Source organism: Pelobates fuscus, chromosome 1 (genome assembly GCF_036172605.1).
Source record: "Pelobates fuscus isolate aPelFus1 chromosome 1, aPelFus1.pri, whole genome shotgun sequence".
Lineage (NCBI taxonomy): Eukaryota > Metazoa > Chordata > Amphibia > Anura > Pelobatidae > Pelobates > Pelobates fuscus.
This window is the reverse complement of record NC_086317.1, coordinates 321,960,783-322,021,730: the sequence shown is the minus strand read 5'-3', so window position 1 is coordinate 322,021,730 and position 60,948 is coordinate 321,960,783. Positions and strand designations below refer to the sequence as shown.

The 60,948-nt window shown below is 40.3% G+C and overlaps 1 protein-coding gene across 1 annotated transcript; it reads left to right on the top strand.

Moving 5' to 3' along the window:
• The first annotated feature begins 1,646 nt into the window (after positions 1 to 1,646).
• GRK1 (G protein-coupled receptor kinase 1) lies at positions 1,647 to 59,161 on the top strand. The gene is made up of 7 exons (XM_063459540.1): positions 1,647 to 2,686; positions 41,880 to 42,007; positions 44,266 to 44,423; positions 47,877 to 47,960; positions 51,341 to 51,465; positions 54,461 to 54,662; positions 56,917 to 59,161. Exons 1-7 carry the CDS (start codon positions 1,985 to 1,987, stop codon positions 57,192 to 57,194), a joined length of 1,677 nt encoding a protein of 558 aa, XP_063315610.1. The 5' UTR covers positions 1,647 to 1,984; the 3' UTR covers positions 57,195 to 59,161.
• The last annotated feature ends 1,787 nt before the right edge of the window (positions 59,162 to 60,948 follow it).

The following is a 60,948-nucleotide window of genomic DNA, read 5'->3' as shown; positions in this document are numbered from 1 at the left end:
TCAGAGGTCTTGTGGAGTTCATGCCTCAATTCATCACCGCTATTTTGCAGAACTAGGGGGACCTACATGATATTAGGCAGGTGGTTTTATTGTTGTGACTTACCAGTGTTTATACATATATATCATGCTAAGTTCTTACAACTCAGGATAATGGCACAAGAGGAAAGGCTGAATGCAGAACACAAGGAATTGCTTGTTCGATAAAATTTTATTCATGCAATTTGTCTATTTATTTGTTTTAATTGCTCAGAGGGATTATTGGTATTTAAAATGGAGGTCCCTGCGTGTATCGTGGGTGAGGGATTAAATAAATATAGCCTATGTATAGGGGAGGTTTAAATCCTCCCTCATGTCCCCACCCATGCCTACTAAACAGTGGTCAGCTAGTGGCTGCTTGCTGTCATAAAACACTATCACTTTCACAACAGATATCACGTAATCTATAGAGCTTGTGATGGTGTAATAGCATATTACCAAAAAAACAAAAGAGGCGGTGCTGAGCGCTTTTGGAAGAGTTGGATTTCTAAACTTGTATATTAGATCTGGAGTAAAACGAGTTAAGACTTTATCATAATGTGCCAGTATAGTGCTAATTCAAAATCTCTAGATTTATTAACCGTTTGTTAACTTCTGCTTTTTGTAAAAAAATGCTCTATAAATGAAATCTTTATTAAATTATACGTGTGGCATATTTAGAAAGGAATAGGAATAATATTAAATCAAACTTACAAAAGACATAAATGATTATTGTTAAACTCTTGGTTGCCATTCGGTTTCTGAGAGTGACAGGAATAACTACGGTACTTTAAAAAATGTGTCTGACAATTATAGAGGAACCACGCTAACTTATTTAATAACTTATTATGTATAGCAGCAGGTACATAACCATTGTGGAATCTTGCTATCTTGCTAGTCATCAAGTCTTGAGGTCTGTATTTGCTCTGTACAACACACTCGGGTCTGCACTAATCCTGAGATTTTGTTTAATATATGATGACTGTAAAGATCATAATCCTATCTAACTACAATGAAAAAGAGGTTTGTCTGAGCAAAATGAATATAGTAAATAGTGCTATGCATATCTATTAATGTACACACGTAGAAAAAACATTTGATATTTAATTCAAGTACACAGTTAATAATCACAATAATCTTAATATATTTTGCACACACTTGAGCATCATTTATTTTAATGTAAAAAAAATTTAATCCATCATACTGGTATAATCATTTGAACCCCTAATGTGCCTTAATATGGAGCTATGGCTATCGCATTATTCTTTAAAAAATATGCACATTTTTGCTTGTTAAGTTACAGCAATAAAATAACACTAACCTATACATATCATAAGGTTTGTTTTCATTATAAATGATTAATAATGATTAGCCTTGCAGACAAGCGATTAATATTTATCATCAGTTCGCTGGGAAAATGAGTTAGGCATATTTTTCTAGGATAATGATGAAGAGAGGCCAACTGACAGAGATAGAGAGAGAGAGGCAGAGGGGGAGAGGGAGAGGAAGCCGAATTATCCACCTAAGTGGATAAAGAGTTTACAGAGGTGTTGACTCAGGGATATTATTCCTTCACCTGTCATTTAGCTATCTCTTCTAATAAGACATTCCTGTATTATATCTCAAAAGATTTGGATTACCATTCCACGTCTCAGCTGACTCTCACTTTAACTCAAGAAAGGTTTTGTGTTTTTTTTTTAATTTGCTGTTTTATTTGGTAATGTTTCGTAAACATATTTTAGAAAAATGACACCATACACTTTTTATTTTTAAAATGTCTTCATGACCAGCATTGTGGACATGCTATACCTGATTGGAGATCTTAGACAATAATTCTACCTCGATCAAAAGGATTTTGCTAAGCTTCGGAAGCACAGTTTGCAGTGGGCAGAACTTCCTCTCAGTCATCCTGTGCTGTTACTAGCTGCCCAGTTGTTCATGTTTGGTTCGGGAGACTAAACAATCAGAAATGGATTTTGGGGCACTGGAAACAGTGGTTGCTAATTCTGCATATATTACAGCGAGAGGAAGCTTCGATGGAGGCTTCAACCCACAAATTACTAGGAACAAGAAGTATCGTAACAAACTAAAGCTTCCACCTCTGTCTCAATGTGAACATTTAAAGAATGAAATTGATTTGGATTTTGATAATATTTGTGTCAAGCAACCCATTGGCAAAAAATTATTTCAGGAGTTTCTGGGAACAGTCGAAGAATTTATTCCTCCAATGGAAATATGGAATGATATTGAGGATTATGATACTGCTGAGGATGAAGACCGTTTGCAAAAGGCTCAAAGTATCATAAACAAGTATCTTGACACACATTCAAAATCATTTTGCCCCTATTTAGATGAGAAGGCCACTGCAAAAGTAGTAGAGGAGTGTAATAAGGCCCCAGATGGACTCTTTAAGCAACTACATCAAACTACGTTGGATTATTTAAAAGAACATGCTTATTCAAAATACAAAGAAGGCAAGCATTTCTCAAAATTCCTTCAATGGAAATGGCTTGAGGCCCAGCCAATTGGAGAGGACTGGTTTATGGACTACAGGATCCTTGGGAAAGGTGGATTTGGGGAAGTGTCTGCTTCCCAAATGAGGGCAACAGGTAAAATGTATGCCTGCAAGAAACTCAACAAGAAAAGATTGAAGAAAAGGAAAGGATTTGATGTAAGCAACTGATCAAAATATTTAAATAATTGAGTTATTATGGTGAAAAAGCATAGTTGTAGCCAAATGACTAAGATTACTGTGATTGGATGCTGAAGATCAGGTGACCAAATTACTTAAGTGGATTTAGAAGCTTGAAGGTCACAGTGGATCACACCTTCTAATACATAGTTTTATTTGATATTATGTTCACATAAACAATCACTGTTTCTTATCTTAAAAAACATTTCAGTGAACATAAATAACCCTTTTTAACTTTTGATATTTCAATATCATTCACATTCGCATTAGTATAAATGGAACTAATGTGAAGTCAAGTAATGAAGCTAAAACATTGTTTTGTTAAAAATATCATTAATAAGTTTGCACAGTAATAATTAAACTTGAGGATGCTTTAAAAAGTATAAAGAAGTTTGGACTCTATGATTGGAATAATTGTGAATTCTTCACAGTTGGAGAGTTGTTCCAAAAGTATTTAGCAAGTTGACTTTCTAGTAGCCGTAACTCACTTTTTGTTACTAAATTCCTCAAAACCTTGGATAGGTTTGTATAATAGTATCTTTATAATCTAATAATTTATTGAGGTAGAATCGGTAGTGACTCTATATCTGAATAACTAAAACAGACGCTCAATTAAAGCAGAATTATTGTCTTGCTGATTTAAGGTACAATTAAAAATAATCACTAGATTGCAGAGTGAACTGCAATTATTATGCAGGTCATTTGCAAAATTTAGCAAGAGAACAAATATCACATCATTCTATGAACGCAACTTACTTATTGCTTTTAGTGTTAACCAAAGCCAATTTATCTTATGGAACTCTTACAAATAACTTCCTGTTATTCTAAATATTTTTTTTTTTTTTTTAAACCAATTAAAATATATTTATATTTGTTAGAACGGGGATAAGTTATTAAAATATATATATATATATATGAATATTTTCATATAAAAAATAATTTTTAAGCATCTAGTTCTACATATCAACATATCAATAATGAAATGTGATTTTTCCCACAATTAACAATCAACGTATTCCTTTTGAAAACAAAGCTTCTGTAACAACAGACGCTGAAGGAAAACTTGTGCGGATATGCAGTATTATATAACACAACAGCTTTACATGCTGAAGGGCATTTGGGATTGAGGTCACTGAAGTCGTTCTGAGTAAATGAATTAGCAAGACATTGCAAAGATCTTAAGTTATAACTGTTTATTTATGTAAAATAATAAAATCATTCATTAATGTCTTACAAAAGTACTCAGTTGACCAATTCTGATTATGATACATTTGCCAGTTTGGCCTATTTAATGAGCAGGATGATGAAAATAGAAAAAGTTATTAAACATAAAAAATGTTAATGTGTAAAGTTTATACACTAAGTAGATATCAGTGGTAGAAGGAGGATCTAGGCACTCCAAGTATCTTCAATTGTATTTATTTGGATAAGTGAGACACTGCAATGTTTCAACCCCTGAATGGGTCTTTGATTTTTTTCTCTTTTTGCATATACACTAAGTAGTGTGTCATCTGATGATATACAAACCGACCTGAGAAATTTAGTTCAAAATAGTTAAGTTAAAAAATGTGTCCAGGAATGCTGAATGGGTGCTTTTTTGCACTTCTATCTAGTTTTGCCTTAATTGTGTGTCAATTGTCAAATCACAATCATGCCCCTGCAGTCTCAAAGCTCAATTGGCTGCCATTTATGAAGTAAATTACTTTTATTATGCAGCTCTAGCCACACCTCCCAGCATGTGACTTGCACAGTCCTTCTAAACACTTCTTGTAAAGAGAGATCTAATGTTTAAACTTTCTTTATTCCATTGTCTCTTTAATTTATAATTGTGTATCTCCTGTATCTTTTAGACCAGTGGTCCCCAACCCATTTTATTCAAATGCAGATACTGACAAAACCTGAACTTTTGGTGGTACATGAGGACTGAGTTGAGGACCACTGTTCTAGACCATACAGGAGCCTCCTTTGTGTGGTTAAAGTTACATTTACAGAGCAGGGAATAACACATTCTTAAAGCAAGTTAAGATCTGATTGATCTTTTTCATGCAGGCTGTGACAGTCACAGTCAAGGAAGGTGACTAGGGTTGCATGAACAGAACCAAAAGTGATTTAACTTCTAAAGGGCATAGAATCTCTGATACCCCCTTTTAGCTATGCTGCTGAATCATCTCTGCATAGTCTCCAGCCAGTGAGTGTGTCTATATTCCATTAAAAAGACTACTGACACTATAAGGCAAATACATACACAGAATTGTATAATTCCAGGCGTAAAATGTAATATGTGATATAACTAATTTACTCTCTATGCCATAATATGTATGAGTAATTGTAGTTGTATTTTTAAGTGAATAAACTGGATTGGATTAGGAAATATATATGTATACCATAAGCTCTACAACAGCAGCAGAGGTTGTATGTGGTTAATGGGAGTTATATCTATGTAATGGGGCTGTACGTAGGTGATGGGAGTAGCGTATCTGTGAGAGGCTGTATGTATGTGATGGTAGTTATATTTGCCTGACAATGCTCTACATCTATGATGAGGTTTAAGATGTGAATAATGAAAGCTTGAAGGAAATACAGGTGAAAGAACCAGTTATGGAAGGTGGGGGCCTGGTACAGGTTGTCATATTATGCAAGTAGATGGTTATCAACTTCTTGGATGGCTAGGGGTAGTGGCATAACTAAAAACCACTGGGCCTCAATGCAAAAATTGCCCTGCCCCATGTGTTTCATTCTGCTCCCCCCAAGCCTATCCATGTGTCTCATTCTCCCTCTAAGTCTCTCCATGTGTCTCACCCCACCCCTGCTCCTCTATGTGCCTCATCCCCCTGGACCCTTCATGTGTCTCATTCTCCCCCCTCATCTCCTCCATGTGTCTCATCCCCATTTCCCAGCCTCAATGCGTCTCCTTCCCCCCAAGGTAGAATGTGTCTCATTCTCTCCCTAGCTCCTCCATGTGCCTTATTCTCCCCCCAGCCCCTCCATGTGTCTCACCCCCCTTATGTGTATTATTCCCCATCCCATCCCATCCCCTCCTGTGCCTGCTGTCCTCTGTGACAGAGCAGACCGCAAGTGGAGGATCTTCTATTTCTGTCAGGAAGTGCTCACTGAGAGCACTTCCTGTCAGACCAGGGTACGCTCGGCCATGCTACAAGCAGTGAATGTCTGAAGGGGAAGCGCTGTGCTGTGTGCACCTCCTGCCGGTCAACTGACCACAGCACGCCCCAGGCCAGTGCAGCTATGCAACAGCGCTGAACATGTTCCAGTACGCCAGTCGCAGGGGTCAACAGGGCGGCCTGGCCCCCTGCAGCGAGGGGCCTGGTCAGAGCTATGACCCCTGACACCACTGTAGTTACGCCACTGGTAAAGGGCTGTTATCCATTTCAGTAAGTTAGTGGGCAGGTAACATACTTTCATCAATAATCTAATTAATCTATAAAATAATAAAAAAAAGTAATGAGATAATTGCACGCGTATAATGTGACTTATCTGTTTCATCTCTAGTGGGTTATTTCTTTAATTTCACTGTATTAGTGGGACCCAGAAAAGATGAAACAGGGGGGATATATACATGGATCACACACCACTCTTCTTCAGCCCTGTGTGCACCTGAATTGTGCCATGGGAAATTATGATATCACATTCAGAGTTATTCACTACAGTGAGAATTGCTGGAAAATCAAAGTGTATCTAAGTGAATAACTCTGATATTGTATCTTCATAATTGTGTGTACTGTTTCACATACACAGCACATTTCTCTGGCAGGTAATGCTCAGCAAGTAGAAGAACTTTTATCATGATAGGGGAAAAAGTGTCTGTGAGTGTGGGATCAGACTTATTGCTATTTAACTCTTGCCAAAAACGTCTAAAAAGGAGTTGGGTTGTGGACTGCAGTAACCCTCCTGAATATTGACCTTGAATTACATGTAGTTTTCATAAAGAAAAAGTAATTTTGGAACCAAGAGTGACACTCCAACATTCCATGATAAAGTAATATAGGCTTCCTCGGTGAGCATATAAAGAAGGTGCATTATGACGTATTGAACTTCTTGACAAAGACACATTTGATTGAGAACAAAATTTACACCTATAAATGGCTTCTAAATCCTGAATATCCGTGACCTGCAGAACTATCAAAGATGTCAAGGGCAATCAGTTGGGGCCTATGGGGGTTATAAAAGCATAACAAAGGGAGTGGAAATATTTTGAGCCTTTTCTTCAAAACTTTATAAGCCTCATGGCACATATATACATGATATAATTACTACATACTGCAGACATATATGTAACAAGGTGTTTTTTTTGTGTGCATATGTGCAAAACCAGACTGCATACTTGCGACACACTTGTTAGTCCATTTATCGAATACCCAAAGTGTACTTAATCACAGTTTGCTGGGGTCATACATGGACTTTTCAATTTAAAATACTTTTAATCCCTCTACTACAAAGCACTCTTTTGTTTAAAATATTAGCATAACATTTAGTTGAAATACGAGATATACAGCAAACATTTAAAATAGGATTTAGGAGCAACCAGTGGTTATGGTTCGAAGAAGCTGTGGGTCCAGTAACTCAGAAATTTGTCCAATTATTCGCAAGCAGTTAAGCAAAAATAGGGGGATTCCGCAGCATACTAAGTCCACCCCTCTACCTCCAACATCATAATGAGAATTTTGCTTTATCTGAATCAGAAGGGATGTGTTTTTGTGCTGGGAAATGCATATACATTGGGTGAATTCCACCTTTGTCTTTGTCATAACCACTAAATTAAGAGTATACAAATTAAAATGATGTAAATTTACATTTTTGTATTTATATTTTATTTAAAATTATTCTTGGTATTTATTTAGTGTTAACTTATCCCTCAGTGCTTTACAATGTTATAAAGGGGAGATTTTAACAACGAATAAGAAACTATTTTGACAGGAACAATAGGTTGATAAAGGCAATACTCGAACAAGCTTACTCATCCTTTACAAAAATATTAGGGGAGTAAACTATTGTAGACTCTATATGGTTTGCCTCGCTGCACTTGATTAAGTATAGTGAAATCATCTATTTTTAAAAGTCAATCAATTAAAGTGTTGTATCAGCCTGCATTGATCTCTGTTTTGATCTGAGTGACTACGGAGACCTTTGTAACCCCTTGTTAAGAATTACGTTTTGTTCTTTGAAGCTCCTTTTATTGCGTGGGAATATAGGACTGCCGGAAGATAGGAGTGCTGTCATGTTTGGCCCATGTGAATGATGAAAATGGCCAGAGTGGAGCCATGGCTGAGAATTTCATACTTATATAAAGGAAAGTAGAGCTTTTTGGACAAATTTCCTTTTTATTGCTTTGCAGTAGACCATACAAGTTAAAACATAAACTAATTTTTGACAGTAAACGAGCTACTATTAAATATTAATAATCAAAAATTGTGAGTGGGAAAACATTTTCAGAGACATTGTCAGACATTGTAACAGACATAAAAAATAAGCATTACCTAAGCATTTACTGCAGTAACAGAGCCTGTCCCTGACTGTCTAGACATGGGAGACTGGGAACTGGACACTTTCTGTTGTCTTTGTGCTTTTTAACATTGTGGCATCTGGAATATAACTTCACATTTCCCAGTATCCTCCATCCTCTATTCTATGATCCACATAGTGGGAGAGAGAAAATAAATGGAAAATTGAAATGACTTGTGACTCAGGTTTACTGACCTCTCAGGCAGCCCTGGTCCATATAACAATGCCAGGCATTGGTGCTTTCTTAAATAACTGGGTCTTACGAGTATCACACTTACAGGGTTATTTACTAAAGCGAGAATTCAAATTGAATTCAAAGTCAAATTCAAATTAATGGAAATGTAGCTGAACTGGAAGAATAGCGGACTTTGCAATTCTCATTTTAGTGAATAACCATATTAGTGGTGGAAAACAGCCATTTTAATATGTATAATAATATTGTTTTTCCACGAGATCATTTTTTTTTTTTTTAAATTGTTGATTGATATAATGCCAAAATAAACTAAATCAAGAACAAGAGAGCATTGGATGAGGCATTCTCGCATAGAATATTATTTAAGTAGGCATAGATCATGGCACATTTGAAACGTCTAGGCATGTATGCAAGTATATGTTTTGTAAAAAATATAAGCGATGGATGCACGGAAAGGTGAATTTGTCTCATTAGTAATCTATATTATATGCTAAAAATTGACTTGTAAGTTTTGAAGCATAACTGCGGTTACATTGGTAAATCAAAAGAAAAATTTGTCTGAAATGCATTTTCATTGTGAAATTGTAATGCATATTAATATGTGAATTATAGGGGCACTCCAAACGTTATAACCACTGCAAGAGAAATAAGTGGTTATGCGCAAGGAGGCAAAGGTGGAATTCACCCAGTTTTTGGCAATCTCTTTTCAAGTGGTTAGACAAAAATGTTGTCTGATTTTCCCAGCACCTAAAACTCATCCCTTCTGATTTGATAAAGCAAAATTGTCATTATGATATTGGAGGTATTGCACAACTGCTTGCAAATTATTGGACATAATACTGAGTGGCTGGACCCACAGGCTCTTGGAACCATAAGCACGAGTACAAGCTCTTGTGACTTTGGAGCTTGATCAAGGTGGCATGATCAATACTCTGGCAAAGTGCCCTGACTGTAATTTATTCAAAGCTAGATATACCATTATATTAGTTATTTATGTATACTATTTGTTTCCAAATCTCATATTTCACAAGTATCACTGTAATGTTGATAAGATTGCATTGAGATATGTTTATTTGTTGTTAACAGCTAAAATGCATGCACTTCTCATAAAATAGTTTCATGTCAACCTGTTACTAGATGTGGATATAAAGACTAACACTTCTGCTTAGTAAAATATTTATCAGGGTAGATTGATGCTCCCAGACTTAAGGAACAGTGACCATACATCTGACAAAAGCTTTTTTTTTTTGTTGTAAAATAGTTTTTATTGACATGAATTGCAATCAGACAGCAAGATTATAATATTAACTCAGTATCCGAGCCAATTCACAATGTTATAATACATAACAATACCTCTTTTTTGTTATAAAGAATATGCACTGTAGTCCTCTGGTTTTATGGTCTCATCTTTTGAAGAGATCTATGAAGTTTTCAGAGACTATTTCTCTCCATTATATAATCATACTTTGGGTCTGGAAAGAGGAGGAGAGAGAGGGGAAACTAATCTAGATGAGTTCTTGGGGTCCCTGAAATTGCCCAACATCCCTATGGAAAAGTCAAATCCTTTGGGAGACTTAATTACATCAGAAGAGAGCAATTTCTTTATTACAGGAAGGGAATGCCCTTGGAAAGGACAGATTCAGTGATAATTATAAATTGTTTTGCGAAATCCTCATGCCACATATGCTTGACGTATTTAATATCGCTCGCCAGATGGGATGCTTCCCTGCAGACATGACAAGGGCCAATCTTATTTCACTCCCTAAGGCTGATAAGGACCCCATCTCTGTTAGCAGGTATAGTATATTATAGTATAGAGTAGCGGGCTTGGCCTGGCATGCAGATGTGGGGAAAACACCTTATCTGTTCCTCTCTGTGGATGCAGAGAAGGCATTTGATAGGTTTACTTGGCTGTATTTATTCAGTCTCCTTTAGCACTGGGGATTCCGAGAACGCCAACCTTCAGGCCCAGATTTAGCTTCCAGGCTCTTCTATGGGACCCTTTGGAATTTATAATGGCATTAGACAGGGTTGTCCTGTGTCCCCAATTCTGTTTTTCATCTTGTTGGAACATCATTTACATCTTATTAGGGAAGACAAGGACATTTGGGGCATGATGGTTAGACAGGACAATTTCAAGGTGGCAGCATATCTCTTGATCGCCTTGGTTCACCCGGTCTGGTATATGACATCGCTGTTTCACCTTTTAGATGCCTTTCCTGTGCCAGACAGGTAGGTGGAGATGTTGCACTCTAAATTTTACTTACTAGTTAGTTCTTCTAATCGTTATTTGGGTATTAACATTTGTACCACCCATAAAGCCCTTTTTTCTAGCAATTATTTGCCTCTGATTAATACTTTGAAAAAAAAAAAGACAGGGGTCTGGCAATACAAACCTCATGGATTAGACAAATTATTTGTAATAAAATTAATGTGCTACCAGTGCCGGGGCGGGGCCTGACTGCGGAACGGAGCAGTCGCATGTCGCTGCTGCTCCAGCTTCCAACCGTGCTCACCGCCGATTACCGACGAACCGAGGCTGTAAACCGCATCCTAGCAACTCCCAAACGACTGGGGCCACCGAGACCTACGTGCAGACACCAAGAAGGTTGCTCTCTGCACCGGTCCCGACCCTCACGAGGTTGCGGCCTATGAGCATGGCGGCGGTGGGGGAGACGGCCGCTCTCTTGCCGCTGAAGCAAGCCACGGGACAAGGCTGGTGCCTCCGTTCCCCCCCTATAGACCGGCGGGGGTTATCCCGGTCCCCACCAACGGGACAAACGTACATTCAGAAACTGCAGCTACCAAATCAAGACTGGACTCTGGATGTTCTGGGCCCAACCAAAAGGCAGGAACCTCACAGTGCACGCTTCTTAAGCCACCCAGGGACGCCCTGGAGTTCCTAAACCAGCTATCCACACGCCTGTGGAGGGGGCACAATTCCAAGGGACAGACTTGCAAACGAGAGTTCAGAGAACTGGCGGCCTGGATCCGCCCGGCCACTCGGCGCCAAATGTGGGTAATCCCCCCACGAACAGCCAAGATGGCCTCCCAGCGGAAACACAGCCTAGGCGAGGCTTCACCAAACCATGTTGGCAAACACGGGGCGGAGGTAGGACACGACCCATGCGAGCTCCTGAGCACATCCCGGGCAAACCGCCAAACGCACCCAGCCACTAAAGGGGCCACACGCTCTTCTTCCGAGCTAGGGGTTCGTCCAGAGGTAACCCTCCCACGCCACCCATACACCCGTGGAAACAGCCGGGCACCGGCCAACCCTCGGGCCCACGACCCTGTTGATGGGGTCAATGGAACTGTGGCAAGAACCCCTACTAAGGCTTCGGGCCGAAGACACACGGTCCCCAGACACCAAGCGTCAGGTCAGAGCGGGCGGAGAGCAGGGAATCAGGAGACCCCAGGCAGACACGATGCTGAGAGCACCGCACCGGACCGCGAGGTGGTCTGCCTCCGGAAACGTCCCAGTGGCATCGGGTGAAATGTCTCAACCACCCGCACCCCAAACACCAGTCTAGACACTGAAAAGGACTTGGGACGCTTTAACAAGGCTGTAATTGTATAGCCGCCTAGTGACGCTAACGTTACCTTTACTCTGCTTCAGTTTCATCCCTTACCTTGGTTTATACATATTTATGACACCAACCTATAACTTTGCTAGAATCGATCTGACGTAAGGCAGCACACACATGCCGTTAAGGCATTACCTGCACCCACTCCCCACACTACTCGAGTGCCTTTAGAAACCGTAAATTGGTATGTTGGTATTATGCTAACACCCCATATGCCTAGAAAATCCTGTTATAATAATTTAGCTGCACCTACTCGCTTTAGTCGTATGTCCCCAGCCTGATTGACTTCGACTAACACTTAAACGAGGCCAACTGCGCATCACCTAGCATGTAACGACACAAGTAATTGCAGGGGTGCCCTGTCCAGCATGTTATTTAATCTTCACTATTGCCTAAGCAACGTTTTGCCTATTTTATATGTCCTACCTAAGTTGCTTTCATGCTCCACAAAAGTTAATTTGTGAAATACCTTGACCAAACTACTTACTATACCTAGTTTAGCAACGGCAAGCATGGATGGTATTACTTTGATTTACACTTGTTTACTCAACTTAAAATTTTATGCGTGTTATTAATTTTTAATAGCTAGTTATGCCCTTCTTCTTGTTACTAAGCCTGTTGTACAGTATTAGCGAGTTTTAATCTATGCTATATCATAATAATCACTCGCCTGTTACTGTTGAGAACAAATGTTATTAAGCCATGTCTATCACATTTAATGTTCATCACCTTGACCTTTTTACTTTTCTTATGTACTCTCTCTTAAGCGACAACTGCTTAAGCGACAACTGCTTAAGCGACAACTGCTTAAGCGACAACTGTTTAAGCGACAACTGTGTAAGCGACAACTGGGTAAGCGACAACTGTGTCAGCGACAACTGTGTCAGCGACAACTGTGTCAGCGACAACTGTGTCAGCGACAACTGTTTAAGAAACAAATGTCTATCATTTTAATTTTTATTTTATTAACCACGCTTGTATAAAACTGTTTACATGATGTTCTAAAAAACAAAATATGGCAGTCTTTCTCAGAGGTGTATTGTCTACCACCTTGTTACCTCCAACCTGTGTTACCCCACAATGCTTCCTCTTTCTCTTTTGTACCCCATAACGCATATGCCATAATAAAAGAAAGATTTACAAAAAAATAAAATTAATGTGCTACCTATACTTTTGTTTCTGATTCAAGCTTTACCCATTCAGGTTATAAGGGGTAACTTAGATGGACAACAGAGAGCACCTGATGGGTTCATTTGGCAGAATAAGCGTCATAGATTGGCAGGAAATACATTGTACAGACCTAGATGTAACACAGTGAGGGAGTTTAAGCATGCATGGGATAGGCATAAGGCTATCCTAGACTTAAGAAAAGGCCAGGGACTAATGAAAGTATTTCAAAGATTGGGCAGACTAGATGGACCGAATGGTTCTTATCTGCCGTCACAATTTATGTCTATGTTTCTATGGAATGGGTATCCACAATTTACTTTTCTATTATTACGTGGCACAACCGCCCAAACGGTAATATGGCACTCACCTACAGGTGTGTGTCGCTGGGTAGATCTTTAAGGAAGTCTGATAGGGCCCGATTCAACCCCCTTTTATATGTGGCTTAATAGAACATCCAGGGCCTCTTTAAACATCTAATACCTTCTGTCCTGAATATGATTGCTATGTGGAACAGATTAAGAACTAAATATGAATTAGCAAATTGCCCCTCACCGATGACTTTAGTTCTACACAATAGTAAATTCACCCCGGGCATGAGACAGCAGGATTTTAGGAATCTAGAGGTAGCGGGGATCCAAAAGATGCTACCATTTGTTCCTTGAGGGATCACACCTAATGACTGCTGACTTTTTTAGATTCCTTCAAATTAAGAATTTTGCATATATATCAGGAGTCTGGGAGGCAGCTGTATCTTTTTTGAACACATATTAACATAGGTAAAATATTGTCAGGTACTAATTTGTATTCTGTATGAAAATTTATGTGAAGAGTCATCTGTGTTAGGACCATTAATATGTCTCTAAATGGAAATCAGATTTGGGAGATAACTTAGAGCATGGCAAAAGGGAAGAAATTTGGGAGGTGGGGTCCAAGGTTTCTGTATGAGTTCTACCTCAGGAACAGATGTTTATAATTTTATTTTGCTGGCATGTCTGTTTGGTTACACAGAATAGGAAGGAATCCTTACAACCTCTGTTGGGTGTTATGTACCAATATAGCTACTTACCTCCACATGTGGTGGGAATGCTGGATATTCCTGCTTTCTTGCCCTAGTAAAGGGTTACCAAAATATTCTCAAAAACTAAACATAAACAATTAAACCTGCACTAGCAGTCAAATGGCTACAGATGGAACCAACCCCTTAGAGAAGTGATTCAGCAGATAGAGGATAATTTTATTATGGATACAAAAAAAACTTTCTTACTGCCTATTCCAACGTTTTCAACCTTTGGAGGGAATATAGTTCTAATAGGCTTGATCATTGATAGCGGACTGTGGAAGGGACCCTGTGTAGTGGCACCTTTTTGGCAGGATGTGACACTGTTGACTCAGTCCCACCTCCCACTGTGCTGGTTAAAGATCTTACAAGGGTTTGCTAGGTACATTTCCTAATCCCATCAGACAGCCTGGCAGCTAGCTGAGGTCATCTGAGACTAAGAGTAACTGAACACATTACACATGCATTATTATTATTGGTATTTATATAGAACCAAAGAAAAAAGCTACCTGCACTCTTCCCAAATCCCTATGCATATTTAAACACATGGAGGTTATTTAGTTTCTCCAATGGCCATGAGAGGAAGGGCCACCTGCCAGGTCAAGGCAAACCTCTTAGCTGGGTCCTACACTGGCTATTCACCTTGCTTCCTTGGGCTTCTGGCAAAGATATCTCTAATGAGACAGAGAGGGGTATTTTTATAAACCTTTACATGCTTATTAACCCTTAATAGGGAACACATTGGGTGGGCAGCAGCATTGTAACATAGCTATGTGATACAAAAGTGAATAAAAATACACAAAACAAGTCCTGCACTCAAACTCCCACTACTCTCATGGCCATTGGAGTAACTAAATAACCTCCATTCATTTTAATATGCATAGGGATTTGGGAAGATTGCAGGTACGTTTTTATTTTTTTGGTTTTTACTGTTTGATTTGGGGCTGATGTGTACTATGGTCATTGCTGTCGCCCAAGAGTAGTGCGTGTTTGAGCGCATGACTTGTTTTTGTGTATTATAGGCCCAACTTATTTTGCAGAGCTTCACTGGACCACAATGGGATCATTCTTGGTACAAATGATGTCATTTTGTCAACAGATCACATGGGTCAGTTCACCACTTTCATGGATCCAGCTGATAACACAAACTCTTGAAGTAATGTTCAGAAAAATAGTGGAAGGAAGCTTAACAACCACCAACCCTTAGAGTGGAGCGTGAGTGGTTCTAATATGAACACCTACCCTAAATGGGAGCACAGGAACATCTAATAATAAATGGAAAAGAAAAGACTATATAGTGTAAAACCATATGACACCATGGTAGAAGTAATATATAACTGGTCAAACTCACATGGATATGAGCCTCAAAAGACAAGCTCAAATCATATGCGCAGTAGTGAACTCAGGTGACACAATTCCCTTTGTTGTTCTGTCTTTCTGGATAATATCCTCAAGAGAAAACAGAACAAAGGAGGTACAAACTCCTAGTGAAATGCATCCAAGCATACACTGTATGTTCATGTAACCAATAAATAAATGCTCACCTTGATTAGAGCCCACAAGACCTGGCTCTAGGTATCAATGTCAAGTGCCTATAAGGGGGCACAACTCTTATTTGAAGCAGATTGTTGGAACAGCTAAATGGACAATATAATATTTATGTATTAAAAGCATAAAAACATGAGTAAAGTGCTGAATATCGGGTTCAGTAAATAAGTCCTCAAGCCTTGCTCCTCCCGAGACGCGTTTCGCCCTTTCCTAGGGCTTTATCATCCATTTAAATATGCTGGTCTTAACATCTATCAAATGTGAAGGCCAGATAGCTGTGTGCTTCTATCTATCAGAGTTCTGCACAAACTAGATTAGTACTTTTTTTTGCTGCCTCTGGAGGTGCTTTATTGCCTTGTGAAGGGGAAAACAGTGGTCAAGCGAAAGTTTAGCTTGCTTTGCTGACAGCAGAATAGAGAGGATCCTCCAGAAATAATATGGTAATTCAGCTCTAGTAAAGGCCTCAGGCACTCCCCCTGAACCTTACATTTGTTTATATCTCTCTTGTGATATGTGATCTTAGATATCCACAGCTTATATTTAAATGCAGCACAGTCGAATGTCCTTTCTCATCTCCACATAGGAAAACACTTGATAATGGCAATTGAGATTGTGTTAAAGAAAACATATAGTTATATAGTTCACGTTGATGTTTCTCTTATTCATTTATGGCTTTCTGAAGGTAAGATCACACACATGTAGTCTTTCACATGGTCTACAAGGCAGCATTGGTACTTTATAGTATCTTGTATGATTTTCCCACAGGTAATACCTATTCCATGAGCCGCTTTAACTGAAGGCTGATGGGAAATGGTAAGATGTGGCGGAACGCTCTGCCCATTGTTAAAAATTGACAAAGATTGTTATTTAGACAAGATAAAATAGTCACTACATTGTCTCACTCATGTAATTGCACTAGAATTTCAAAGAAATGTAAACAAAAATAGATTTTCATAAAGATTCTTTCTTTATTAAAAGCTGACAAATGACACAGACAGATATATTTATAAATAAATATATGAATGAGAGCTATGAATAAAAATAATGCATCTAAACTACAGAACCACTTAATCCTGTTTTTCAATGTTATCATTTATTTATCAAAACCCACTAAAGCAGTATGAGAATTCTTGGCGTCAGTTTTAATGAGTTATCAATACATTAAGTCATCCAAATCACACAAGAACATGACCCAGCAGATAATAAAATAGATGTTTCCAAAGTTTTAAAGTGTTAGTTTGTAGATTCTAATACTGACTATAATGGGTAGATGAGACAAGAAATAGCAGAGCAAGTTGGAGTTGATGACAGATAATTAATACTATAAATGATATGTAACTGATAACATAAGACAGGAATGAGGAGGTAATTAACTGTGATCCCAAACAGCTGAAAGATCATGCTACATAGATAGAAAGAACCAGGGTGGGTGGTTAGATTGGTAGTGCTTAGTTGAAATTAAGTAACTTTGTTTCAGTTGGTTTGTGGACATGGGCCTTAAAGTTGTTGTGACAGGTAGAGTTGAAATGGTTCTATCTTAGATGGCTTGTGGACTTGTGCCTCATTTCAATCTGCTTTATGTCAAACACAGAGCTGATCCTAGGCAGGTGCAAGGGCTGCACCCTGCCAGAAGGGGGGGCCAAGAGGAGTGGGCCAATGGTCTGTAACTGTGTGCCCAGGAGGTAGCCAGCTGGCTATCTTAGGGCAACCCCTAAGTGGGCACTTATTCACTAAGTCAGAGTAGGCACTTGCTTACATGGAGGGCAGGTGCCTATTCTGGCAAAATATATAGGGGAAGGGAGAAGGCAGGCAGGTGGCGGTGGCAGCAAAGGAGCACTGATGGTCTTCCAGTTCCTCACTGCTTCCTTGCAAGCCAGGAGCCTGAATATGACAATACTCTGGCATCACTAAATAGTACTTCTGGGAGCCACTGGACCCCAGGGAAAAGAGCCTTAATAGACCCCAAGGAGAAGAACCCCACGGGATACCAGGGAGAATATCCTCACAAGAACCTAGGATGAAGAACCCCACTGGAACCCAGGAAGAAGATTCCCACTGGACTCCAGGGAGAAGATCCCCCCTGGACCTCAGGGAGAAGATCCCCACTGGACCCCAGGAAGAAGAACTCCACTGGACCCCAGGAAGAAGAACTCCACTGGACCCCAGGGAAAGGATTCCCAATGAAGAGATGATCCACACCATCTCTCCCAAAGGTAGGGAGGTTTGTGTCTGTCAGTGAGTGTTTCTGTTAGTGAATGTGTTTGTCATGTTTGTGTGTGTTTGTCAATGAGTGTATCTGTCAGTAATTGTGTTTTAAGTCAGTGATAGTCTGTGTCTGTCACTGTCATTATGTGTCAGTTTGTCAGTGAGTGTGTATTTCTGTCAGATTACAAATAGGGTGGGGCATATAGATGGAGAGGTGGAGTCATTGCCTTAGAAACATACATGCCTGGACTGGACATTTGCAAATGGGAGGAGTTAGTAAGATGGCCATGCCCAACCGGGGGCGCCCAAAAAAAATGCTGCTTGCAGGCATCTGTGACCCTAGGATCGTCTCTGAACAAACAATTTATATAAATATGTTTATTCCATAAGGCATTAAAACATTGAATTAATAAACTGGATTGTCCACATCACCATTCTTTCTTCTATATTTCCCAAGGTAAAATCACTGCCCTTAGGAGATGCTTTCGGAAAACCTGGAACTTTAATTATTATTATTTTTACTGGCATCTCTAAATCGCCAACAAGGTTAACAAATTTAAACCTATTTAGTTTAGAAAAACTTTGCCTGAGAGGGGATATGATAACATTATACAAATATATTCGAGGCCAATACAAACCATTGTGTGGAAATCTATTCACAAACCGGATTTTACATAGGACACAAGGTCATGCGTTTAGACTGGAAGAAAGAAGATTTCGTCTAAGGCAAAGGAAAGGTTTTTTTTACTGTAAGAACAATAAGGATTAGAGATGTCCCGAACAGTTCGCCAGCGAACATAGCTTGTTCGTGGCGAACGTGGCGGGCGAACATATACGATGTTCGGTCCGCCCCCTATTCGTCATCATTGAGTAAACTTTGACCCTGTACCTCACAGTCAGCAGACACATTCCAGCCAATCAGCAGCAGACCCTCCCTCCCAGACCCTACCACCTCCATGACGAATAGGGGGCGGACCGAACATCGCATATGTTCGCCCGTCGCGCTCGCCGCGAACAAGCTATGTTCGCCGGCGAACAGTTCCCAGCGAACTGTTCGGGACATCTCTAATAAGGATGTTGAATTCTCTGCCTGAAGAAGTGGTTTTATCAGAGTCCATTCAGATGTTCAAACAGCTACTTGATGCATACTTGCAAAAACAGAATATTCAAGAATATAATCTTTCAATGTAGGGTAATAACTGCTTGATCCAAGGATAAATCTGACTGCCATTCTGGGGTCAAGCAGGATTTTTTTTGCTAGCTTGTTGCAAAATTGGAAGTGCTTCAAACTGGGTTTTTTGCCTTCTTTTGGATCAACAGCAAAAAACAAATGTGAGGAAGGCTGAACTTGATGGACGCAAGTCTCTTTTCAGCTATGTAACTATGTAACTATGTAACATATTTAATATTGCTGTTCAATTGGGGTAAAACGATATACACAGACAAATGAAAGAGGGCCCAGCCCTTTAGTTTAGATCTAACTCATTTATAGGACATAATTACCGGTAGTTAGATAACCTGTGAGTTTACAATAAAAAGGTTAAACTAAAGAGCTGAGACAAGAGGTAGCATGGGGAAAAGCTATATATTATATATTTTAAAGAAGGAATAGGGCTTTGTTTGATACCATATATATAATGCAATGCAGACAGGAAATTTTAAAATGGGACAAAAACACTTTTCTCCTTAGTTTTGCATGCAATAATTTGTACAAACCAATTGCAACTTAAAAAAAACTTACTCAAAATAGACTCACTAATCAATTCTGATTGTTAAAATGTCCAATGTGTCCAATGTGATTTCAATTATTTTCTAGAAATATTGCAAAGAATCAATTACATTCTTTATTAATTCAATAAAGAGTGAATTACAGTTTTAAAGATAAAATTTAGCAAAATTTTAATTATGAGTTTACAACTTTAATAGTAGTCACAGAATCCATAACCTCTACACAGACATATATATTTGAAGAAATACATCTCCTAGTCTTTGTAAATAACATTTTGCATAATTTCATTTAAACCATTTTATCACAAACCTAGGTCAAATTTGTTAATTTTGTGTGTTTTTTTCCCCTTTCACCATTATTTTGGGGAAATTCACAGACCATGCATGTCCGACTTCTTCAAACAGCCCATATTTGTATTCTTTTTTTGTAAATTAAATTTTTATTGTTCATTGAACGTTTCATATCTTTTTAGATTGCAGTAAAGAGGTAGGACTCGCAGGTCCAGGGCATGTAAAGGCATTCAGTATGCTAGCCACGCAGGGCTGTGATAATCAAGCAAGTAGTTGACGAAGATAATAGTTACTGTATATCATAAATATCATGCAGGTAACATAACAACATATAATGCAAAACAAAACAAAGCAACACATGTTCAAATAACATGGGTAGTATTGAGGTGTGTCCTATGGAGTCTTGTGTTAGTGTACTGTTATTGGGGTTCATTATAACTTATGATAGTGGTGTGGCTCCCGTTTCCAATCTCACCACCATAGGTGTGCCCTCTGGTGCGATGGTACACCAGATGGCTTCTGTGCGTTGCCACCTAGCTGGTTCCTATGTGTGTCTTCGTTCCAGCCACCCTCTCCCACCCTCCGTATGTGGTGGTTCAGGTAAGAGCGGTGAGCCAGGGTGTAGGAGTGGTGGTCACCAGCGTCTGTGGACCAGCGACCCAAGACTTCCATCTAATTCTGGTTCTGTACCTGAGTGTCTGCCTCCTCGTCCCCCGTGTCGTCCCCCGTGTCGTCTCCCGTGTCGTCCCCCTGTCATCTATATGTCAACATGCTTTGGAAGTCTGGGCGGTAGACTTTTACTAGCCAATGTGTCCATATATCTAAGTACATTTGTAAGTAACCCTGTGTTGTAAACGTCAAATCTTCCAGTCCACGTAGTTCCTCCATTAACGGAGGGTTTTTCTGTGTTCAGTATCTCTATAGTTAAGGATTTTTTACATTTGGCTGTCGGGGTTGTAGTGCAGTGTAAGAGGTATGTGGTAGGCTTGAAGAGGGGGGGGGGGGTTGGGGAACTTTTGGAGCACCATACTGATGTTCGCCAGTAGGGGACCACATTTGGGCATTCCCACCATATGTGCTGAAATGTGCCCCATCCGGTGTGTCATCGCCAGCACCTGTCGCTCAAGTCTGGGTTCATTTTCTGCAGGATTTGCGGTGTTCTATACCACAGGGTCAAAACTTTGTATGCTGTCTCTTGGGTTTTACTTGCCAGTGCGCAGTGGTGTGTAAGATCGCATATTTTGACCCATTGTTGTTCTGTGAAAGTATCACTTGTCATCATTTCCCATTTACCCATGTAGGGAGGTGGTGGGAGGTTCCTATTGTGTAAGAGCAGAGTATATAGGTGGGAGATGGTGTGTAAAAGTGGTTCTGGGTCTGTCCCCAGGTATTCAAATGTGGTCAAAGCCCTGTTGAGGTCAGGTTTCTGAGAAATGCTGTTCAGGAACTGTCGGATTTGTTCGTATTTCAGTTTGTGTAGGAAGGTAATGTGTGTGCCATTCAGGAAGTCACTAAGGGGTTTGATTTAGTCGTTCTCGTTTGTCTAATTTAGATGCCCGGGGTGAATTCTGGGTTGTTCATGATTGGCTAGAGAGGGGAAGGGAAGGATGAGATGCCCATCTGTGAGGCTGTTCTGTGCCATACTTCCAGGGTGGCCTTCACCAGTGGTTGATGGTGCAAAATGTGTATTCCAATTCTTGGGTTCATCCATGTCAATGCTTTCAGGGAGCCACCAGATTGAATTTGTTCGATCTCTTTCCAAGGCATGACTACACCCTCACTAGCCCCAGCGGAGAGGCCAGTTCCCTATGCAGGAAGCCGTTGATTATTTCTTTTAGGATAATCTGGAGGTGAGGCGGGTCAGTTTCAACCTCGGGGAGGCCTCTGAGCCGGAGGTTGTTATGCCTCCCCTCGTTGTCCAGGTCTGCCACGTGTAGGGCTATCCCCCTTAAAATGTCCTCATGCCGTGCCTGGGTGTCACTTACTTGAGTGTGGGCTGATCTGAGTTTGTTGCATGTGGCCTCCACGTGGCCCATGCGGTCGACCAGGCCCTGGATGTCCTCTCTGAGGGCCTGGATATCCAGCCGGATTAATGTCTGCAGCGTGCCTTTGACGGCCGACAGGCGACAGTTCCTCCTGCGAGAATGCCAAAGAGTGAGCCTCTGCGCTGTCCGAGGCCCCTTCCGATGGGGGCAGGGAAGCAAGGTCCGCCGGCGTGGAGAGGTAAGAGACCCCTTTTTGAGCCCGATGCTTGGTGTGAGTGAGGTCAGTATTTCAGCTTAACCCCTTAAGGACACATGACATGTCTGACACGTCATGATTCCTTTTTATTCCAGAAGTTTGGTCCTTAAGGGGTTAAAGGAGAGAGCGATCAAGTGGCCATCTCTGATCGCGGTCAGGCCCCGCCCCCACATATCTCTATTCTGCTACTTTTCTGACTATAATGGTACACATGTATACATTTTCCTCTAATCTTGCCCTTCATCCAACCCTTAATGCAACCTTTAATTCAACCCATAACCCAAGCCCAAGCCCTTTGTAATGATATTGATGTCTCAATATTGATGCCTCAAGAAAGTCTTTTAAATTTCCCAAGACTGGACTGTCCTGTTCCAGAAAAGGGGAGCCCCAAGCCAGGGCTTCATCTTTGAATAGGGAGAAAATAAATCCCACCTTCTCTATTTCAGATGGAAAACGGTTAGGTAACATCATGAAATGCAAACGGCATTGATTTAGGAAACCCCTACATTTTTTGCGGTCTCCTCCAAATTTTTCTGGTAGAGGCAAGCGGGCATCTTGTGCAGGTGTAACAGTAGTAGCAGCAGCAGCCGCAACATCATGTACCCTGTAGCTGGTATGCTCACTATGCATTGATCGAACTTCATTTTGCAGTTCAGCTACCTGATCTTGCAGCACTTGAATGGTCTGTGCCTGGGTCTGCATAGTTCTTGCATTAAAAGCAACCTGCTGGGCCAATGCAGAATCTGATCCGACGGTCTCCATGAATGGGCCAGATTATTCTGTAATGATATTGATGTTACAAAGTTTTGGAGTCCAGTAGCCAGATCAGCAATGTTTTCTGCCAGAGGTAGCCACTCGTTACCCAGGTGGTTGAGCCCCTGAGCCTTAAGATTCTTTGTTGACAGCCAAACCTTGTCACCAACATGATAAACTGGGGCCTCCTTTCTATGCCTATCAGCAGCTCTTTTGTAACATTCCTGAGCCTCAGAAAGAGTCTTCTTCAACAGTTCTTGGGAATCTCGTAAGGCGGTTAGCCGGTCAGTGACTGCAGGAATGGAAGTAGTAATTGGGAGACTCACTAGAAAGGTTGGATGGTAACCATAATTAGCGAAAAATGGGCTCAGAGAAGTGGAGCAGTGTTGGGCATTGTTATAGGCAAATTCCGCCGTGGGTAAAAAATCCAGCCAGTCATCCTGCAGGTAACTAATATAGCACCGCAAATATTGTTCTAACGTCTGGTTGGTTCGCTCAGTCTGTCCATTACTTTGTGGATGAAAAGCTGACGACAGATTTACATTAATACCTAGAATAGAACAAAAATATTTCCAAAAATGAGATGTAAACTGCACTCCCCTGTCAGAAATTACTTCATCAGGCACTCCATGCAAGCGAAATATTTCCCGAATAACTAGGTCAGCAGTCTGTTTAGCTGAAGGGAGACCACGAGCTGGTATGAAATGACTCATCTTAGTTAACCGGTCCACAACAACAAGAATGGTAGTGTGTTCCTTAGAGGGAGGTAGTTCCACAATAAAGTCCATGGATATAGATCCCCAGGGACGATGAGGAATAGGAAGAGGCTGAAGCATGCCAATAGGGGATGAGCGAGGAGTCTTATGTCTGGCACATACATCACAAGAGGACACATACTTCTTAACATCCTCATAATATTTAGGCCACCAAAAGGATCGGGTAAGTAGTTCTTGTGTCTTTCGGATTCCTGGATGACCTGCTGGTTTTAAGTCATGGTAGAGACGTAAAACGTCCAGTCGCACTGATTCTGGAACAAACAGACATTGTTGAAAAATCCAAAACCCATTAAGCATGGTCATATGAAGATCACGAGGAGGATCACGAAAAACTTGATCATCAGCATAGCCCTTTTTAATGCGAGACATTAGATCAGAAGGAAAGGTAACTCCTAAAAATCTACTCTCAGGCAAGATGGTGGCTTTGGTTACTGTAGTATGGAGGGGGTCAGCTATCCTAGACAAGGCATCTGCCTTGCCATTTCTGGAACCAGGGCGGTATGAAATCAAAAAATTAAACCTTGAGAAAAATAGGGACCAGCGTGCTTGTCTGGCTGACAGTCTCTTAGCTGATTGAATACATTCCAGATTTTTGTGATCTGTGAGGACAGTAATTGGATGGGTGGCTCCCTCCAAGAGATGTCTCCATTCGGCAAAGGCAGCTTTTATAGCCAAAAGTTCTTTATTCCCTATGTCATAATTTCTTTCTGCTGGTAACATCTGGCGGGAATAGAAGGCACATGGATGTAACAACATCTTAGGTCCAGTCCTTTGAGACAGTATAGCCCCAACAGCTGAATCAGAAGCATCTACCTCTACAGTAAATGGCAATTCTGGCTGAGGATGTACCAGGATAGGGGCAGATGTAAACAGAGTCTTTAATCTGGAAAATGCAGTGTCAGCCTCATTGGACCACTGAAAAGGAGTCCCTTTACGTGTAAGTTCAGTGATCGGTGTAATAACGGCAGAGAAATTCTTAATGAAACGCCTGTAAAAATTGGCAAACCCCACAAATCTCTGAATATCTTTTTCATTCTTGGGGATGGGCCAGTCCAGCACAGCTTTAATTTTACTTGCGTCCATACTTAAACCTTTAGGAGTTATTACATATCCCAGGAATTGAATTTCTGTTTGTTCAAACTCACATTTTTCCAGTTTAATGTATAGGTGGTGGGTACGAAGGCGCTCAAGAACAATGCAGACCTGTTTTCTGTGATTTTCAAGATTATCAGAAAATATCAGGATATCATCCAAATATGCCACAACAAACTGATCCAGGAGATCCCGTAGTACATCATTGATTAGATGCTGAAAAGTTGCAGGGGCATTACAAAGCCCAAATGGCATTACTAGATATTTGTAATGTCCGTACCTGGTTCTGAAAGCTGTTTTCCATTCATCATTTGGTCTTATACGAACCAGATTATATGCCCCCCCGTAGATCAAGCTTCGTAAATATTTTAGCTGAACGAAGTCTCTCCAGAAGTTCAGGAATGAGAGGCAAGGAATAGCGGTTTTTAACAGTGATTTTATTAATGTCCCTGTAATCGACACATGGCCGTAGACTGCCATCTTTCTTTTCTACAAAGAATATAGGAGCTCCTGCTGGAGAAGTAGATGGTCGAATAAAGCCTTTGGCAAGATTTTCTTGTATGTATTCACGAAGTGCTTTCAATTCAGGCTCAGAAAGGGAGTATATACGGCCAAATGGGATAGCAGCTCCAGGTAGCAGCTCTATGGGGCAATCATAAGGCCTGTGAGGTGGAAGCTGATCAGCATTCTTCTTATCACAGACATCTGCAAAATCCCGATATTGTAGAGGAAGCTTAGTTAAGTTTGTATCAACCATTTCATTAATTGTTGTGGCAACAGGTGTTGCCTTAGAGGGTTGACAATTCATTAAGCAGTGTTCTGAAGGAAAGGACAAAGTTCTAGTCTTCCAATCAATCTGTGGGTTATGCAGAGCAAGACAGGGTATACCCAAAATCACTGGAAACTGTGTTGAGGAAATTAGGTGGAAAGATATAGACTCATGGTGATTCACTTCCAGAATCAATTTTAAGGGCACAGTCTCATGTGTAACCGGGCCTGACGTAAGTGGAGAACCGTCTACTGTTTCCATTAACACAGGTGAAGATTTAGGGATAGACTGAATTGTATTTCCTGCTGCAAATTTGATATCCATAAAGTTTCCGCCTGCTCCAGAATCTATCATAGCTGTAGTTGAAATTTTATTATCACCATATTGCAAAGTGATAGGCACCACCAAATGAGGATGTTGAGTCATCATACCCTCTTCACCCTGAGCCAGAGAAAACAAGGGTTGTGTGACAGAATCCAGTTGGTCTGAAATCTGGGATTGGTGTTGAATCTGTGCACCCTCAGCAGTCATAGCTATTGTTCTTTTAGACTTGCTAGGGCAATTGATGGCATAATGCCCTGCACTACCACAATACAGGCATAAATTGTGAGTGCGTCGCCATTGTTGGATAATGACCCTCTTATTAGATCTACCTGCATAGCCTCAGGTTCAGAGTCTGTAGGTGTTTGTGGGGTCGGAGTAGAAATTCTTGAATAGAAAGTAGGAGTAGCACTTGGTTTAAAAGAGCCCTGTCTTTCCAATCTTCTTTCTGAAAGTCTCCGATCAATACGGATAGCCAACCGCACAAATGCATCAAACTCAACAGGAAGATCAAAACGAGCTAGCTCATCTTTTATAGCTTCTGAGAGACCCCTTCTGAAGTGGAACCTCTGGGCTGATTGGTTCCAAGTAGTATCAGCAACCCACTGTCTGAATTCAGCAGCATATTCAGCCACAGAACGCCTCCCTTGATGTAAATGAAGGAGAGTGGCTTCTGCTGTAGCACAGCGATTGGGGTCATCAAAAACTAGGCACATGGCCTCAAGAAAGTCTTTTAAATTTCCCAAGACTGGACTGTCCTGTTCCAGAAAAGGGGAGCCCCAAGCCAGGGCTTCATCTTTGAATAGGGAGAAAATAAATCCCACCTTCTCTATTTCAGATGGAAAACGGTTAGGTAACATCATGAAATGCAAACGGCATTGATTTAGGAAACCCCTACATTTTTTGCGGTCTCCTCCAAATTTTTCTGGTAGAGGCAAGCGGGCATCTTGTGCAGGTGTAACAGTAGTAGCAGCAGCAGCCGCAACATCATGTACCCTGTAGCTGGTATGCTCACTATGCATTGATCGAACTTCATTTTGCAGTTCAGCTACCTGATCTTGCAGCACTTGAATGGTCTGTGCCTGGGTCTGCATAGTTCTTGCATTAAAAGCAACCTGCTGGGCCAATGCAGAATCTGATCCGACGGTCTCCATGAATGGGCCAGATTATTCTGTAATGATATTGATGTTACAAAGTTTTGGAGTCCAGTAGCCAGATCAGCAATGTTTTCTGCCAGAGGTAGCCACTCGTTACCCAGGTGGTTGAGCCCCTGAGCCTTGAGTGGCCTTCTGGTCTTAAGCAGAGATGGGAGACTGGAACAGAGAGATGATAATCATAGTGAGGCAAGCCGAGGTCAGTGGGAAAGAGAAGCAGCAAAGTCAAAATCGTCTCATGTCATCCTAATGAAATAATCTCATACCCAACCAGTGAGTAATTGTTGATGATCAGGGCCGTCTTCCTGCATGGGTATGCTGGGCACATGCCCTGGAGGCCCCAGTGCGATGCCCATGTGCCCATGCCGACAGGGAAGATCTTTTGATCTCCCCTGCCGGCCCACAGAGAGCTGTCCATGCTTACTTGCTTAGGGCCCTCTCGGGTCTTTGGGGAGATCATAGCGAGCATGCTGGTCTGAGCGTTGCTGAGCGTTACAGCATTCTGCTTGCGGGAAGAGTGAAGATAGCCTGCACCCAGCGGAGCTGCAGGCTGTAAGGTCTATAGTACTCACCACTGGACCACCAGGGTTGGCTGTGTTCCCCTCCTTCACCAAAAGTAAGAAGAAGGGTGGGGGGGGGGGGGGGGGGGACATGAAACTTAATTTTTTTTAATTTTAAATAAAAATAACAAAAATTCCTGTGCACCACCCTCACATACAGCACCCTCCACACACAGCAACTCTCACACACAGAGCACCCCTCACACACAGAGCACCCCTCACACACAAACACACATACACTGCACCCCCCACATTTACAGCAACCACCACACACACAGCGCCCCTCACACACACACAGCACCCTTCACACACACAACACTTCACTCAGACACAGCACCTCACACACACAGCACCTCTCACACACAGCACCCCTCACAAACAATGCATCCCGCTCACACACAGTGCACCCCTAACACACACAGCACCCCCCCACACACACACAGCACCCCTCTCTCTAACACACACATACTGAACCCCCCCCCCCCCCACACAGCTGCCCAGACACACTGGTGTGCCAGTGGTTATATGATAGCATTATACAGATGTATTCAGGGAAACAAAAACAGCAATTCAGTAGTTTAGTAATAAAGAGGTCTTCTACTCAGGGCGCGATGATGTGTTTTGCCGACACCTCTGCTTCCTCACATCTTGAGGAAACCGAGGTGTTGGCAAAATGCGTCATTGCGCCCTACATCATCACGCATGCCGCTAGAAAGCCCCGCCCCCGGAAGAGTATCAGCGGTACCTGGTTCCCTGGTTTATCAGAAGCCAGCTTTTGACCAGAGGACCACAAGAGAAGCTGAACTGGAGGGGTACAAAGCCTAAAGAGAGTTTACCTACCTGCTGATTTTTTTGAATCAGCTTTAAATACATTTTTCTACAAGTTCATTCCAGTTTGTACACCTTTATTGAATATAAGGTGGAAGCTTATACAGTTAGAGCAGACTTCAACTGCTCTACATTTGTGAGTGCTATTCCTATTTTTTGCGCTATTATTTATTATCATCAGTATTGCCCTAATTTGTTTTTTTCTGACATATGGTGGCAGTACGTATGGGTTGTGCTTCCTAATTGGGACAAGCATCTGCAAGATAGGTGATTAAGAAAAGTCCCTCTCCTTTGCCCTATAAAGGGCTTCCCCGGCAAACCCACCTCAGTTCTTCCTTGTCCCAGCACGGGGCGGATCAAGCATCTGTTGTAAGCTGAGAAGCATGGCTCCATCCGTGGAGGTTCCTTTCTGTTTAACTTTAGTATGTTCCGGCTTGCTGAGTATGTGCGGGCCAGGGGGCATCTTCATTATGTTGAAGGCCGTGCATCTGCACACAGTGGTGAAACGCACACCCAGGTGGTGTTGTGTTCCACCGAAGTTCCGGGTGCACTATTACACATGCGTGAACTGGAACTTCCAGGAAACCACTGAGTGCAGATCGCTCTGCTGTTCCCTCTGGCAGCAGGAAGCTTGTTAGATGGGATCCTCATGTCACCAACCCCCCACACGGCTCAGGGGTTTTCAAGGTAAGATTAGCTGATCTTTGCACAACGTGGAATGCACGGCTTTTGCTTATTGTATCTGTGCTACTCCCCTTAATATGGTTCTGGGGTTTATAAATATGATGAAGGTGCTGCAATTTCTTGAGTAAACTTAAGCAGAGAATATGCAATAATTCCTATCTTTCTTATAGAGAATCAAATAGTGTATCAGCTGCTCTGCCTGAGATGTTCCGCAGAGACCAAAGAGAAACGTCCTTCGATTACTTCTAATGTCTGGCGAATGTTTATCTACCTCTTCTTAAGACATGTCTGGTTCTTTGCACAACGTGGAATGCACGGCTTTTGCTTATTGTATCTGTGCTACTCCCCTTAATATGGTTCTGGGGTTTATAAATATGATGAAGGTGCTGCAATTTCTTGAGTAAACTTAAGCAGAGAATATGCAATAATTCCTATCTTTCTTATAGAGAATCAAATAGTGTATCAGCTGCTCTGCCTGAGATGTTCCGCAGAGACCAAAGAGAAACGTCCTTCGATTACTTCTAATGTCTGGCGAATGTTTATCTACCTCTTCTTAAGACATGTCTGGTTCATCATACTGTGTGGAGTTGGTTCCAACCTGATGTACTGAGAAGGTTTATCAGAAATGAATCGGTCATGGGGCAGGATAAATCTGCTAAACTTTAATGATCAAACCCCATGTCTTTCTTATATGCAGAAATGGAAACACTCTGTGTAATGAGCCTTTTTTGCTCGACTTTAAATATGTTTTTTTTAGTAGAACCTACTTGCAATCACTGGTTTCTTGATCTAGTTAAAGAGGGCACCCCTTGCTCTTTTCAAATCTGCCCAATCCATAGTCTTCCAAACATCTGATTCTCTATTTACAGAAACAAGGAGTTTGAGATATGGTTCTGTGAACCACGAAGTTCGTCGGGTTCCTCAAGAATCTTCTGGTTACCAAACTTGGATCATTCCTTTAAATTGGTTATGAATTTAAATTAATTGGTTCCTCTCCTGAGGTTCAGAATTGAAACTTCTGCTTCTGTAACTCTGATTCTGCAGAAAGGAATTTCATGGTGTATATAGATCACAGAGATATATTGCCACATATCCCTATTATGGCCCCTCAAGACGTTTTCTAAAAATATGACATAATAAGTGGATTGAAGAGATTTCATTGCTCTTCAAACGCTCCCATAACAGCATATTTTTGGGAATGAGACATTCCCTACCTGGGAGTTTGGCTACTTATTGCTAATCGGGATGGTTGCCCTTTACTATGTTCAGGTAGCTAGGAGAGCGCTACAGCAACACGGTTGGATACGGAGACGATAATGTATTTTCTTCTTCTCCAGGAAACATAGGGTTTTTTGAGGTTTGTGTTAACCTTAAAACGTTACGTCTGCATCTACTGCACTCATAAAGGAAATGTCCAATTACTAATAAAGCAAAAATTTCTCCATAAGGACGGGAAATGAGATTGCTGGGATGTCTGACATCTTCAATTCGTGCGGTCAACTGGGCAAAATATGGATTTGGCCGCTACAGTGGAAAATTCTCTCCTCTGTGTCAAAGTGTCGAAATCTTAGATTTCTGTCTTCTAGACTCTCTTTGAAAAAAGCGGAAACTGTCCTTTCGGCCTATAGAAGGAGTAATTTTCTCCACAGAATGCATCTAACACAGGCTGGGTTGCTTGTCTATATTCTCTAATGTGCCAGCATTCTTGGTCTTAAGAAAAATAGTCCACTAATTTCAGAGCTCTTAAGACAGTTCTTCACTCCATTTACCGATTCAGATCTTGGTTGATTGAGGGACCTATTACAATGCGGTCAGACCTCGACACTGTTTCCTTCACGTCAACAGACAGGGCAGTGTGTCACGGTAATATACCCCAACACGCAGGAATAGTACAGATAGTCAGGAGACAAGAAACCAGGGTTCGTCTACCGGACCTTAGAATGGCCGGACTTGACGAGAAAAAGCAAGACAGAGTCTAGAACAAGCCGAGGTCAAGGGAACAGAGAGACAGCGTAACGTAGAACAAGCCGAGGACTGGTACACAGAGGACAAAATAGCGGATAAGCAAGCAAGGATAAAGAGAGAGCGGAGTCAGGAACAAAGCCAAGGTCAAGCACCAAAAAACCAACTGAACGATACAAGCACTAAAGGGAAACTGGACAGAAACCACGATAGGGCAAGGAGCAAGGGAAACAGGTGAGTATAAATACCCTAAGGTTCACTTTGATTGGCCCCTGTCATATCCACGCCCCCAAAATGTGAGTGTATGGGGAATGTGGCCTGACAGGGGCCAATGGGAGACTGATTCTAATTTAGTCTCCCACTGTCCCTTTAAGAGCGCGCCCGAGACGCGCGGCGCGCTCTTAGTGTCGGGCGGGACACGTGACCGCTTCTCGCGGTCACTGCCCGCCTGACTGATCATCTCGTTGGCTGAGCCGCGCGCGGCTCGTGCAGGAGCAGGACCGCGCGCGGCGAGAAGAGAGGACCCCGGCCGGCCCCTGGAGAGGGTAAGTACCGCTACAGTACCCCCCCCTGAAGACACGCCCACCGGGCGGGGAGGAGCAGGCCTGGCAGGAAAACGAGCGTGGAAAGAACGCACAAGGCGAGGAGCGTGAACAGCGTCAGCGGAAATCCAACTGCGTTCCTCAGGCCCATAGCCCTTCCAATGTACCAGATATTGGAGGCGACCCCGAAGCAAACGAGAGTCAATTACAGCCGCCACTTCAAACTCCTCATGGCCCTCCACAGAAACCGGAGGAGGAGGAGGGACATGCCGAGTATAACGGTTGCACAGGAGGGGTTTTAACAAGGAGGTATGAAACACGTTAGGAATGCGTACATTTTTTGGAAGATCCAATGCATACGAGACAGGATTAACCACATGCAAGATACGAAAAGGACCAATAAAACGAGGGGCCAACTTCATAGAAGGCACACGAAGACGAATATTGCGAGTAGAAAGCCAAACCCGGTCTCCCACAGCATAGGATGGAGCCGCCCTGCGATGCTTGTCTGCCTGAACCTTCTGACGAGCAGCTGAGGCCACCAAAGAACACTGAACCTGCTCCCAAGTATTACGTAGACTAGCCAAATGTTCGTCCAGAGCTGGCATGCCCTGTAAGGAGAATGCAGCTGGAAGAACCACGGGATGCCGGCCATAAACAACGTAAAAAGGGCTGTTAGCGGAGGATTCATGAGCAGCATTATTACGAGCAAACTCAGCCCAAGGAAGAAGGTCAGCCCAATTGTTCTGATGGTGGGACACGAAACAACGAAGATACTGCTCTAGAGATTGGTTGGCACGTTCAGCAGCTCCATTAGACTGGGGGTGGTAGGCTGAGGAAAACGAGAGGGAGATACCCATCTCTGTACAAAACGTTCTCCAGAATCTGGAGATAAACTGGCTACCCCTATCGGACACGATCGAAGTGGGAATACCATGCAATCGAAACACCTCCCTGGCAAAGATAGAGGCAAGTTCCCTGGATGATGGTAATTTGACAAGAGACACAAAATGAGCCATCTTAGAAAAACGATCCACAATCATTAGGATGACAGTTTTACCATTAGAGGGAGGTAATTCAACAATGAAATCCATGGATATATTGGACCACGGTCTCTCGGGTATGGGCAACGGATGTAACAACCCACAAGGAACTCTGTGGGAGGACTTCATACTGGCACAAGTGCTACAGGCATTAACGTAATCGGTGACGTCCTTGCGCAAGGAAGCCCACCAGAAATATCTAGAAACTGCTGAGAATGTCTTAGAAATACCAGGGTGTCCAGCAGTTCTAGTGTCATGATATAATGACAAGATGTCTCGTCTCTCCGGTATATCAACGAATAGCTTATCAGCAGGCCTCTCCCCAGGAGCCAAGTGTTGTTTAGCCTGAATAGCTTGTAAGAGAGAAGACGAAATGGAAAGAACAGTAGTCGCTATTATTCTGTCAGGCGGAATGACAGGGGTAACATCGACCTCGAGTTTGTCAGTAGTCTCGAATTGTCTGGACAGAGCGTCAGCTTTAGTATTACGGTCACCCGGTCTGTAAGTGATTATGTAATTAAAACGAGACAAAAACAGAGACCACCTGGCCTGCCTGGAAGACAATCTTTTTGCTTCACTAAGGTAAGAGAGGTTTTTGTGATCCGTTAAAATGAGGATGGGATCCCTAGTACCCTCTAGCAGATGTCTCCATTCCTTGAGCGCCAAAATGATAGCAAGGAGTTCACGATTGCCTACATCATAATTCCTCTCTGCTTTGGACATCTGTCTGGAAAAGAAGCCACAAGGGTGTAACGGCTTTTCAGGTGAATCTCTTTGAGACAAGATAGCACCTACCCCTATCTCAGAAGCATCAACTTCGAGAATAAAGGGCAGTGAAGGGACAGGATGCTGTAAAACAGGAGCAGAGGCAAATGTAGCCTTCAAGAATTCAAAGGCCTCGAGTGCTTCTGGTTTCCAGACATGAGTATTACCATCCTTCTTGGCCATTCTGGTTATAGGCGCAACAATGGCAGAAAACCCTTTAATAAAACGCCTATAATAATTAGAGAACCCCAGAAAACGCTGAATGGCTTTCAGCCCCTGGGGTAGAGGCCATTCCATAATGGCAGACAGTTTCTTGGGATCCATACGAAAACCCTTGGCCGAGATTATATAACCCAAGAATTGGACTTCAGATTGATCAAATGAACATTTTTCGAGTTTGCAATAGAGACCGTTAACCAGAAGAGTTCTCAACACTAATTTAACATGCATGTGATGAGTCTGTAAATCAGTAGAATAAATCAATATGTCGTCCAAGTATACTATAACGAATGTATGTATAAATTGACGTAGGACATCATTAATAAATTCCTGAAAAACTGCTGGGGCATTACAAAGACCAAAGGGCATCACAGTGTACTCGTAGTGGCCACTCCTGGTATTGAAAGCGGTCTTCCACTCGTGATCCTTTTTGATACGTATGAGATTGTAAGCACCCCTAAGGTCCAATTTAGTAAAAACTGTGGCCTGTTTAAGCCTATCAAATAGTTCTGTGATCAAAGGTATGGGGTACGCATTTTTGACGGTGATTTTATTAAGGCCCCTATAGTCAATACAAGGCCTTAATTCGCCATCTTTCTTAGATACAAAGAAGAAACCCGCCCCTGCCGGGGAAGAGGATCTTCTTATAAATCCCTTCTCTAGAGATTCCTTAATATATTCCTCCATAACCAGATTCTCCTGAGGAGATAAAGGATATATTCTCCCTTTGGGAGGCATTGTACCAGGTAATAAATTAATTGCACAATCGTAAGGCCTGTGAGGTGGCAATCTTTCAGCCTCCCTTTTATCAAAAACAGATTTAAGAGACAGGTACTGAGAGGGTATGACCGTAGGCACGGGAGGAATATTAGTAGAATTCAAAGGGGTGACTTTAACAATACAAGACTCTTGGCAAGAATCACTCCAAGAAACTATTTGTCCTGACTCCCAATCAATGGTGGGATTATGAGTACGTAACCAAGGATACCCTAACACGAGGTGAGAGGAAGGAGAAGTAATGATCTGAAACCGAATGGTCTCAGAGTGTAACACCCCTGTAGACATATGTAGTGGAACAGTTTCATGTGTGATAACTGGAGAGCATAATGGTCTACCATCTATGGCCTCAACGGCCAAGGGTGTCTCCTTCTCTCTGGTGGGTATGTTATTCTCCTTGACAAAACTGGAATCAATAAAGTTTTCGGCCGCTCCGGAATCAACCAGGGCTAGTATATTCCCTGCTATGCAGTTATTATCAAGGTGCAGGGAAACAGGAAGAAGTAGTTTATTAAGAGGCAAATGTGAGGACTGTGATGTCACACCCAAGGCCAGTCCTCTATACGGTCTTAGGTGCGATAGTTTCCCGGACGCACGGGACAGTCTTGTCTCATATGACCCCTCCTACCACAATAAAGACAAAGTCCCTCCTTTCTCCTATAAAGCTTTTCAGCGTCAGTAAGTTTGGCAACCCCTAACTGCATAGGTTCCTCCTCAGAACCCTTAGATCCCTCGGGAGTCTCAGCTCTAGGGGAGTTAAAGGGAACAAAATGTCTATTTCTGGACCTGGTATATAACCTGTCACGGATCCTGTTATCTATATCGATAAGATAGTCAATCAGGTCCTCCAGGGGTACAGGGAGGTCCTTAGCTGCTACCTCATCCAACATAGTATCAGACAGACCTTCCATAAACGCGGTAGTAAGCCCATTATTAGTCCAATCTACCTGTGAGGCAAGGGTACGGAACTGAATAGCATAATCGGCTACAGATTTAGATCCTTGCTTTATTCTCATTAATGCCCTGGCGGCATTTTTTGACCTTTTAGTCGTGTCAAATGTTCTACGGAACGCTGTGAGGAAGCTATTGAAGTCGTGTACCATAGGCCCATTAGCCTCCCAAATAGGATTTGCCCATTCTAGTGCCTTATCCGTAAGCTGGTGCATAAGAAAACCCACCTTAGATCTATCAGTGGGAAATGAACGTGGGTACATTTCAAAGTGGAATTCCACTTGATTAAGGAATCCCCTACATGTCTTAGCGTCCCCTCCATACCAAGGTGGCGGGGTTAGATGTGCAGAAGCATTAGGCATATTAGCTGTGTCCGGTATAGGGTTTACAGGAGGCGTAGGTACAGGTACCGGAGCTGATCTGGATAACAGTGTCTGGATGGCTTGAGCCATTTGATCCATACGGTGATCCTGTTCTGCGAATCTAGCCTCATGAGTGGCCATCTGTTGACCTAAACCTGCGGGGTCCATGGCCCTATCGTAATGTCACGGTAATATACCCCAACACGCAGGAATAGTACAGATAGTCAGGAGACAAGAAACCAGGGTTCGTCTACCGGACCTTAGAATGGCCGGACTTGACGAGAAAAAGCAAGACAGAGTCTAGAACAAGCCGAGGTCAAGGGAACAGAGAGACAGCGTAACGTAGAACAAGCCGAGGACTGGTACACAGAGGACAAAATAGCGGATAAGCAAGCAAGGATAAAGAGAGAGCGGAGTCAGGAACAAAGCCAAGGTCAAGCACCAAAAAACCAACTGAACGATACAAGCACTAAAGGGAAACTGGACAGAAACCACGATAGGGCAAGGAGCAAGGGAAACAGGTGAGTATAAATACCCTAAGGTTCACTTTGATTGGCCCCTGTCATATCCACGCCCCCAAAATGTGAGTGTATGGGGAATGTGGCCTGACAGGGGCCAATGGGAGACTGATTCTAATTTAGTCTCCCACTGTCCCTTTAAGAGCGCGCCCGAGACGCGCGGCGCGCTCTTAGTGTCGGGCGGGACACGTGACCGCTTCTCGCGGTCACTGCCCGCCTGACTGATCATCTCGTTGGCTGAGCCGCGCGCGGCTCGTGCAGGAGCAGGACCGCGCGCGGCGAGAAGAGAGGACCCCGGCCGGCCCCTGGAGAGGGTAAGTACCGCTACAGTACCCCCCCCTGAAGACACGCCCACCGGGCGGGGAGGAGCAGGCCTGGCAGGAAAACGAGCGTGGAAAGAACGCACAAGGCGAGGAGCGTGAACAGCGTCAGCGGAAATCCAACTGCGTTCCTCAGGCCCATAGCCCTTCCAATGTACCAGATATTGGAGGCGACCCCGAAGCAAACGAGAGTCAATTACAGCCGCCACTTCAAACTCCTCATGGCCCTCCACAGAAACCGGAGGAGGAGGAGGGACATGCCGAGTATAACGGTTGCACAGGAGGGGTTTTAACAAGGAGGTATGAAACACGTTAGGAATGCGTACATTTTTTGGAAGATCCAATGCATACGAGACAGGATTAACCACATGCAAGATACGAAAAGGACCAATAAAACGAGGGGCCAACTTCATAGAAGGCACACGAAGACGAATATTGCGAGTAGAAAGCCAAACCCGGTCTCCCACAGCATAGGATGGAGCCGCCCTGCGATGCTTGTCTGCCTGAACCTTCTGACGAGCAGCTGAGGCCACCAAAGAACACTGAACCTGCTCCCAAGTATTACGTAGACTAGCCAAATGTTCGTCCAGAGCTGGCATGCCCTGTAAGGAGAATGCAGCTGGAAGAACCACGGGATGCCGGCCATAAACAACGTAAAAAGGGCTGTTAGCGGAGGATTCATGAGCAGCATTATTACGAGCAAACTCAGCCCAAGGAAGAAGGTCAGCCCAATTGTTCTGATGGTGGGACACGAAACAACGAAGATACTGCTCTAGAGATTGGTTGGCACGTTCAGCAGCTCCATTAGACTGGGGGTGGTAGGCTGAGGAAAACGAGAGGGAGATACCCATCTCTGTACAAAACGTTCTCCAGAATCTGGAGATAAACTGGCTACCCCTATCGGACACGATCGAAGTGGGAATACCATGCAATCGAAACACCTCCCTGGCAAAGATAGAGGCAAGTTCCCTGGATGATGGTAATTTGACAAGAGACACAAAATGAGCCATCTTAGAAAAACGATCCACAATCATTAGGATGACAGTTTTACCATTAGAGGGAGGTAATTCAACAATGAAATCCATGGATATATTGGACCACGGTCTCTCGGGTATGGGCAACGGATGTAACAACCCACAAGGAACTCTGTGGGAGGACTTCATACTGGCACAAGTGCTACAGGCATTAACGTAATCGGTGACGTCCTTGCGCAAGGAAGCCCACCAGAAATATCTAGAAACTGCTGAGAATGTCTTAGAAATACCAGGGTGTCCAGCAGTTCTAGTGTCATGATATAAAGATAGAGCGGAGTCAGGAACAAAGCCAAGGTCAAGCACCAAAAAACCAACTGAACGATACAAGCACTAAAGGGAAACTGGACAGAAACCACGATAGGGCAAGGAGCAAGGGAAACAGGTGAGTATAAATACCCTAAGGTTCACTTTGATTGGCCCCTGTCATATCCACGCCCCCAAAATGTGAGTGTATGGGGAATGTGGCCTGACAGGGGCCAATGGGAGACTGATTCTAATTTAGTCTCCCACTGTCCCTTTAAGAGCGCGCCCGAGACGCGCGGCGCGCTCTTAGTGTCGGGCGGGACACGTGACCGCTTCTCGCGGTCACTGCCCGCCTGACTGATCATCTCGTTGGCTGAGCCGCGCGCGGCTCGTGCAGGAGCAGGACCGCGCGCGGCGAGAAGAGAGGACCCCGGCCGGCCCCTGGAGAGGGTAAGTACCGCTACACAGTGCCAGAGGCAAGATCTGTTTCAGCTATGTATCAAAACGTTGTTCTGGGCTCAGGATCTCTTGGAGGTCCTCTCTCCATTCCACAATGTCATCACCTACAACCTCAGCACAAGAAATTGGAATCAAGAGTAAGGGTCTATAGATCCAATCATGTCCACGGTTTACAGAGAGATTTGGAGTGCCAGATAGACCTTATGGCAAAGAGGGAGAACATGAAGATTCTTAAGTTTGCCTCTCTGTACAGGGCAGATAGTTCACGTGGAATAGTTGGTCTATCTATCTAAGGGTATTTCTCCGGGCTTACATTTTTTCTCCTATTGACTGTTCCCAAGACTTCTTCTAAAGAGGTGAACGGACAGAGCAGTGGTTCTGCCAATCTTTCCATACTGGCCAAACACGAGCCAGTTTTTCGGCCTTGGTGGAGATGACTTTCAAGTTTGGGGATCTTCCGATCTCAAAAACACTTTTGGAAGATAGGATATCCTACTGAAAGTGTTGAATAGGTTCTTATTGACACTAGGGCACTGCATGGTGCATCCTTCATCTCCTGAGTCTTCATGAGTCAGAGTCCACTTGTTGTGTATAATCTTCTAGTCGTTCCGCCTCTAATTTTTACATGAGGATTTGGGTAGAGTGTCTACATTGTTTAAAGAACGTCATTGTCTTCTAGTTCATTTGTCTGGTTGGTTCAAATTTACACTTGCAGCAGGAGATTTCCACAGGGTGGGCGTTACCACGTTAAGACCAAATTGTATTCCCTAAGTTCTTTCTGAGAAGGGATTGGTCTTCGTATCTACTGGTTAGAAGTTTCTTTAAAGCAATGGGCTTCTTGGGCCACCCAGAAAGTTCTGTTTCCCTCCTGGGATCTTTCTTAAGTCTTTCAGGTGCCCTTGTACTTTGGAGGTGGTTCCTTTTAATATGCTAAAGCTTAACCAGCATTCTTAGTGGCCATTACCTCTGCCAAGAGAGCTTCTGGATATATATTATTCAGTGGAATTTCTTATATTCCATCAGGGTGAAAGTTGTGTTTCATCCTAAAACTTCAATTCTACTAGAGTTATCTTTTAGACCTGTTAATCCGCTCATCCTTCTACAATTATGTCACCTCCCAGCTGGAACTAGATGGCATATTCTACGGTTAAAAAAGGGCATTTTAGATGTACCTATCAATATCAGCCGCATTCAGAAGATCAGATCACCTGTTGTCAACTTCTAGGAAAGTTTTAAGGGGAATGAAGCCTCTCATAATTCTATTTCCCGTTATTTTGTCTCTCATAAAGGCCTATGCTTCAGTAGTTTTGATTCGCCAGCATCTTTCCCAGCGCATTCCACAAAGGCAATGGCCGATTCGTGGGCGGAGAAAAGCTCTTGCTTCACCCGTAGCAATCAGCTTCTTGGTCAGCTATTAGCACCTTAAAAAACATCAGGTATTTTCAGGCTAGATGTACTCTCGGCCTCTAAAATTGCGTTAGGGCGTAGGTACTTCAAGCTGTTAAGGCATAAGGCCCAACTGGGAATCTTGCTATATCCCATACGCACTGCCACCATATGTCAGAAAAAACTGAAATTTTTACTCACCTTAAATTCTTTTTTCTTAATATGGCGGCAGTGCAAATCTCAATTTTGCTTACAGTGTGTGGCTTAGGTGTGTACTCTTGCTAGGACTGAGGTGGGTTTGCCAGGGAAGCCCTTTATAGGGTAAAAGGGAGGGACTTTTCTTAATCACCTATCTTGCAGATGCTTGTCCCAATTAGGAAGCACAACCCATACGTACTGCCACCATATTAAGAAAAAAAGAAATTTCATTTTTTTTTTCTCTGACATGCTTTATGCTGTATGAAATTGCCTGCAAGCATATCAACCTATCTAATATATGGCAGAAAGATATAAATGTAAGTAAAGTGCTACACTGTATATCTGCACAATATTGGTAGCACTTTATTATTTTTTGTGTTTTGCAGTGTGGCACATTATAAGTTAAAATTGGGCACATTGCACTTTAATAGAAGTTTAAATATATGTCACTTTATTTAATGTGTTTTTGTTTGCAGCACATTAACACATATGCACCTTCATATGTTTGATGCTACAGCTGATATACATTAATACTTTGTCTTAAAGATACAGCACACTCTATGTTTTTTGTTTTGTATTAGTATATGTGTTTTGGTTTGTATAGCACATTTAGTGAAATCATTTTTAGCTCCTTACTTACTTGTTTTCCTCTGTATAATTCAATATAGCCAATGCAGGCCTAGCTTGTTTCTATTACATTACTTCTAAAAATTTGCCGTGTTACCAAATGCCATACAATTGTCTTTCAATGTCTATTGAAATGCTCACTTTAGCTGTTGTGGCATTGCAAGCCTGTTTGTATTATCTATGCACAACTAAAATAAAAAAAAAAAGAGGGCAAAATACACCGGATAACGCAAATAATAGTTTTTTTCTTGTTTATTTCATGAAAACAGTTTTATAGTAACACAGTCTGGTAATAGCATAATTTTATTTTGAGTCAAAATGCTCATACACTGAAATGTACGATTCAAACCCTTCCACCTTACCAGGACGCAGTCTGAATGATCCATATCTAAGTACCTCTTGCGGTCTACTCTGACTCTCTTCTACTGAACAAGTTACCAGATTATTGTTTGTGTTGGCTTTTATACATTTGTATAATGCTATTAAATACCAACTGAAAAGCCATTTTGTTTTCTAAAAAAATAGTTTTTTCAAGCCTCTATTCTTAACTAAAATCTTAATTTGCGCAGATTGATAAACACATTAGTTTCTGCTTGCTAGCACACGTGTAATGTATTTTACCCTAATACTAAATGGTATTAGTATCTGCAAGTTCATTATTAACCAGATTGTAAAAATAAAAGCTTAGCTAAGCAGCATGTAGTGAGAACGTGCTGTCTCTCCAGCAATTATAGTCAACATTCCTTTTATTAGGAAAAAAATATTGTTGTTGTTATACCAGACAGTTATATACAGGATATATGAAGAAATAGTATAAATGAACCATCTGATAAACCCCCTTCTTCAGGCAGAGAATTCCACATCCTTATTGTTCTTACTGTAAAAAAAAACCTTCCTTTGCCCTAGACGAAATCTCCTTTTTTTCCAGTCTAAACACGTGGCCTTGTGTCCTATTTATAGTCAAGTTTTTGAATAGATTTCCAGACAATGGTTTGTATTGACTCCGGATATACTTGTATAATGCTATAATATCCCCTCTGAGGCGCCGTTTTTCTAAACTAAAGAGGTTAAATCTAGCAGTATATCTATTATAAGGTACGGTATTCTTCCGCATTTCTGTCACTCTCTGTTTATCCAATTTTTGTTGTTGTCTGTTTTAATAATATAACATGAGACATTCTGTTTTAATAATATAACATGGGGTATTCAGGGATATAAACAAGGTTGATCCTTATCTCCAAACCAATCCATTTGTGTGCTCTGTATAAAATTCACCCTTTTGTATTTTGTAGGGTGCTATGGTTGAAAAAAGGATTCTTGCAAAGGTCCACAGTAGATTTATTGTCTCCCTGGCATATGCATTCCAGACAAAAAATGAAGTCTGCCTTGTAATGACTATAATGAATGGAGGTGATCTACGGTAAGTATGCAAATGCAATTTATTTTTAACTGTAATATCTTTTCAATAACAGAAAGTCTGTATAAACATTATTTTGGTGAATATTTTTTTTGTGGAAGACTGGATGAACCTGTGGATTACATATGGTTCTCCATATCCAGTTTTATTAAACCACCAATGATTTCCTATTATTACACTATTGATAAGTTGGTATAGCACATCTGTATAAGATTTTTGATAGTCTACTGAAAACATGGTAATGCTCTTTAGAAGGCCATAGATCCTGGTTTGATATCGCATCTCCTTGTAGCCCAACTCAGTTGTTCTGTTCCATTGCTACACTTCTGTATGTTAGGGGCTTTAACTACTATTTAAATAAACATATTTTTGTAGCATTGTATAGTATCTCTTTTCTGTATCACTAACTCATTTTATTATTAGTTTCTCACTTGCAAAACCTAATAAATAATAATGTGTAATAAAAAAGCTATGCGCACATAAAATTGAGATTGCACTAAATTATTTATTCATTTTTCTGCGTAAGACACATTTTGGGTTTTCTAGCAGTTCTAGGATTTTTTGAGGGGGGCAATCCAGTCTACTAGGCAACACTTTAGTTTTAATGCACCCTTGCTAATAGATAATTAAATTATTGGTTAATTTTATTATTAGCAGTATTATTTCATTTATACAATTCTAAATCTTGTTCTCATCCTCATGACTGAGATTATTAACAATGCCTCATTGTAACTTTTGAATATACTCAGGTACGGTGGACCTTATAATAAAAGGATAGGATTGTTGAGCATCTAAAATCACATGGATTTCAAGATCAGAGATAGCATGGGTTTACTTCAAGGAGATTATGCCAAACTAATCTTATCGATTTTTTTGACTGAGTAACTAAAATTATAGATCAGGGTGGTGCAGTAGACGTTTCTTACCTAGATTTCAGTAAGGCTTTTGACACTGTTGCACATAGAAGGCTTATCAATAAACTGCAATCTTTAAGTTTGGATTCCAATATTGTTGAATGGGTAAGGCAGTGGCTGAGTGACAGGCAACAGAGGGTTGTAGTCAATGGAGTATATTCGAAGCTTGGGCTTGTCAACAGTGGGGTACCTCAGGGATCTGTACTTGGACCCATTCTCTTTAATGTTTTTATTAGTGATATTGCAGAAGGTCTTGATGGTAAGGTATGTCTTTTTGCTGATGATACTAAGATATGTAACAGGGTTGATGCTCCAGGAGGGATAAGCCAATTGACAAATGATTTAGTTAAACTAGAAAAATGGTCAGAGTTGTGGCATCTTGGACGTAAAAACCCAAGGGCAGAGTACAGAATATTTGATAGAGTCCTTACCTCAACATCTGAGGAAAGGGATTTAGGGGTAATTATTTCTGATGACTTAAAGGTAGGCAGACAATGTAATAGAGCAGCAGGAAATGCTAGCAGAATGGTTGTTTGTATAAGGAGAGGTATTGGCAGTAGAAAGAGGGAAGTGATCATGCCATTGTACAGAACACAGGTGAGACCTCACTGTGAGTATTGTACTCAGTACTGGAGTCCATATCTTCAGAAGAATATTGATACGTTAGAGAGAGTTCAGAGAAGGGCTACTAAACTGGTTCATGGATTGCAAGATAAAACTTACAAGGAAAGGTTAAAGGATCTTAACATGTATAGCTTGGAGGAAAGATGAGACAGGGAGGATATGATAGAAACATTTAAATACATAAAGGAAATCAACACAGCAAAAGAGTAGACTATATTTAAAAGAAGAAAAACTACCACAACAAGAGGACATAGTCAAATTAGAGAGGCAAAGGTTTAAAAATAATATCAGGAAGTATTTACTGAGAGGGTAGTGGATGCATGGAATTGCCTCCCAGCGGAAGTGGTAGAGGTTAACACAGTAAAGGAGTTTAAGCATGTGTGGGATAGGCATAAGGCTATCCCTAACTATAAGATAAAGCCAGGGACTAATGAAAGTAATAGAAAATTGGGCAGACTAGATGGGCTGAATGGTTCTTATCTGCCGTCACATTCTATGTTTCTGTGTTTAATTAATAAAACATAACTAAAAATACATAATTTACCATTATTAATATGGTTAAATATTGATGCCATCAACATTTTGTTTACACTATAATAATCATTTAACAATATGGAAAGGTATGTTGACTTATATGTGTTTTCACTTTTTTAGTAATTTGGTTATTCAAATATTACTGGATAAATGTGTCATATATAATCTTAAATTTTTCTTTTTGTACAGGTTCCACATTTACAACGTTGATGAAGAAAATCCAGGAATTGATGAACCCAGGGCTTGTTTTTACACTGCACAGATAATATGTGGGTTGGAACATCTTCACCAAAACAGGATTATCTATCGAGATCTAAAACCAGAAAATGTCCTATTAGACAATGATGGTAATGCATATTTAAACTGTCTGCTGTATCTTAATAATAATCTTTAACCCCTTAAGGACACATGACATGACATTGCAGAAGTTTGGTCCTTAACCCCTTAAGGACCAAACTTCTGTAATAAAAGGGAATCATGACATGTCACACATGTCATGTGTCCTTAAGGGGTTAAGGGGTAAAAGGACCCTTACTGTCCAGGCACTTCTTACCTGTATTCCCATGCTGAGGCCAGGTTCTCCCTACAGCCTGATCTTTCAATCATTCTCATTGGAGGCAGTGGAATGCCATGGAGGATAGGTTGAGGGGAGAATAGGGTTGGCATGGAGGGTGGGAGTGCCAATTTTGCCTTACATACTGAGATAAGACACCAAATTTGTGCAAAATTCACACTATTCAGCCTGCAATATCCTGCAATACCCTCCTTCAAACCTTGTGCCCAACATCTAATTTATTATGTTCTATGCTTTATAATAAAACTTAAATAAAATGTTAATTATAACAAAAAAAACTGGTGCCAAAATTGCACCACATATTTAAGGTGAAGTCTTACCATTGATTTATGAAGAGGCAAAATTATATTTTGATCACGTGAATAAAAACCTCTTTTTATACATAACAGCACCTTTCGAGCCTTTACAAAGGCAGACCAGTATTGCACACTGTTGCCTAATTTGTTATTTACAATTGTTCTCAAGTCCTTTTTATTTTATGGTCATCCCTAACAAAACCCCAATGAAAATATAAGGAACATTTTCATAATTTTTTGGAAAACACAATTCAGAAAGCCCTTTTTTGTCATTCTCTTTTTTACTGAGTCAGATAAGAGAGACAATACAATCAATCAGGAGTCAGAACAAGAGTATAAAAGTACGGCTGGGCTTAGCAAATATTAAATGAAAGTCATGAATACGTAAGCACATATAGGCACATGGAAATTAACTCCTAGATAGTATAGCTTCATTTTTAGAATAATAATAAATTAAAGCATGCAAACAATAAATCATCATAAAACTAGGAAATTCCACTGGAGTCTTACGTAGGAAGTTTCACAAAAAAATAATTGCTAAAAGCATGCCGACAAGCTGGTCGTACAAGCTGGATTCAACCCACTCCCACTACTGGCCTCAAATAGAGGTTTCAAGCCACAGACTCGGCTTCGAGAGTCCTTCCCATATTGGGAACAACAGAAGGCCCAGGTTTCCTGTCGCTGCCAGCGGTGGGTGGTCTTCCGGCGGTGTGGCCGATGCTTGAAGAGTATTGTCCCATATTGGTACCATGCATTGATGTGGGTATATGTACACTTTTTTACTTTGCACTATTTTTCATGAAATGACACGTTGATAAATCTTCCCCATTGTATAAATACTCAAGGGTCTTATGCCCAACCAACAACAAATTGATAGTTTACACAACTTTAAATTAACCATCTTCTACCAAATTCCACCCCATATCCATGTTGTTTGCTAAATATATCTATATATCTATTACAAACAACATAGATATGGGATATATCAAAATGGGTGTTACTATGACCCAACATATTTCAGCCAATTATTCCATTCCAGTAATGAATGAGTGCTAAAGAATCTGACTCATTAATCATTCTTAGTCACTTTGTAGTCATCTAGTAGGGTCCCTATCAGTGCCCATATACATACTACCATCCATTTTAACAAAACACTGTGGGTATAGCTCACATGTGTTTGCTCAAAGAATAAAAAAACAACAGAAAAACACATACCAATAATCCAACCCTTTCTGTACCTGCTAACATTGTTGGTTCTAGAACAACCATCTCAGTTTTATGAGAAGACAAAAACAATCTAAAGAATATTTTTACACATTCAACACTTTATATTTATATTTGGAACTAGTTCAGTGTTTTAGCAAATGGATAAAACACATAAGTGTAAGTAAGAGTTTGGAGAACTCAATCTCTGTAACCATCACGACAGAATGTGTTATCAGCATATAGCCGTGCTATGACGCAGTTCTCTAAAGTATATCTTTGCATGTGTAGAGCTTCGCAGGTATTACAGGTTTTAGTGTACAGCTATCACGTGACAAATGTGCAATTTTCTAACAATTAATAAACACTAGCCTTCGTTTTTTTATATAGAGAAAATAACAGGGAAAAGTGTGCGTTATTGGAAAGTAACTCCATATAGGGATTCTGAAGATATCACAATAAACCAACATTGATGTATATTCCAGCCCTTTCCTGAGTTTAAAGGTCTCATTACTGCATGGTGGCATTCAATGCATGCATTGTGGGGAATAATACATGGATAAGATCACCTATGATGCAGGGATTTGATTGAAAACATGATCTTTCTATATCTATCTCTGTATGTTTTTGTATCCATAGGTGTCAGGTTTACTTTAATAAAGTTAACAGCAGGTTTGTACTTCAGGCAAGTTAGATCCTGATAACAGAATTAAAGAAACTCACATAACCTTGAACACATTTACTTGTAGTGATCATCATAGATTATGTCTAACGACAACCGGTTGTAAGAAAATATTTTTTGTTCAATACAGTAACTGGGATCTAAGTATATAGTAAGGGTCCCTTTGTCATTGTATTAAGTGGTGACGCAATTTACTATGTTATACAGTTATAATCAAAATTATTCAACCCCCATTGAAAATCAGGTTTATTTTCAGAATGTACAGACTGTTTCCAATGAAAAATCAAACAGAAACAATTGAAATAGCTCAACACAGCAAATGCTTTAAGTGGTTCCCCCAAATTCAACTGAAAATGCAACTTATAATGACTTCTCCAGTCTCAAAATTATTCAGCAATGGTCAATGCTAGGGGTTTAACATGAAACCACAGGTCATCAATGCACGTTTAAAAATTTTTTTAATTAAGACAAAAATTATTTATTTTTTTGCTCCCTTCGGCACCTTGTGTAGGTGCCGGTCACAAGGCCACAACGGCTCAATATGATCTGCATCTATCTGATGTACAGACCACGCTCTGTGGTTGTAGTGAAGGAGAAGAAGTCCAGCCAGGGACATATGTTACAGGCGAATGCCTAGTTTGCCTCACCTTAGCACCAGCTGTGTGCAGCCACCTCTTATCCCTGGGCGTCATAAAATAGAGAATGTCAAGTTTAGTTCTTATGATGTAATGTATTCCCTTAAGTTTTACTTGCTTTACACAAGTTCAGATATACGAAGCACATACATACTCACATTTGATGCTCTCCTAGTTAAATAACATGTGAATACACAACTCTCAATGTTGTAAATGTTTAATGAATATACATTGGTAGATTAGGTTCTGTGCCTGTTTTGGATTCTGATCCATTATGTTTTGGAGCAAATGATAAAAGATTAACTAATTACTGTGTTTATTAATGCCTTTTAAAAGACTGTAGTTCCCATGAAACGCAAAGAGTTAAAAGTCTTAAGCTGCTGAAAAAAAAAGTAATGTTTACATTCTAGGCAATATCCGTATATCTGACCTTGGGCTGGCTGTTGAGTTGAAGGAGAAGAAATCAAAAACCAAGGGCTATGCTGGAACCCCAGGTAAGAAGAAAATAAAATTATTTGTTTTTCAAGAAAGACTACTGGCATTTCTGCTTTAGGGTAATTAGGAGAATCCATTTTAATAATTCGCATTCCTCTCCAACAGATATGTATATATGCTCTGGGGCATATTGTGTCAAAATCCTAGAGAGAAATATATATTTGATTAGATCTAAAGATCAATGCCACTGATTCAATTTGTAGCTGGAGGACTGGGCATGTACAGTCACTGTAAGATATCAAGAAACCTTTTGCTTTATTTTTATTTATGTTTAATAACATTTGCATGACATACCCTAAATTTATATGGTTAGTTAATCTCAAAAGCCCAATTTCATTACAAACAAGATAGAAATAACTTAAAAAGCAGCAAGGGGGATTGTAAATAATTTAGCCTGCATGTTGAAAGTTGAATCCAAAGAAAATGTTACCTGTGCTCTCTCCTTAATCCCTATGTATATTTAGACAAATGGAGGTCATTTAGTTACTCTAATGGCTATTGGAGGGAATGCCCGCCTGCCAATGTCAAGGCAGACCCCCCTAAGCGGGTCCTACACTGACCCTTCACCTTGCTTCTTTGAGCATCTGGCAAAGATATCTCTAATGAGACAGAGAGAGGCTATTTTTTTTTTATATACTCCCCTATATACTTATTAACCCTTAATAGGGAACACATGGAATGGATGGCAGTATTGTAACATAGCTGTGTGATACAAAAAGTGAGAACAAATACAAAAAAAATACAAAAACAAAGTTGAAAGTTGAGTTTATACTTTAATGGCCAAACCCCTTTTATGTAAATGGTGGTAGGGATTTGGGACAGTGCACGGGTAAATTGTTTATGCTCGTTTGTAGGGATTCATACAAATAAGCATAAACAATATGAGAACTCTGACAATGGGCAAAAGCTTAGATAAAATCAATAGTTGAATGCAGCAAGATAAATTGTTAACATAAATAGAGGTAATCCAGATGAGGACTTTGTGCTCACTGTTCCTAGAGCAGAATCAGCTACCATTCATTGACAAGGGCCAAAGATGGCAAGAACAATCATCCAGGGTTGCTGGATCTCTTGTGCATTTTGGATCTAGACTGCCCTTATGGTTGGGATCAGTCTGATGTACAAAAGCTGTTGTATTTTGCTGTAATGGCACAAAGGAACAGCTCAAGGACAGCTCACTGGTGTCGCCAAATGAAGGACACTAGGTAACAAATGCCTCAATTTCATAACCTTTCAGAATGGCTCAATACTATTAGAAAAACAAAATACATATACACCATAATAGTGACATCTGTATATAAATCATCAATGTATTGAATTATCATGAATCATTAGTGAATAAAATGGGCTGATTTCAACGGAAATTGGCACTCTTATAAAAGGGCTAGGGTGCATTCTCTCAGCTTGTCAATCAGATATCTGGGATACGACCTTTTATTGATACAAAGCAATAAGTAATGTCTCTCACAAATAAATGGCAATTTCTGCATCTGTGCCCTCCGTCCCCAAGCTTCTTTAGTAAATGCATTACATTAGCCGGTAGATCATCAGTATTGAGGACAGATCTGCAGTATGGGACTGTCTTACTACTGGATTTGAGAGTAAAGGAGGCTTTGGAGATTCATTAACATTTCCATTTTATAAATATGTTTACTTATTCATAATATTGGAGTATTTCTTTAATTGCAACAATGTAAAGAAAAATGGAAATATATTAAGTAAGCATGTAGCGGATACCTAAATGAGAGATGTCATCAACTTTCAAATAAACAGTTATTTAAATAGAAGTTTGCTAGCTCAATTCAAACTGCTCAAGTAGCTGGCTACTTTATAGAGTGTCAGTTAAAAGCATATAACAGAACTATTTTCCTCTGCTGAGCTGGAAGAATGCTTAGAGATACATGTCAAAACATATCACAAGCAAGCACACAAGATCTGCCTGGTAGTAAACAGTAAATATAACATACCTACAAAAAATATGTTCCCACGCATTCATGTAAATTAAGCAATTTATTTTAAATTCATTGCAATACAAATTGTTTGACCAACCATTGCAAGATGATAAGTGCAGAATGGTACCTAACTTTGGGCTTATTTCAAATGTCATTACATATCAAACATAAGCTATTATTATTACTAACAGATGATATTTGTGACCATAAAATACCAGCTGGAAAAAAGGTACAATTTCTAAGCAACTAAAACTGGATGATATGAAAGGCCAGAGTTTTAAGGTGGACATAGAAAAATAATTTTTAGGTTGGTTGAAATGATGATTTGGGTTTATAGGTCAAAGGGACACTGTTGTCACTAGAACAACTATAACACTTTTACGGGTGTCTATAGTCAGTCCCTGTATGCTTTTTGCTCTAAACATAGCCTTTACAGAGGAAAATTGCTCCCTAGAGACACCTCCAGTGCTAGCCTCTCAGGCACCCACTAGAGGTGCTTCCTGGGTCAGTGCTGACCATTGTGCAGCACTGACGTTTAGTGTCTCCACCCTCTGCATGGAGATGCTGAACTTTCCAATAGAAATTCATGTATTCAATGCATCTCTATGAGGAGATGCTGAGTGACCATGGCAGAGTTTGGCTCCGCCCCCCTCCTTGGCTGAGATCATCGGAATTTGTTCTAGAAAAGCATTGTGATTAGCTGAGATAACCAATTCTGATAATGTCAGCCAAGGAGGCGGATTATGGGTGGGGTCAGACGCGAGGAGCCCCGCGCACTGCTGGAAAAAAGTGAGTCAATCACTTTTCTAACCGGAGGTAAGATGGGCCAACCAACTAAACTGTGGTTTAAGAAGCATAGTGTCAGATATACACGTTTGTGTTCTTGACACGTTTTATGCCCCTTCAATATTAGTTACACCATATAATAGCACATGCCCTTTACTTACATAACTATTTTTAACTTCACGTGTCTCTCCTTTTCCTTTCTGTTTATTGATGGATGTTATGCTGTGACTCCTGTGAGGTGCGCTTTACTGCTTAAATGTTATCATATATACATATCATATTTTTCTGTTATATAATATATGTAGAGTTTGCAGGTGTTAACTTGACATTGTCTCTTTACACCTAGCTAAGGCAGGTTTACATTTTGGTGAGATAGCGGAGACAGTGAAATTTTGTGTCTAGCGTGGAAATGAGTGTCAGTAGCGCTTAATGTCCCCTTTTATTCTCTATGGGGGATAGTAAAAGCTTGATTAGTAACTTATTAGTAACACTAGAGAACAACATTGGGAATAAGTCCTTGGAGGTAATGCAATAAGTCCTTGGAGGTAATGCAATTATTTAAAGTGTTTCTTTACTATAAGAGTAACCATAATGTGATTAACATAATTTTTTATAATTAAACATCTATTTAACTTTAACAGGTTTTATGGCTCCAGAACTATTACAAGGGGAAGAATATGATTTCTCTGTAGATTATTTCTCATTGGGAGTCACAATATATGAAATGATTGCAGCACGTGGCCCCTTCCGATGCAGAGGAGAAAAGGTACTGAATATTTTCAGATCTTATTATTGACATATAGAGGGTCGGTTGGCATATGCAAGATATTTGAATATTACCTGGGGTTAGGCATTTTTGTAAATGGCTCTAAACAAAATAAAAAAATGACAGCATATTACAGTCGTATTGAATGACAACCTAAATGAGAATAAAGTGCAATGATAGTACATCAGAGACTTAAGAAAAGAGTAGAGTTCCACATATAGGGAACACCAGTTTGTTTTTTTACAACAAAAATGGCAACAGTGAGATTATTGTTGCTGTTAATAGAAACAGGGTATTGCAAATAGATATAAATTCACTAAAGTTTGATTTGGCAGGAATTCAAAGTTAATTCAAAATTAAATTCAAATTATAGGTAAAAATCGCAGAGATTAAAACAGAATTCTATTCTGTCTATAAATTGTGAAATACACTTTGAATTCTCAACGATACACCCACGGTAACCTTGTGTTGGATGTGTTCTGTGTTAAAGCTCTTCCCTGGAATTTGACTCTGCCCACAGACTATATGGACACTGCCCAATTAATCCAATGTGCTCACTGTGATCCAATTCGAGGTCATGCCCTGTTCAACATCATCAACCTACAGATTGACGTATGTGATGCACTTTAGATTTCCCATTCCGACCTCTGATGCTGTAAGCCAATGACAGTCCTACAAGACAGGACAATGCTCAAACCTGTATGCAGGCTTGCAAAGTCAAAGGTTTACTTTAGAACAGACAGAATATGTATGTGCTATATCAATATGTCTTGCATGTCTTGTGTTATCAATTCCGATCACTTATCTCACACTTTGGGCAAATAATTGCTAAATATGTGCTCTGCAAGATATATTTATGACAATACATCTGTAAATGGATAATAGTAAATACCAAGTGGAAATAAATTATTCTATATAAATATATAAATTATTGTATATAATGTACTAAATATATTAAAGAACAAAAGCAATTGCCATCGATAATGAGCACTGATAATGTTTGTCAGTGAAATTGCTGCATACTGCGTCCTATTACTTAACATTTTTAATTTGCTCTTAGTTTATTATGCTTTAGCATTTTTGAAATTGCAGGAGATGTAAATAGTTGAACAATGCTATGATTGCTATTCTACTGTTACTATGCAATCACAACCAGGTCCCAAGTCTCAAGTGACCAGTCATGCTTGTGCAGGGCTGCTATCTGGAGGTGGTGGAAATACTCTGGTAAGGGGACAACTGAGCATTAGGGACTGATGGAGACCTGCAACCCATGGTGGTCTGGTTGGTGAGATAGTAATATCTCTCCTAATTGACCGCATTGTTTAGTAGCATTGAGGTATGTGTGTATGTATCTGTCTGTCTCTATCTGTATGGCTACATCAGTCTATCTTTCAGTGTGTCTGTATGTGACCATCCATATCTGTGTACTTGGCTTATATCTTTGTGTGTGTCTGGTAGTCTGTGTGTGTGTTATTGTGCGTATGTATATGGCATTCTCTATCTGTATGTGAATCTTGAAGTGTGTATCTGAGTGTATAACAGGTGGTTTATTTGTGTGTATTTGAGTGTGTAACAGGGTATATGTCGCTGGCTCTTTGTATTTTGGAATATATTTCTGTCAATACTCTGCCAGATGGCAGTAACTACCACAGGGAGGCTTAAAAAGAGCAAGCAGAGAGGACTGTGTTTATGTTGGTACTTGTCTCTCATATGATAACACCACAGGTTGGGCTTGGACCACTTTTTTTTACATCATTTTATTGATCCTAATGCATTGGATATTTATGTTTTTATTGCTCAGCCAGCCAAATGTCTAGTCTGGATTGTGTTTAATAGACATAGAATGTGACGTTTGGCCCATCTGACCTACCCCATTTTCTAAATACTTGTATTAGTTCCTGGCCTTATCTTATAGCTAGGATAGCCTTATGCCTATCCCACACATGCTTAACCCCTTAAGGACACATGACATGTGTGACATGTCATGATTCCCTTTTATTCCAGAAGTTTGGTCCTTAAGGGGTTAAACTCCCTCACTGTGTTAACCTCTTCCACTTAAGCTGGAAGGCTATTCCATGCGTCCACTACCCTCTCTGTAAAGTAATTTTAAGACTAAGACTATGTCCTTTCATTGTGGTAGTTTTTCTTTTTTAAATATAGTCTCCTCCTTTAGTGTGTTAATTCCCTTTATGTATTTAAATATCCCCCCTGTCTTGTCTTTCCTCCAAGCTATACATGTTAAGATCCTTTAACCTTTCCTGGTAAGTTTTATCCTGCAATCCATGAACCAGTTTAGTAGCCCTTCTCTGAACTCTCTCTAAAGTATCCATATCCTTCTGGAGATACGGTCTCCAGTACTGTGTACAGTACTCCAAGTGAGGTCTCACCAGTGTTCTGTACAATGGCATGAGCACTTCCCTCTTTCTACTGCAAAAACCTCTCCCTATACAGCCAGCATTAGCAGTCTGCTAGGATTCCCTATTGTTCTATTACATTGTCTGCCTACTTTTAAGTCATCTGAAATAATTACTTTCCTCACTTACTGTATCAAATATTCTAAATATTATCTTGCACTTACCCGCATTAAAAGTCAGTTGTCACAGCTCTGACCATTTTTCTAGTTTACCTAAATCATTTGCCATTTGGCTTATCCCTCCTGGAACATCAACCCTGTTTCAAATCTTTGTGTCATCAGCAAAAAGACATACCTTACCATCAAAACCTTCTGCAATATCACTAATAAAATATTTAAGAGAATGGGTCCAAGTACAGATCCCTGAGGTACCCCACTGGTAACTAGCCCATGCTTCGAATATACTCCATTGACTACAACCCTCTGTTGACTGACACTCAGCCACTGCCTTACCCATTCAACAATATTGGAATCCAATATTATTGAAATGTTTATATTAGGTTATCTTAATTTGTTTAACAATCAACATTCATTGCATTTTGAAGTTGCTTATCTGTGTTTTATTGTTAATCCCCTTTTCAGGTTGAAAATAAAGATTTAAAGAACAGAATCCTCAATGATCCAGTGTCATACACAGAAAAATTCAACAAGGACTGCAAGGCCTTCTGTGAAGCCTTACTGGAAAAGGATGCCAAGAAAAGGATTGGTTTTAAAAACGGAAACTGTAATGATCTCAGAGCACATGCTTTCTTCAAAGAAATTAATTGGAGAAAACTAGAAGCAGGTATGCTCTTTGGACTGAGGATTAAAACATATATTGGTAGATGGAATCATTGCAAGTACTTAAATGGACACTATAGTCACCAGAACAACTACAGCTTGATGTAGTTGTTCTGGTGAGTATAATCGTTACCTTCAGAGAAAAGGCAGTGTTTACATTGCCCCTAGGGACACCTCCAAGTGGCCACTCCTTAGATGGCCACTTTAAGGGCTTCCTGGCTCAGGGCTGCACAAGTAAGTAGTCCTGCTGTTCAGCGTCTCCACGCTCTGCATGGGGAGGCTGAATTTTCCTCATAGAGATGCATTGATTCAATGCATTTCTATGAGGAGGTGCTGATTGGCCGAAACGGTGTTTGGTCCCACTCCTTTGCTCATTTTAGCAAAGATTGGCTAAAATTGTCAATTTTGATGATGTCACCAAGGGGGCAGGGTCAGCGCAGACGAGAGCTGAAAATAAGGTGAGTTTTAACCCATTCTAAGGGATCTAAGGTGGGAGGGGGGAGGGGGGGGGGAAGCAAGCCACCTTAATGGTGGGTTTTCACTATATGGTCAGGAATATATGTTTGTGCTCCTGATCCTATAGTGATCCTTTCACCACGCACTTCTGGACAATGGGAAACTCCTGGGCCTTTTTTAAGAGTTTTTGGAGACTTTGGCACACGATCTCTGTAATTATATTGCTCTGCATCCCACCACACTATAGGTCAGGGGTAGGCAACCTTTTAGTAGTACTGTGCCAAAACAAGATCTTAAGGTCCCTTGGCGGGCCAGAACCTATCCTTTTATAATGAGATGTGTATGTTACCGTATTCTGCTTGTCTTATTTATGGGTGCTGCAGTTACTTTGTAGCATTGTATTTGTACATATGTGGGCTGTAATATTGTACATGTTTATGAGTAGTTTGTGATATTTTGTATGATAACATGAATGTGGGCTGTGTGGGCTGCTTGTGGAATTGTGTGTGTGTGTGTGTGGATAATATGTCACATTGTGTATTTGGCTGTGTGTATGTGTGGGGCTGCTTGGGTTATTAAATGTGAGAGGCTGCTTGTGGGGTTATATGTGTGGATGTGGATTGTCACTGTTTGCGTAATTTCTTTGCGGTGTCTTCTGCTGCTCTGTGTATATCTAGCAGTGTGGGTGGCTTCCCTGGAGTGAAGATTGGGCTGGCCAGGTACGAGTCCACTGCGGATTCCCGTTTACAAGTGCTGGGAGGATGTGATTGGAGATCTGAAATCTGTTGCAATGTGTAAATTGAAAATTGTCCCTAACCAGCTGCAATCACTGCTCTGTTTGAACTAGCAGATATCTGAAGTCCCACTAGGACTCCTGATTGGCCAGAGCCTGTTTGTCTCTGGCAGCCTTGAGTGCCATGCATGACACACATGCCATAGGTTGCTGATCCCTGCTCTAGATTGTCTATATGGTTGATTAATGTTAGTTATCGCACCCTCTCCATGCAATACTTGTTAAATGTGTAATCTGGGGTATCTTGCGACAACTTCTTTTATTTCCAATCCCCCTCCTGCCTGGCACCAAAGGGGCGTATGAAATTGGTCTCATTGACCCAATTAGTAATTTTTTACTGGTCCTTTAATTTTCAGCATTATGGTTGCCAAGACTCCATGTTTTCAACTTTAATCATGCTAACTCTATATATGCAAGATCTGATCAATCATTCTCCGGAGTCAGTCTGCGAATCATGCTCGTGAATGGCAATGATTTTGCTTCTTTAATTTTTCAACATAAACAGTTTTTACCCATATGTTGTAAATTTACACCCAGGTTTGAAAGAATAGTGCCTTACTGTATATAAAAATTCACATTGAGCAACCACATGTCACTTTTGATTATTGGGCTGCCCCTTATTTGGGTAAAGGAATTTATAAGTGCTTGCACTAAACTGGAGAAAACCATGCAAGCATTTATCTTAGCTTTCTTGCCACCATAATTTAATAATAGAGAACAGGCAAACAAAATACTCAGGAACCTCCTGCACTTGTACTCAACTGATCCATAGATTGGGAACTGTTGTGATGTCATGAAAGTTTGAGAACTCTACTTTACATCTGCTAAAGTATTGGAAGATACACAATATCGAATGAAACACTTTAACTGACAGTGTGACTGTTAGTCCAGACATTTAACGTTGGTAATACATTTGTGTGCATAAACGCCTTTGAAAAGAAAATGTAATAATAATTATATTGTTTATTTAGTGAGGACATTTCTTACTTTTTCTTTCTTATGTTAACAGGTATCCTCACACCACCGTTTGCCCCAGACTCCAGAACTGTGTATGCAAAGGATATTCAAGATGTAGGAGCCTTTTCAACAGTGCGAGGTGTTGCTCTTGAAGATGGTGACAAGCAACTTTTTGATGAATTTGCCTCAGGCAACATACCTATACCATGGCAGGAGGAAATGATTGAAACTGGTATTTTTGATGAAATAAACGGGGATTTAAATGATGTTCGGAGAGAATCTATCACAAATGATACCGCAGCAAAGTCTGGAGTGTGTCGAATCGCATAGAAATTAGAAAAGATCACTTAGCCCTAAAAGAGAAGATCAACCTGATCAGGTGGTCTCATTGATCTCTTTACAAACTTATTTTCCTATGAAATAGACCTAAAAGTACTGTATTAAAACAACATAGATTATGTTATTTTTATCTTTTACCACATGCTAACTGAAGCGCAAATGTGAAACAATATAGTGGACAAGAATCTTGGACCAAGTTAAAATCTTTAAGAGCTGCCATGAAATCACATCTCATACTTTATCTACAAAGAGTGAAGAAGTACTCCTGAAATTTAAATATATAAATATAGTTATTGTAATTTTTGTTTTATTGACCTTGGACATTGTTATTGTGTAAGGACAATAATAATAACAAAGGAAAAATATAATTGAACAGCATCACATAATATGTTCATTCTTCAAAGCTATGGAATCATGGAGAACAGTTTTGTGGACTCTGGACTAAACCGCATGGAGCCATCTATGGCAGTGGTTCTTAACTTTTTTTTGTCAGTGCTCGAAATTATGTTCATGTCATTAGCTTGTCTTCAGCTGGAAAATTAACACAGTGACACACTCTCAAAATCTCTGCCAATTTTAAAAAAATATTACAAATACCTTGTTTAGACTCCCCATTGTTTCAAGAGGTCTTCACTCCACTGGATAAGGTTCTGGGCAAAATCCTCTCCAATAGTTGACAGCTGCCTGCTTGGTGTCCAGATGAATTTGATAATCCTAGTTCTGCTATTGGACACATACTAAAATGATAAGGGAACAATTTTGGGGTCCTGACCCGAGAGTTAATAATTACTGATTATGGTGATTCTATTAAGCATGGTATGCTTAATATATGTTCCTCTTTAGGATTGTGAGGAATTTGAGATGATTATAATAATGATGCTGACATTTTTCAACTCCAATACTTCTTGTAGTGGTGAGTTGTTTCATTTATATTTTCCCATTTACTGACATTTATTCTGGATATATTTCTTAAAAAATAATGAAGAAACATTCATTTTCCAAGATCTGTTTTTCTTTAAAACAAGGGAACATCTGTTGGCTAATCCAAAAGTAGGTAAACAATAATTATTTATTTTCAGAGATCCAACTTGAGTGTAAGATCTACAGTTCATTTTCTGTGTTGATGCGGTTTGCTTTTATTTTCATATCTTAGTTTAAAAAGGTCTGCATGGCACATCACAAATGGAAAGGTTTAGGTCCCAATGGAGACTTAGTCTAGAATTTAGGAATTTTCATTATATTTGCAAGACCAGCAAAGGAATTAAGTGTTATTTACCTATAAAGAAAAAAAGATAGATTTTATACAGCCACTTTATTAAGGAAACATATTCTAATTTTTTTTTGTGACAACACAACTTTGACATTAAAAAGTCAAAGAAATTGAAATTAATTTGAGCAGAGGGAACTGTACAGTTTTGGTGATCACATACCGCTGCAGGATTACCTGGCAGTTCCTAGTCTTCAGAAAGATAATATGAAGAATCCCAGCATGTGTCTATGCTAGTGCAGCTTATATATTTCAAACGATGACATGTCTAATCAGATACATCATTTGAACACTGTTGTAGAGAGAACTTGTTTATATTTTTGGGTCCTTTTTAAGCTTCAACAAATCTGGCTATTCTTTTCTGACACTTCTCATAAAAAAATATTTTTTTGCCACAAAATCTGCTTTCCATTTAATGTTTTTTGTCAATGGATCTCTCTCTGCAAACTCTAGTGCAGTGATTATAGTGCAGGAAAACACAGGAGGTCAACTGTTTGTGATATGGAATAATTACACCTGGCTCCAACAATCATAGAGTGATCGATATAGTTTAGATTACATGTCCTCCCAATGTATTGCAGAATTATATAAAAAGCCAGTGGTTCCCAACCCAGTCCTCAGGTACCCCATAACAGTCCAGTATTCCGGGATTACCCAGTTGTGTCTGAGGTGTCTTTAGAAGAAAAAAAAAAAAAAAAAAGCACAGGGTAATCCCTAAATCCGAGACTGGTAGGGGGTACTTGAGGACTGGGTTGGGAACCACTGCATCTAGACCATGTCTGCATACTCTCTAGTCTCTGTGGGCTGTTTTTTTTTTAATAAGAACATTTACCTAAAAAAATGGACACTGCTGAGTAATAAGATCGATCGATCTATCTAATGTATGTGTGTCTGTCTCTCTGTCTGTCCATCCATCTTCTTAATTTCAAACTAACCAACAGAAATGTGTTCTAAAAACTACAATTTATTTTCCACAAACTATAAAAGGAATATATTTTTTAAAGTCACCACTTTGTTCTATGTTTATTGCATCACATGAAATATTCACACACCCTGTCATTAAGCAGCATCTATGATATAGTAGGTTAGTAACTGTCCATCTACAATGGTTAGAAAACTGTTAAATATCTTTTCCTGTTTAGCTACAGAATTTTAGGTGAATTTTTCATGTATGTATCGCATGTCATGAAAGCTTTATTAAGGTATATTGCTGTTATACACAGGTGTATATACATATATACTCCTTATTAAAAATATATAGTTTTGAAGTTGATAATGTCAATGACTTTTTTTTCCAGAATGAAAACACAATAGATTTTTAATGTATTTTACCATATCAAGAATTACCACCACTCTCATCGGTTGCTTAGTGTTAATTTGTTTTTGTTTTCTTTTGTAATATTTTAGGTGAATTTTGTAAAATTAGATTTTAGGTTTGGCTTTTGAATCTGTACTGGAAATTGGTCATATATGCATGCATGTATGTATGCTACTAAATATGTAGAATGATTTGGATGGGTAGGAATGAAACCACCAATCCAGACAAAATAAAGTGAGAAAATAAAATGTTTCGAACTGTTCAACATTGTCATCATTTAAGACTCATGAGTTCTCTTCATCTGCTCCTATTTTGAGACAATGTGGGTGTGTGTAGCGGCTTTCGGATAATACACTCTCTCACATTATCTATTTGTAACAGACACATTGAACTTCTTTACACTTTTTGCAAATACATAAATGCCATGTGGTTGATAGATATGCACCATAACACAACACATTTAATAAAAGACTAGAAAAATATTATTGTTCGTGTGCAATGCATTACTCTTGTTTGCAGCTATTTTAATAGCACATACATTTAAAACTGATGTTCCCATATTGCATGAAATCTCTGCCAATTTAAAAAATGTTATATCATTGGTCATAAAATAACTCAAAAAGCCACTTCATTGAAGGGATACTATACGTGTCTGGAATACAAAACTATATTCCTCAAAATATTCTAAAAATACATGCACTTTTGAATGGAAATTTTAGTTTCATAAAAGTACAAAGTTACATACTTTTCATTCAAGATTTTACAAGCTATCAAAAATGTATATTTTCAAGTATTTTTCTATTCCTTGCAATATATATAATCAACGTGAGACCCAATAAAAATCTGGGGGTATAAATCTTCATAATAATCCCTGCCCTACTTAGGGAGCATACATCAAACTTGGTTTCTACAAGCAAAATTATATATTGTATTAAGGAGTCTATCAGTAGAATGGGATCATAGTCGGTGAGAGACAAGACCAGCTACTTGCACCCCAACACCCAAAACAAAAATTGCCAACATTGTGTCTCTTTCTTATCCCAGACCCTCTGTGTGTCTCTCCTCCTAGCACCTTCGTGGGTTTATTTCTCTTCCTAAGCCGCTCCATGTGTCTTTTTATGAATACTCTAATATATTAGAGTTTAGGTAGTAAGGACATG

Bases quoted from the DNA above. Each gene is read 5' to 3' on its own strand.
- GRK1 (XM_063459540.1), top strand. From the start codon at position 1,985: ATGGATTTTGGGGCACTGGAAACAGTGGTTGCTAATTCTGCATATATT. The intron at 42,008-44,265 runs GTAAGTATGCAA...CTTTTTGTACAG, and splicing joins ATGAATGGAGGTGATCTACG to GTTCCACATTTACAACGTTG. The intron at 54,663-56,916 runs GTATGCTCTTTG...TTATGTTAACAG, and splicing joins TTGGAGAAAACTAGAAGCAG to GTATCCTCACACCACCGTTT.